At 38.8% G+C, this 72,089-nt stretch overlaps 2 protein-coding genes across 2 annotated transcripts; both read right to left on the reverse strand.

Annotated features, from left to right (window-relative positions):
- Positions 1-1,764: 1,764 nt before the first annotated feature.
- dgkb (diacylglycerol kinase, beta) lies at positions 1,765-57,782 on the reverse strand. Its single transcript, XM_034153373.1, has 25 exons — positions 57,421-57,782; positions 54,893-55,032; positions 51,178-51,254; positions 50,519-50,539; positions 49,564-49,711; positions 46,222-46,359; positions 42,955-43,004; positions 41,388-41,462; positions 40,412-40,531; positions 38,953-39,070; positions 38,356-38,444; positions 37,908-38,024; positions 37,535-37,633; positions 36,797-36,898; positions 34,526-34,599; positions 33,876-33,950; positions 29,903-29,988; positions 29,214-29,303; positions 28,449-28,609; positions 21,787-21,851; positions 12,247-12,337; positions 11,226-11,421; positions 6,629-6,749; positions 6,326-6,386; positions 1,765-3,681 (listed from the first exon to the last, which is right to left on the reverse strand). The coding sequence occupies exons 2-25, from the start codon at positions 54,960-54,962 to the stop codon at positions 3,574-3,576; spliced, it is 2,352 nt and encodes a 783-aa protein (XP_034009264.1). The 5' UTR covers positions 54,963-55,032; positions 57,421-57,782; the 3' UTR covers positions 1,765-3,573.
- An 11,273-nt stretch (positions 57,783-69,055) lies between these two features.
- Positions 69,056-69,626, reverse strand: LOC117468555 (alkylglycerol monooxygenase-like; the record flags this gene model as incomplete). The annotated part of the gene is given in 1 exon segment (XM_034112742.1): positions 69,056-69,626. A coding segment is annotated over 1 exon segment (84 nt), but the record flags the coding sequence as incomplete, so codon positions are not given.
- Between the last annotated feature and the right edge of the window lie 2,463 nt (positions 69,627-72,089).

Below are 72,089 nucleotides of genomic sequence, written 5' to 3' on the forward strand. Positions count from 1 at the left end.
GTCACGCTGATGCCATCTTGGATCCACGCAGGGTTCCATTACAGTTGAAGTGGATGTGAAGTGAAGTACTGTGTCACTCCTGCTGAACTCCCCGAGGACGGAGAAACGCAGTTCAAGCGCAGGCGTCAACCCATCTGACACCGAGACACGCAGTAAACAAAGTGCCACCCCAGACCATGGGAAGGAAAGATTTTGTCCAGTTGTGAGGAAACGGCTACTTCAGTCTAATGAGGCCATACAGTGGGTGCCTGGAAGTCAAAACAAAAATTGACAATACTCTTTTGATATGAAATCTGTATCTTGGGGTTTGTTTTTTACTTATTTGTCCAGAATTGTTATCAACAAACAAACATATCATTTTCCAATCCAACTGACAATATTGGCACAGGTAATTTGTTTAAAGCAAAAGGTCGGCACTAGTCAACATTGCTAGCCATTTCTGCGTCCTAATTGATATAGCTATTTTTTCTGTGACTGTGTCTTGATTAACTCACAAGATAATGTAGCTGCAGCTAACAAATTAGCTCTTGTTAGCCACAGTTGAAAAGCGTGAAAATGTGTTGGCTAAAGTAGGGGGTCTAGCAAATGAATAGCTGGCCGTTTCTCAATCGCGAGGATATTGGCTTCCAAGCCAATATTTCAAGGATGCTACATCATCAAGTGGCGCAGCAGGACCGTTCCAATGTCCGGCATACTTGGAATTCCACCGAGGCCGCGTCCTTGGTTTGGGGGAAATTTCGAGGCTGCACATGGGTAGACTTTGCGTCCTTAAAATCCCCACAATGCTTTGCGCACGGACCAATTTCCCCAAATCTGTGGCGGAAAATGTAAGGCGGGGCCTCTCATATGACGCACACCTGCACACTTGTTAGCCTGTTCCACTCGTTGTTTTCCGAATGCCAGGAAGTATTCTTGCCTCGCTTCTGAAGCAAGTGACTCGGAAGACATGTGCTACCAAGCAAGCGTACTCGCGATTGAGAAACACCCGCTGTGTCTCCCTTTCTCTCCTTTGAATAATGCAGAATGAATGCAGCACTTAATGTGTGAGAGTCGCTGATAATTTAGCAGGTCTTGAAATAACATGCGCAAAAAGTAACACCTAATGGGAATTAGTGTTAACTTAAGGCCAACTAGCAAGCTTACCATACAATGTTGAACCCTATAACTCAACACCCTTCCTCAATTTTTACCCTTACCCGCCCATTAACCAGGGACCTTACACTGATGAGTCTGGGACCATCGTTTGATCCCCTGACCCCTAACTAACATAATTTAAAAATCTTGTTTAAGCTTATTTAACGTTGTTTCGTTTTTAGAATGTTATATATTTGACCTCTGGCCATGCATCACAAGCTCAGCCTAAGGATGCTGAACACCTCTGTTTTAACGGTAAAGTCCTTTAAAATTGTAATTATTGTTTGGAATTAACCTCACACAAGTTATTTATTGGAATACAAACATCACAGCACAATGAGTACTCTCAGATGTTAAGTGATGTAGGTGGAATTATGTGTTGAATCCCTAATGGTACACAACAAACTAGGCTTACAATATGTTAGCTTGGTGATACACAGCATACTGTAACAAAGTTAAAGAGAAATAAAGAAGAAAGTCAAGATTTATTTTTACTTGATGATTACTTGTATGATGCACAATAGCTGCAGTATCATTGTAGTTGTTCTTTTCGCACACAAGACGCAAGTGTAATTAAAATTCTGTTAGTCCATAACGTGTCAGGGGTCAAAGGTCAAAGAACACCAGAACATTATGTCAAACAAAAAAACTTTATTTTTTATTATTTCCATTATCACTTTACCCAGTCAACATTGGCAGGCAGAATGAGTTTTTATTTTATTCAGAACAACATGGTGCTAGTTCAAGAGTGAAAGCAGTAAGCGGAAAAATAAATAAATACTGTGTACAAAAATACAACCTCACTGTACAAACTCAGCACCGTACAAAGCAAAGACGCAGGAGACTTACCAGACCTCAGTCTCCACAGGCATATGGCACTTTTAAAGACTGAAACAGTCAAGCTTTAAATCATCATACAAAACAAGCAGGAGTGCAATTCAGTTAACACAAATATTTATCAGGTTTGTTTCACGCTGGTAGGTCTGTAAGAAATCCACCAAAATGTGTCTTTGGTGAGAATGAATGAGATAAATACTATTTAAATGCAGACATGTGTTGAATCAGTAGCTTTACCACCCAGTATAATGCCATGTTTTTATACAGTAAGGAGATCTTATGAATTAAGCTGTTTGAAACAAATGAAAATGTTTTTTGTATTAATGTGTAGCCAGCATGTGCATACTCAGTGGCTGTAAAATGCCTCTGAAACTGTAATTATTAGATGGGATTGATTTTAAGTATTGATTCTTTAAATCAAGCATGTAGCCTACTATATATATATATGTCAATAGTCATTTTGTATTTAGACCTTAAATTGGTCAATATACGCTTTGATGCACAGCGGACTGTAAACACTCAACCGTAGACATTGGAGCAAATCAATGACCAGAGGAGGTCAAACTGCCTCTTGTGAATATCCAACTATAGAGTCACTGTAACAACATACAGTATAAACACTTCTCTTTTTTGTTGCATTTGAACCTTTCTCCATTTAAAAGTTCCTGAGTACCTGCTCAGAAACACAGGATCTCACAAAAATGCAGCCATGTTATGAAGTTTGATATGGTTAAAATGAGCAGCACTGCAGACGTAGATTCAAAAAACAATCAAATTCCACAAGTGTCACAACAGATCTTGGTCACTCATGCAACAGGAAGTGTTCACGCAGTTGGTCAAACTGTCTGGAAATCTCTCGTGCAACATAAAACAAAAAGTGTCATGCATTTTTTATGAGGATCAATATTCATTCCTAATCTTTCCACTGATGGAGTAGCATCACAGCAGATCACAACATGACAAGGATGACTTGCAGGAACCATTAAAAGAAACAAAAGTTACTTCCTCTCTTTTCACTACTTGAAGCCATTCACGAGTGAAGCGCTGAAAAAATGCTGATCAAATAAACGTTACTTCTTACTAAACACTTACTAAGGATCAGCTGCAAGCTCCAGATATGTCAGCTTCCACAACGACAAACTCTTTCTCTGTCCATCATGCATCAGTGGAATGCAAATGCAAAAAACTGTTAAAATACATCAATAGCAGCAAAGTATGAATAAATAAATAAATACATCCTATCACAAAAAAACACATTCATTTGTGGGCTTTTTTCCCGCATGGCACATGATCACAACAGCAAAAAATAAAAATACTTTTATAAAATGTGACTTCCCGAAATAGCTTCAGTATTTTTGGAGCTAAACTACTCTACACACTGTAGTTTGAAGCATCAGTTCTAAAACACACCTCATTCTGCATCGAATAAAAGCTTCTCAGTGACCCCCAGCCACCGGCAATACATACTGAACCTACAGTTTGCTACTTCCACTGCGCTGTCAAACAGGCATCAAAGACCCTCCTTCACTAACAGGCCGAGTGACGATCAACTTGTGGCTGCTGCTCTGCAGCTGATTGTGGAACTCAAAGGTCTTGAAGCGATCAGTCTTTGCTCTCAGTGCGCGTTCGTCTGATGACGGAGGAGAAGAAGCTTCGGCATTGTGGCGCCCCAATTAACATGGGAGCCTGGTTCTTGTGGACGATCTCAATCTGAAGATGGAGAGAAACAAAGGAAGCTCTGGTTCAGTTTGGTGCTGCTTGCTGCATTACAAACAAGGATGTAAGGTAATTAGTGAGTTAATGCTGCGTGCGTACCATTTCCTGCTTTGCGCGTTTATTTCCCTCTTTGTTTCAGGAATCTGTGGCCCATTGAACCTCCTGTTTTAATACTGTGAGCATCACGAGTTGCACCTTAGAAGTAGACATTTTAAGGGGCCCCTCTCCTTCTCCCAGGCAGGACATTCCCCTTTCCTCTTTTGACTATATTAGTGCTAATCAATTAATCAATTCAGAGAACCTTGTGAAAATCAATTAATAAAGTGTATATGGCACTTTGAGTAAATGTTTCTAGGTTCACACAAGTGAGGATTTGTTCCCTTTTTGTCTAATAATAACGTAAATGAAAGATGTGTGGTTATCGGAGTGTTGGTAGGACAAAACGAAACTTAGGGCCCTTTTCATGGTTTTCTGACATTGTTTTCTCTGACATGACCATTTATTCATTACATTTGGATGTGTTTTTATTTCACTTCTTTTTCAACCAATAATAATTAGCAACTACAACAATCTGCCCATATGGGTTCTTGTCAAATAATATGCATTAAGATGGATTCTAGTAAAGTATGGTCTTAAATGTACGAGTACAATATCTGAAAATATGTTGCTCCCCAACAGTGATGCCATTTCCTTTGAAAGTATAAATTGTAGATCACTGGAAGAACAAACATCAACCATCAAGTGTTGTCATATTAAACCCATAGTGCATTATACTGTTGCACTAAGTATCTAAACGCAGTAATGGGGAAAGGAAATGCAACTATCTGCATTAAAGGGACCACATTTACTTCTGAGGACCGCTGTCTTCTATTGTACTTGACTTGGTAGCAATCACCATCTTTCTCATGCTTTCTAAGATCATGGAACATGATTTAGGTTCATGTTTAAAAACCTTTTCATGGAAAACGCTGGTCTCATACAGTAAGCAATACATAAAGGAATAACTGAAATACATTTGGAGGATAACTAAGCTGTGTTTTAAAGATGCTACATTAAGAATTTCAATGAAATATTATCCCCAGCTACAGAGCAATGTGGCTCTAAAAAAAAAAAAAAAACTAATACACAATATCTTTGTATTTGCATTTTCCACAAATGTTATGTTCAGTCACATTTCAGTTTGCCGTAGTTATATCAGAGCTAGTTATCAAAGAGAAAGTGATACATGTCATGTCACTTTAAAATGCAAATGGTTGTATCGTGTTAAATATGTTATGCATGCAGGGGAACTGTGACGCATTTGCATAGTTGTTGTTGTTAATAATTAGTGGGATAACATCCCATTTGAACTGTGGTGTTTTTATAAGCATTTAACAGTTCGACTGATTCAAATTCAGCTCCAACATACAGTATGAATAACTCGCCGTGGAAATCATTGCAGCACAATAATGGATTGTCAGAACCCAACTTTGTGCCAGCAGACACAAGAGCACTCGTTTTGTCATGCATTGGGGTTTTCAGCTTCGTCTGAGCAATCCATATGTAAATCTCGGCAGCACTTCATCTGCTGTTGCCTTGTAATTAAAGCTAAACACAACCGTAATCAACACAAAGTGAGGAGTTTCATTTTGAAAAATAAACAACTTGGACAGAGGGCAAACACTTATCAAAGCACATGTTGGAGAAAAAGACAGAAAGCTAATTAGGAGAAGATAGACTTGCATCTCTAAATATTTGTTATCAGAAATGACTGCAGAAGTAACATAAAACAATGATCTGTGGGAGAAATAGAAGCAGCAGACACTGGAAGTAAAGACAGATTGGTATTCAGTGCAGAGCCAGTCCTTTAAGACCTTACTGGGTGAATTGATTTTGGTATTAACTTTAAATGAATACATTTAACTATTCATTTAATTACATGTATTGTATTTTGTGCATTCTTGCACAGTTGAATATGAAAAGTTCGATTTTTTTTGTTCTACTGTAATGTTTATTCGTAAAACACCAACCTGCCAAGGAACTGCAGATTAAAATGAGCGACTAAGGTAAAATACATAACGTCATAATGATGTCCATTATTGTACATTTTCCTATAAGTAATATAATATAAGGTAAGGTCAAGTTGTATGTATCACAACATCTTTTGAGACCAATATGTGGAGGATTATTATTCTGCACATTAGCAGTTCATCTGTAGTGATTATTGCAAACTACCATCTTGAAGGTTTTGCCACTGGGATTTGGAACGATTCAAACAAAGGCTATAAACAGAATAGCTCAAACGGGTGAAATCACATATTCAGGTGTATCGTGGATGTGTGAGGCTTTGAATAATGACACCATCGAGTGAGAGTAAATAGATACCAGCCAATTTTCCATGTAGCAAGTTTTTGTGATTTCTCGTCTTTCAGGTTGCTACATGTAATTGCTGTGTCTGGATCATGGATCATGGCTGACCCTGTTGCTGTCGCCCTGCTCACTGGTACATACTCTATAGCCTGCTGGGGGTAATTTAGTAATTTGTGATATTGGACTATTACATTTTTTAAATGTATTTGATCACCCTTACATTTGTTATACACGGTGCAACAGATCACACTTATGATGTCAAAGGTGCTAGAGACTTTTAATGACTCACAGTGCAGGGAGTCTGCATCCAAGGTTCCCCATCAATCTGCATGGGGAGGGATTTACTGGTTCTGCAAGAGAAGAAAACATGTAAGAATTTTAATGTTGCAACTTCATCTTCAACTGGAAGGAAATGATAACTGAGGACTATTTTACCATGATTAAACTGCTGATTGTGTTTTGCTTTTTGCCCCCAGGCCAAATATTGATCATGCTAACAAAATCAAGCAAAGATGCTGACAAAAAATCATCAACAAAATACCAAAATCTGACAAATTCTGATAAAACAGTGTGTTGTGGTCCAGTAGCTGACCTGATGGTCACGGAGGAGCACTGTGCCAGGCGTCTCCCAGCGCTCTTCAGGCCGGTGTAGATCTGACCCATCTCCATGGCTCCTTCCAGCCCCACCACCTCCAGCAGCTGGTCAGACAAGTCTGAAACACAGAAAACATAACTGTAAATATACTTATTTCCCTATCAAGACCAATATACAAGATATGCTGCTAGCATGCACGCTAACTTGAGATTTAGCTCCAGTTTTGCAAGGGCTGCTGATTAATAATTAAAACGAGAAAAATGACCTGATCAGAAAATGACATGAAGACATAAGGATCGTGTCATGGTTTGTTACTGCATGCATGAATAGTGTGCCATACAAGTATAACCGTTAGATCTGAATTACTGTTTTGGATAGGTATATACACTCTATGCTTAAAAGGTTCCATATTAAGTATATATACAACCTTTATGTTAATGTTTGCCCTAAATATGGCTGATCAGGACCAACACAATGATGGGTGGAATTAAGAAAATGTAAAAGAAAGAGAGGAAGGAAGGGAGAAAATGAGAAGGAAAGTGAGGATAAATAAAACAACCTAACTGATGTTCTTCACTTCAGAAACATTTCACCACAGATAAAAAACAAATCGGAAAAAAAGGAAGCCAGAACCAGCCTAATACAAAACAGCTATTAATTAAATTGCACCGGCAATGCAAAGCAATCTTGTGATATTATAATTATTAATATCTCTTCTGTTTTGCAGTTATGAGCATTGATTTTGCCCCTGCTGGAAGCCCAGTATCACGCAGGGCCCATCTGCTTCAGCGGCCCGCTCTGCCTCCGACTCTCCATCGACTCGTCCCTCCACAAATTAAGGAGCTGCTGCCACGCTGCTGGGAGCATGCAGACACTAATTGAAACGAAGACCCATTTTTAGGCGCTTGGTGCGTGTGAGCGAGTTAGCTCTGTGTCACCAATGCTGCTCCATCGCTGTCATGTGTATCTGAGCCACGGTGGTTTCCTGAAGAAGTGTTGTGGGTAATGTTGCTGTGGTCGTGAGGTGTTGTTGTCCCTGCCGAGCTGTGGTGTCCAGCTGTCACCATGGTGATGGACATGCGTCTGCCCCTATCTCGGTGCCGGACTGTGAGTGCAGTGCTTTCCAGGGTCGGAGTGTGAGAGTGTGTGTACAGACCCAGCAGGTTGACCTGCTGACACCGGGCTTTGAAGCTGCTCCCCCCGCTCTGACTTCTCACGTTAATGCAAACGGCTCACACAGGCCTACACTGACACGTATGATGGACAGCATCACCATGGCGATAGGGATTCCTTGTTGCCCGGGGCTACAAAGATCCAGTATTCCCAAGAGGGCTTACTGTTTGAAAGAGCGTAGAGCCTTCCTGCTAAATATAACAAGGTCAGCAGACTCTGTACAGACAAAATATAATGTACCTGTATGTTTTGGGTATACACACAGAGATGTTTGATTTATTTTTTATTTGAACACATTACTAATGCAACCACATTTTTTACAGTTGCAAATGCCATATGAGGTCATTCAAAGGAATAGTTGCAGTTTGGGAAATATGTCTTTTTGCTTTCTTAATGACTCCAAGATAAACATATCGATGCCACTCTTGCATTAGTCCTTTTTGTATATTTAAGTCTCAAGACTTATAGTTTAGATTAACATAAAGATAGGAAGCAGGATGAATGATATGCCTACAAACACCTCAACAACAAATGTATGTTTTGACACAACATTTCGTTTTACCCAACATGTATTACTGTATTATATTAATCAGAACCTTGAATCTGAGGGCAAACAAATATAATTGAATCTCAATGATTTCAGACCCATGATACAATCAGTCTACTTGACTGTCACTGATTGTGACTATGACTATGATTTTTGAAGGATATTTATTTTCTTATTTTAACCATTAATTCTAACATTAGAGGTTAAAACAGAAATAAACGTAACACAAATAAACAATGGCCTCAATCAAGTTTTCTAAAAGCCATCATGTTTACTTTCAAAAGGCAGTAAGTGGGGGAAAAATACAGTCACCTAACAGTTTACACAAGAAGGATGTTGCAATGTTAAACACACAAGATAAGCAGTCTGAGGCCGAGTATAACCTACAATAAACATTATGTGCCTCACTCAGGTGTAAAAGGCAATATTTGACAGCAATAAAAAAACAGCCACTGAAAGTAACAACGCAGAGAGAGTGAGACAGTCATGTGAATTACAGTCCTTACAGTATGGGAGATTCCCAAGCAACCCTGCAGGCTTTAATCTTGGCAGCCATGTCTTCCCATCAGAGTGTGGGATAAGAAACGGCGTCCTTGTCATTGTCAAACAACTACCTGTCGGGGCTAGTGGCGGCACAGTGACACATGTGGAGCAACAGTGAGAGAGCGGAGGAATAAAAGGGAGACAGTGAGGACCAGCAGCCGATCAGCTGAGAGTAAAACTAAACGGGAATGGCGGGAGGAGGAGGCCAATCCTCTAAAGAAAGCTTCATGGGGCTTGTCATGGGGCATCAGTCCCAAGCCTCAGCCCCTCCACCCACACATGGACCTCCCACCTCCCCCCCCACCCTGCTTAAACCTCAGTCCCATTCTAAATAATTCACTCCGTAGCCATTCCCTTCCACCTGAGGGGCTTGTCTCCTGGCGTCACCAGCGGGACGATTTAACAGCTCCCGAAAGGTCAGGTTTTTCTTTTTTTTTTAATCCAGCAGCCACCCTCCACCCACAAACTCGCGCAACCACACACACAATAATCCCTGCCAACAGTTTGATCCGTGCATCGTGCTCAGCGGTGCCCCCTCTGGGCTAATGCACTCCTGTGTTTACCTCTAAATACGTCGTTCTCTTGATCTGACAAGTTAGGCTGCTCACCTTGAGGGCACCTTCCACAAGGGCACACACACACACACACAACACACGTCAATAAAAAGGCAAACACAAACAGAGAAGAATGACAAGAGGCAGACAAATGCATACTCCCCACTCACACTAAGTGCCTTTCCAGGTTCAGATGTGGGCCTTTTTATAAACCACACTGATTGATTTTTATTCAGGGATTAATGGAGTGTTCATTGTAGCAATATTGGGTTTAAATTGATCAACTATCTCCCTCACAGTCGGTGCCACACAGCACCTTAACTTCACAGTCACATCTTTCCATTTTGGAAAGCTATATGCATCCCGGCATACAGCAGCAGTTGCTTAAAGAACGTTTGTTGTGATTTGGCTGACTTTTATTCCACTCTTTCACTGCCATTGCTGTGATTTACTGTACTTACACAACAATAAAAACATGTTTTCTCTCATCAAAAGAACAGTTCATGCTGCTTCTGTAAATGAGGTGCTACTTTTCTCTTTCATTCTTTCTCCCTATCTTTTCCATCTTCATTTTGAAGGTGCAACAGCAACTGATATACAAAGGAAACAAACATGGAATAACAACAATTAAAGCCTCACAGAGTCCTGTTTTTTCATGTTCTGATCAGTGAAGCCTCTTAAGGGATCACTGTCGGCCATGTCTGGAGGTCCTCACTGAGACACCTGAAGATTTAGTGTGCACCTAAGCGAGCAACAGTTGAACATGATGGGAAATAAAAAAATATTTGTTTCCGCCAAAATGACAACTTTTGTGGGAATTAAAAACAAAAAAAAACATTCTCAATCTTAAAACTAGATACTGTAGTCAACCAGAGGTGAAATATCTTGAACCCTTAAATTCATCTTTGAGTAAAAAAAATCTGCAAATTTGGAGAATCCTGTTTTTAACAATAACGGAACGTAAAATGTTCACAAAACACATTGTTTACCATGGCAATGACCTCAAGCTAACTCCGGGGCAGAACAGTGAAGCTGACCCCTTGAGGCTGGCTCCAAGAGGGAGCAAAACTGCAAAGCCCCTTATGTTAAAATACCCAACTTCACAGCGCCAACTTTTCAAATTCTAAATGCAGAGATGACATTTTTTGCATGTTGGTAATAATATCTTTACATATTAGAATGGAATATATATTCTTCATATTTCTTGCTTTTTCTAATGAGACCTTCAAGTTGCTCACACCATTTGACCAGATAGGACAGAGCAGCTGACTCATTCTGCTTTGTTCATTCATAGTTCCATTGACGGGCTTCCTTTGGACATAAATGGATTCAGGGGTATGCCCAACACCCCCCCCCCCAGTCCGCTCTTATTAACTGAGCCTGCCCACTGGAGCCTACACAGACCATTAATACACAAGTGACAGTTCCAAACAGTGACAGGATTGTACCTTTCTTTGCAAACAAAACCTGCTAGCTATGATTAACCTTGTCCTCTGTGAAATATTCATGCACTCAAGAAAAGTTTGGTGGAAAGTTTAGACTTTGATCTATCTAAAAGGAGCAAGGACACAGACTGTGTCTGGTGTAGGCCCCCTGCACTTTAAAACCTGGATTTCTGCAGACAATGTTTGTAGTCTTTTCAATAGTGAGATATTTCAGACCGGACCAATGTGGTAAAACAAATCCACATATACTCCTTTATATTTCATTATCTTATATAATTGGGAAAGCAATAAACAAATGTAACATGTATGAATTATTATGTTGTCAAATCTACCTTGAACTGCAAACATCAGTTCCTTGGGGTCCAGTACTGGTGTCCTCTTGTCTTGGCTCTTTTTGCCTCCTTTGCGGTTACCCCTTCTCTTCTTGCTCTCACCCCAAAGGTTTGAGCCGCCGTGCATGCTGGGAATGTTGAGAATGGCAATGCCTTCCAAAGAGATGCTGCTGAGGTCCAGAGTGACACCATCACACTTTTACAAGGGAAAATAAGAATTGATTTGTTTAGTATTTCAGGCAGAAATATTATTATCAGTCAAGTGATATAGTATATTCAAATGACTAATCATCCACAAATCACCTGATGAACAAGGACATGTCTGAGCCTTAACCTGTCTGTCTGTACTTATCTATAAATCTGCCTCTCTTTCTATATCTACCTGAGACTGAGCCTGTCTGTTTGGGCTGAGCCTGCCTTTAAAAACACTCTTCTAGTCAATTTGATCTGATTAAGCTGAAAAAGGCTGCGATTCCTCTAAATAGTGGATTTTGTACCAGTATGGATCCTCACCTCCCCTGGTAGTGTATGTACTTATCGAGCACTAATTAATGAAGACCTCTGCACTGTTAGGATCGCACGAGAAGGGGGAAGATGAATTGTATAGACACCATCTTCATTATCACTCAATATCACACACAGCAGGGTCGTGTAGGGCTAATTACCTGTGTGTTGAACTGATGTTCAGTGAGAAGCGGGTGGGGAGGTGCACAGATAGCCTTCACACATCAACACTTTGTCTGGCTTCATTTGAAACAAGTACCATTTGTGCCATTTATGGAACACAGGCAGACCAGAATATGTTAACAAGCACCATTATTCTTACCAAGGTACTTGCAGCGATCTGCATTACAGTATGTGAATGTTTTTTTAAATCAAATAATTCAATAAAATAGATGTAGGACTGGTTGGGATTCCCATAAAAGAGTTGATCAAATAATGTTTGAAGTCTATCTATCCCATGCTAATAGTTTCTCTTCTATAGGGCTCAACATACTGTAAAGAATGTGGTTTGATTTACCTCAACCTCCAGAAAGTCATGGAGCTTCTTACATGTGGCAGAAAAGGTCTCTGACGTGCCAAACTCAAAGTACCACAGCTTGTTCTTTGTTCTGAAAGAAACAAGACAACATGAATTGCAAAGGGACCGAGCAAAGAGCCAACATACTGTAGTTTTCCCCACATCAAAATCTGAAGCGTGTAGTCATAGCATCTCTTCTGCTCATTCATATCTCTTGTCCTTTATGAGATTATGAAAAGAGAACATTCTGTAGAGGTGTTTTTGATTCATGCTTGAAAAAAAGGATCTTCTAAACTACACAGGAAATACCTTTAATGTTTACCACTGACCGAATCCACACAGTCATTAATCTCCAGAGAATGCATAATGTGGGTCATTAATCACATATTGAAGCATAATGATGAATCTTAAGCCAGTTCAAGAAGCATCTGAGGGAGCACACGGGGTGACCAGTGGGTACCCATGCCCAACATTAGGGCCCAGTGAGGGGTGTGAGAGGGTAATCTAAACTGCCCCTTCAATTAACAGAGGACTGGGGCGCTGCTCCCCGGGCTTCCTACAGCTAACTATCCCATTGCTAAGGCTGATGATCAATGACCTCGCAGGGGTGACTCACCATCTGTCCACATACTGCTACGGCACATTACATTCACTCATGACTACTCAAATAAAATGTACCTTTTTCGTTTTAGAGATTGGATTTTTTTAGTTGTACCCCTTTATATAGACATACATTTGTTTTATTAGTTTATTCGATGTTAAATTGCATGACTAACACTTAAAACTGCAAACAGACGTCTTACAGTTCGGTCAACACCTTCAAATTGAATAGATCTCTTGTGGACTTAAAGGGAGAATTAACTTAAATATTTGTGGGCAGCTGATTTAACATTTCGTGCAATGCTAGGGCTACCAATATTAGGCCTAAGCCCGCTAAAGCTTCCTGGAGGGCAACATTAGCAGAGATGAGCTATGAATGATTTACACGTCGTTTTAAAGAAAGTCCTATAGGGAAGTGGATAATCTTCATTACTGGAGCTAGACCATTCTCACAACAGAGTGTACCCTATAATGATAAGGTCTACTTGAAAATAAAAAGTTATAGTCTAATATCACATGGAGTAGATAAATATAAAAGCGAGGGCATTAAAACAGGAAATCGAAGAGGGACAAAGACTAGACAGCTGTTGTTGATGTCACAGAAATCACAATGCAACATCACAGCTTTCAAGCAGCGTCACAGCGTCCCGCCGATCGCAAAAGCCTTTTAATCTTTCCAAGAAACAGCAGACAACACACTATTCATCAAAAAGATTCAAGGACAGACACAATGCTGACACGCAGAATTGAAAACAGTAAAAAATGGCCTTCTCTTAGCTTGAATCAAAGCGCTACAAGAGGAACGTATTAGTATAAGAAGAGTAACAATCACTGAATTATTGATTTCCTCATTAGGACTTTTGTCAGGACCATTTAGCCACTTTATAAATGAGCTTTCATTAGGGTACTTGCAAGGTAGCCCAACTCACAGTTGATTTATAATGTGCAACATGGTCAATAGAAGAGGGATGGGAGCAGAGGGAGGTGGGAAGAGGCAGGAGGGCGACGGGGCCACGCTGAGAGGCTTTCCACAACAACACATCCCTACATCTCCCACTGCATCACCACCTTCATCATCCTCATCATCACCAGTCTGTAGGCTCAGTAGTCAAACCCAAGAGAACACATTAACAAAGGCCTGGGCAATTTTGCAAACAAACAAATTAAGGTGGCCACTCTGAAAAGCATATTCAAAACTAGTGGCTGTTAGAGATTGATGGAGAGAATGAGGCCAAATACACTACAGGGCATGTGTTGTATGCTCTTTGTTATTGTTGATTTAAAGCTGGTTCTGGTATGTTGCTGTAACATTCAAGAGGCTCTGATATCTGAAACTATGAGTAAACCAAAGCAAGTTTGAGAGGTAAAAAAGTGAATGGAAAGAGGATGCTCTCTAACTGCAGCAAGCTGAGGTAAGGGTGTTATTTCAAACTGCTTCAAAGAAGAAAAACGTCCAATTATTCAAACTACAGCTAAACCACTTCATGAATGTATGGACGCGAGGTAAGGAGAAACTAGAGGAACGTAACAGAGAGAACACACACATGTTCCTCACACATTTACACATTCTGCAGGCATTACTGCTGTGCTAGCTAACATACCCAAATCTCCAACTAAACTATATATTGCACTACATTGTTTTGTGAACATTACCCACAATGCAACTGGAACTCATTACCCAAGGACAAGAAGAACAACTGCATGGAGGGAAAAAAGCGATATCTCTGGTTCTGCTGCATCAATTTAGATGTTTCTTCGTCGTTTACAAGCTGCTACATGTTTCACCTGTTACATGGACATTCATATAATAATGACCAACTTCATTTTCAAAAAAGCTAGTAACCGACTGATTCTCCTCAAATTTGATAGCATGACTACATCATGTGTACAGGAACATCCTGAACAGAGACATCGTAATACAGAGAAACCCAGCTGCACTTGGACACTGAAGACACACTGTAGGAATAGATACAGTAAAAGACAGAATCTAACCATCCTGTCGATTTCCACCACTTAACCTAACAAGCGCACCATGGCAACAAATCACCTCATCTGCCTGTTCATTAGGTAATTAGGAGCATCCCATTGGCCGGATCGGATTGTCATTTGTTATCTGCCGACTGATGCTAAACACTAGACTCCTCTGACAGAACGACAGAGGAGCGTCTTCAATAGTGGCAAGCTTATGCTAGGATTAATAGGGAGTCCATTTGAGTAAGATGATACTTTTAATGTAGATTAAGTGCAATAAACGTGAACATAAAGTGCCCATTTGCTTATACTGTTGGCTGACTCCTGCATCTTTCTAGGAGATTTTAGAAATCCCTTCATTAGGTCTCCTGTGGAATATCTGTGTCAGATTCTTGTTTTCAGTCGCATGTATGTAGCTGGTTTTATAATTCAACTAGAAGCCACAAGGCCCCTGTGTGTGATTGTAACTTCAGTGTATCAATGCAAAGACTACTGCAATAATAACTTTGGCGGTGTGAATGTGAGATCAGCTGTAGTAGTCACAGCTGGCACACCAAAAGAAAACAGTGGCTCAGGTTTCCAGAGCTACTGAGGTGTAGTTTATTTGCACAAACAAATCATAAAACAAAACTGAAAGAAGAGGACATATACAAACTGTGTGGCCAAGAAAAACAACAACCCAAAAGGGCTTTAGAGAAACATCTCACACCAAGAGAAACACATCCAGGCAAGCAACAGAAAGACAAATGTCGCTCAAAAAGGCTGAATTCAAACAATACACAATGTTCATCACAGCTCCACTGGATGGTCACCATATTAAAGGATGTCAGAGGCAATAAGCTTCAGTGCAGCGCCGCTGTCCCGAGGCCACAGCACCTTTAGATGCACTTTCCACCGGCCACACTGAACGCCAGGCACACAGCCATTGATTTATTTCCCCTCTGACACTTAATCTAACCCACAATGATCTACGACCTTATCTTCACACTAATTTCTTCTTGATCAGAGGTGATAAATATCGCATTGACATAACCAACTCTTTGTGCATTGCATCAATGCACTGTTTTGTTTAACATGACACCGCCTAGAGCGCTCCGACTCCGACTGGCAGTTTGAGAAATGACCCGAGTTGCATCGCCTTGCCTTCAGAGATGCGGCAAGCAGTTTGAAAAATGTATTTCTTTCTGTTGCACTGCAGTGATTCATAGGAGCTTTTTATATATATACCAAAACTACTGATACGGGTATTACACATCCAACAGCTTTAGAAACAAAAAAACTGAGCTGTTTAAATCACATAGAAATGAACGGATAAGCTTTATATACTTATACTGCACAAAAAGAGCTAGATTGTCTCATTAGCAGACAGTGCATATGAAGTTAAAAGAAAAAATAAGGATCATTTTAGGCTTAAAGGTTACTTTATAATGAATAAATGCAGCGGTCTAATTTGACTTATGTGTTAATGGCAGGAATACTTGGTTGAGTTGCCCTTCATTGCACAGACATTCCCGCTCCTTCATTTTAAAGGTATTTCTGTAATTGATTTCAACACGCAAATGCTGTTATCAGGCTGCTTAACGGTGAGCATAATAATAAAATAAAGTTGAAATGAAGGAGAATATAATTTGTGATACTGTGGGGAACTGTTAAGACACCTGAAATGAATTCAAAGCAATACTGTTAATGAATGATTTCATATTGTTTGCAAAGCTTGGGGCGTTATAGAATTGTGCTTATCTAATGTCTGACACCTTCAGCAACACATCTGCAGGGGGGACACTTTGATTTAAGTCTGTTTCACGACGAGAGTGCAACTGACTCAGTTATTGTTCTTCATTAGCTTTCAGGAGTCAACCCCTAAAGACCTGAAGTATTAAAGCACCTCGGCAGCACCTTTGCTTCATGTTGTCATCGCTCTCTCTCCCTTTTCTGTCTATATTTGGCGGTAATAATGAAAGGGGAAAGAAAACGTGATAAAAATCATATTTAGAGACTGAAAAGAAGCCTGTATCTCAAATAATTGACATTCTTCAAAACTCCCTCCACTTTTTCATTCATGCAGTGAATGAATTCAAAAGTTCCTTTTGAAAATAAATATAGGACATTACAGCAGGCAACATTATCATTTAACAAAGAATAATGAATGTGGGTTAATAACTTTAAAATGAAGATATGGCTATTAATGTTTTTTTTAAATACTTCATGTTCAGTATAAAAGGCCTTTTTCAACAATGTTACCAGGAACATGAAGGTTTTGCATCCGAATGACATTTGCTACAAGTGATACAGATTAATAAATGATGTCCATTAATATCAGCCCGGTATCCATAGGAATAACATCTATTGTGGCTAATGACATACACTTTTTACAATTACCACTATCCTTTTTATTTTTTTATTTTAAAGATGAATTGCCTTTATCGGATTGGTAACAGAAGAGAGAAAGACATTACATTAAACAGGAAACATGGGGTGAGTCTGAGACATGCAACAAAGGTCCACAGCCAGACATTAAGCCAGTGAGTTGTAGTAAGATAACCATTTAGCTACTGGACCTCCAGCTTAATGCTGTTTAACATGTTCATTGTTGATATGGCTTAATGAAAAGAGTTTTGTAGATACATTATCAGATTTAGTAGTGAATAAAATGAAAATCACAACATTTAGTATATTAACTGACCAATCTTACTATTTTATATATATATATATATATGTATGTGTGTGTGTGTGTGTGTGTGTGTGTGTGTGTGTGTGTGTGTGTGTGTGTGTGTGTGTGTGTGTGTGTGTGTGTGTGTGTGTGTGTGTGCCCACTGAGCTGGGGACAGGGCCACAGGTGAGATCCCTCTAAATTACACACAAGTGGTCATTAATTATAGATGACACTTTGGTCACATAAACGATTTCATCCTCAAATGAGGTCCGAGGGCGGCCGCTACTGAGGTCCACTATTCATGTGTGTGTGAGCGTGTCGGTGTGTAAATGAGTGTGTGCACATGTGTAATTTAAAGCGCCATCACCTGTGGCCCTGTTCCCAGCTCAGCAGGAAACACGCACACACCTACATGCCTACACGTACATTAGCATTAGGTGTGTTGATGGCTGCGTGTGTTGGTGATTCCGGCGGCCCTTCCAGCACATCGCAGTCTTTGATGAACATACTCATTATGCTAAAGAGTGCTCCATGCCTGGGCTTCCCTGTGCCTTCAGGAAAGGTTAACTCAGGATGGTTACACAGCACAGCGAGACACTGTGGGCGCACGGGGGCAGAGCGGCTCTGGAGGAGCGCCGTGACGGTGTTAGATGTATCGGGACCAAAAATAGATCTGGGTATGCAGGGCAAATATCATGGGAACATCAAGGTGCCATGATCGATGCCAGAGAATAAACAAACATTGCAGGTGAAGCCTCACCAGCTTTCACACGGAAACTAAATCGTCCCAAATCAGATGTTTGCCCTCAGATCTCATGAGCTCCAATCAAAAGCCACTTTGTATTGGCTTTGTATCAGAATATGTTCTTGAAGTGAAACAGACTAATGTCTATTCATATCTGCCCAAGATCCCTTTGGTATTTATCCAGATTGGATGATTCCAATCCTCATCTTGAGTAAATGTTTCTATAACCACAACAATTCCCATAAAAGGATGTATAACCTTTATATAGGTAGAGTTTGATAAACGCAACGAAGGTCAACAGCCTGAAATTTGCCCGGGAAGTTGTACTAAAAATGGTCATTGCCTTTACTTAAAGATACATCTTGAACCAGGAAACAATCCGAATGTTCATGGTTCAGGAGTAACGCATGGAGGGAAATATATATATTTTTTTATAAGTTATAGGAACAGAAGTGTCGCAACTTCAGTCTTTCCTTTCCATTATTCTGACGCTATTGAGGTTGCGCAAAGTGGATATCACGGTGTTGATTAAATGTCCCGTAAAGCTTTGGGGTCGTGTCAGTCTGCGCTACAGTCATGTACTGTATGTCAAAACTGAGAATTGGTTCAAATGAAAGAAAGGAATCTGCTCAGTGACTCAAATCTACCAATCTGAACATCAACGGGTGAACAAAGATGTATATAAGAACGAAACCGTATAACAAGACAAAGTTTGTAATTTTCTAAACCTCTCTCTCTCTCTCTCTCTCTTGCTCTACCTCACTCTCCTCATTTCTCATCCATCCCTTTCCCTTAGAGTCAGAGATTAGTGTGTAATTACATTGGAGATCAGCAAAAAACGGGGTGAAGAAACGGAGTAGTATATTTTAACAAGGCGGTGGAGGAGTGTCAGAGGGGGAGGAGGTGGCGCAGCCCTCGTCACGGGCCGACTGATTGTCTGCTTTTAATCCTCAACCTCATTATCACCTCCAGGTCCGGCAGTGGCAGTAAATGAATCTATCTGCCGAGTGTCAAATCTTCACACCTTCGCCCTGGTAATCACCCCATGGTGCAAATGCAGAAGACGGATAGAACAAGAGAAATGAAGGGAAGAGCTAGGGTATGACCCCTGCATTTCATCAACACAATCCCCTCATTTCATGATTAACAAAAGCTACATGAAGTTGTTTGTTTGGTAATTAAACCTTGTTAATTTGTATGCAGTTTCTTTGAGGTCAAACCAGGGAGAAGATGTATACTGTAGATTGGGATCAGGGGGGGGGGGGTAAAAAGCTTTACTGCTGTCAGATAATTAAAAAAACTAAATGTTGGGCTGACAACTTACATGTTTGTTTATCTCATAATTTTGTCTAAGAAAACAATTGAATAGCCACGTCAAGGTTTCACAAATACGGTGACACTAGAACTTTGAAAATACATAATAAATAAGCAATTTGAATCAATGAAAATGTGCCAATATTGTGTTTAGATATACAGTACATTCATTATTTTTTCTATCCACAGACAGTGCTGTTCCAAAATACATTTTGTTGTACAATGAACACTATCAAAAATACTAATTTTGAGTATTCTGTACAACCAACATGTTCAAAACAATTTTACGATGCAGAAAGTCAGGTCAATCTCTACAGCTGTGAAAGAGCTCTCTCAAAACTTTCATTAAATACCTTAACTGATGTTAAATTATACCCCAGTCTGAGGAACAGTACATTATTTATCCAAAAGGTTTAGCTAAACAGATAAAAACAAACAAAACGACTCAGTATCTTGTGCAAGAAGGTATATTAGTAAAAGTGTGTGTGTCTATAATGTGTGATTATTAGGATTTTATTTGACTGAAATCTTTCAGTGCATTCATGTTTTATGGTGCATAAAGCTTGTTAAAAAGTAGTCAAAAATATCAATCCTTTCATTTATTTTTGAAAGAAACATCCTTATTGCAGATAAAAGTGATATAAAATACTGTAGCAGAGAAAGGCTGCCTCTTTTGACACTGAAGATCCTGAGAAACTGCTTCAGGCTGCGGGAAAATGACTCTGTGATAAGTTGCAATACACCTCCAATGGACACGAGCCCTTTGGACAAATTCAACAAAATCTATGCTACCTTGAAAAACTATAATCATGCATTATTGAATCGGCAAGGATAGTGTGTAATAGAGAGATCCTAAACCCATTCCCCCTACTGAATTATTCATTGAATTCAAATAACAGACAGAATAATTTTCTTAAAATATCTAAATCATTTTTCACAAAGGCTTAAAATGGTGTAAAACAACAGAGCTGTGTGTGTCCTGCATGGAGACCTAGAAAGTGACTGAAGTTGAGTGTGACGAACAATGTTGAAACATGAACATTGGTACCAGCGTATAAAGGGATTACTACCCAACACCCTCTTTATTTTATCACAAAATTAGAGTCAATACGTTTATCTATAAACCTTCTTTTCCTTGTGAAATCTTTCTCTCTCATATCATGTTCAAGCAACAAGCAGCAGAGAGATGGTTGGCTAAATGTTGTACTAGGGTAAAAAATGATAATTAGTACAAATGGGATTATTAGGAGGCTGCATGTCATCAGTCTGACTGATCCATGATGTCAAACTAGCCAAGCAAATTCAATTAGGCCTGCAATTACTCCCTGGCGCTAGTGGAGACGTATGGGAGACTTTAAATATTGATGGAAACATAGATGCCACATTTGTTCTACTCATAAAGGTAGACGCATCTTCTCGAGGTAATCGCTAATGCTAAATATGGAGCTGGTCCATTCGTCATGCTGAGCTCCAGATCAGATCTGCACATACAGTACACTGTTGGTTTGTTTACACTGGGAGGAGTTTGACATTTTCTTTTTTATTTCTTTAGATAAAGTGAGACTTGTTCCCATTGTGGTCGTTGGTTCAAGAAATATTTCCTCAAGTGTGCTGTCATTCTAGGCCATAAAGTTGCAAGATATTTGATTCTGAAGGGGACAAATATTTTTCAATTACCTCAATGTACACATTCATGAAAAAGAGTGTGCTCCTACAATTCAAATTCCAGCTGTATGTTTTATAACAAATATGTGCAGCCATAAAAATATAGTTTGGACAGTTTAGAAACTGCATGTAGATAACGGATCTATTGTGGCAGTTTTAAAATAAATGAAATAAATAATTGTAATATATTAAGTTGTTCAGTATACAATTACTGAGATCGATAATATAAGTGTTGGCATACTCCATATTTCACATGAGTAATTGTATATAGTATTTATATAAGCCCATTATATATACGCAATGAATTAAACCAAATGTAACATATGCTTAGAGATAGTCATCATTGAAAGGAATTTGCAAAGCCCATTGAAATGTTTAGATAATTGTTGAAAACAAATGCAGCCGTTGTATTAGCCTGATAATGTAATCAGGCTGCTATTCATAGCATTAACCGTCTGAATTAGTGTTAACTCTTGTTGCAGTATCTTATGGTTTTATGAGGACAGAACAGTTTGGAGCCTCTGGGATAATATATTACATTTTCTTTACTGACCCAAAAACATTTCAAATAAACCGTCAGTCACACACTTACCTGCTGTTGAATTTCTCTGGATGCTTTTCCCTCATAACATGGAAACGATGTGCAATTGAGGCATCCTGAAAGAAAGAAAGACATTTCAGTTCAGCGACTGCAAATAATGTTGAGTTTGTTGCAGGGGATTTTCTTCTCCTCAAACTTAAAGTTCCCCTATTATTCTGTTTTTCATCAATATATTATGAGTCTCAGATATATATACAAAACATGTCTCTGAAGTGTTGGCTCCAAATACCAAACAGATCATTGTAGCATCCCATAAACCCCTCTGTTTTAGCCCTGTTTCAAAAGTGCTGATTCTCTGGGTGTTTCTCAATCGCGAGTAAAGCTGCTTCAGAGCCACTATTTCAAGCATACTACGTCATCGAGTGCCGCCGAAGTACTGTTCCAATGTCCAGCATACTTGGAAATCTACCGAGCCCGGCGTACTCCGTTTGGAGAAATATCGAGGCTGCACATGAGTAGACTCCGCGGTCTTAAAATCCCCACAATGCTTTGCGCACGGACCAATTTCCCCAAATCTGTGACGGAAAATGTAAGGCGGGGCCTCTCATATGACGCACACCTGCACACTTGCTAGCCTGTTCCACTCTTTGTTTTCCGAATGCCAGGAAGTATTCTTGCCTCGCTTCTGAAGCAAGATGCTCGGCAGACATGTGCTACCAAGCAAGCGTACTCGACATTGAGAAACACCCTCTGTCTGTTACTTTAGATGAAAATAAGGAGCCACTCCCCACGCCCCTCAGAGATATTTGGTTAAAAAGAACAAAATGTGCTCTAGGAGGAGATTCAGGTGATAAGGTTGGGGGGTGGTACCTTGGTTGGTGATTGGCTAATGGTTACACAAGCCAAAAAAATCGTTATGACATCATAAAGTGGCCAACACCTGATCAGCTCATTTTCAGACAGGTTTTTATATAAATGGATCAGGACAAAAAGAGAGAGAATCTTTTCTCCTGAAACGTTCCGAATCTCTTTACACAGAGGGGACACATGTTTATGTATAAAAGACGTGAAAAAGTGCATTTTGCATAATAGGTCCCCTCCTTGCTCAAAATATTATACATCCTTTTACACTTAACAAATATGATGTTTAATTATTCTGTGACTAACTACAGTATATCCTGCTGGCATTTAAAGATGCTCACATGGAAAGCAACTAAACAGCCACAGCAGAAGTGTAACTACTTGCCTTTATATCCTATGCAACTTCTTCCTCATTAACCAACTTTCTAGAGTTCTCAAACAGCGCGGTTACACCTTGCGTGTCCCTTGTGTATGTTTTTATATGATGGAAGAAGCTGTGTGCAGGAGGTGGCAGCGGGGTTGAACCTGGGATGGAGAGGTATTGACAGAAACTCTGATGAACAGCACGCTGTCTCCACACAGGCTAATTAATTAAACACACATTGGGAGTAATCACAGCTCCCAGCTAACCTACAGGATGCTGCCGACACCACGGCAACCAAGTTGTTTTCTCTCTCCCTTCCTCCACCTCCTCTCCTCTCTCTTCATGTCACTCTCGACCTTCCTCTCACCCTTTCCTGACTCCCCCCGCCTCCAGTCTCTCTCTCTGTGACCTGGGGCTCAGGGTGGAGCCTCATTGGAGCTATTGGTGTGACTGTGAAACAGTTCATGTTACATATGTTAGTGTGGTGTGACTGACAGAGACGCTCCACCAAAGTATTAACACCATCTCAGTCTGGCAAGAGTGTTATCTAGTTTTTAAGTGAGAACTTACACAATAATAGTATGTTTAAAGTAAACCTATATGATGTAGTTTTCTAGAAGACACTTTTTTTACTATACATTTTTGTGTTGTGTTTTGTGTCTGACATTTTGGAGGGAAATCTTTCGTCGTAATTTACCCAGATTTATTTGGACTTAAATACGATCAGATAAAATTGTGAAAGGCAAGGCAAGGCAAGGCAAGTTTATTTATATAGCACCTTTCAACACAAGGCAATTCAAAGTGCTTTACAAAAAAATGAAAGACATTAAGAAAATGGCATTTAAAATCAGTCATTAAAAAGAAAAAAGAAAATAAACATTAAAAGAAAATACATAGAAAAAAGTTACAGTGAAAATGTAAAATCAAAATGCAACTTGATTATGAATGAAGTTATCAATATATTGAGTGATCAGATATTATTATTATAAATCCCCATGTTATTACCAGATGTTATTTTGCCAAATGAACATGGCAGATATCATCATTTGTAATAATCTATATTTTTTGAAAGTTTTACTGATTATGATTCTGCTTTGATTAAAGTAATTGTTTTCAATAATTAATTACATATTGAACTTCTGCCTGAGTAGTAACTTGTTATTATATTGTATAATCAGAAATGCAATCCTTTGAGCAAGGTGTTTCATGTAAATAAGTAGTGTACATGAAAACTAAATATCTTTGACACCAATAAAGTATGGAGGGTACTTTTGTCAACAGATTGTGAAGTCTCAAGTAATGAAGTACAAAGGGATACAGACATTTTCTTGAATTTACACTTCTAAGCCAGTGTGAGAAGGAAAATGCTGGCAAGGCCATCATGAACAACAGACCAAACTTTGAAAAACTTGTGCGGCTCTGAAAACATCTCAGGAAAGAGTGAGAGAAAGTTGCTGTAAACTTTCTGAATTGGTTCCTCTCTCGCACTCCCTCCCCTCCACTGAAGCAATCTGTTTTGACCCACTCCATTTTTGAGTGGCACTATTGAAACAGCACCTACAGGGAGGACCCCCTGCTGGCTCTCTGTACAGAAATGTAGGAGAAGCCAAAAAAGAACAAAATCAATGGAGCTTCTCTTGATGTCTCTTCAAGACGCTGTAAGCAGAAGACCAAAAGAATCCTTCAAGATCCCCGCAGACTCACCTCACGCTTCCAACGCCAGCCAGAAAGGTGAGATGATGGATATATCTGAGAGACTGTAACTTGATTTTCTTACAAACAGGACAATAGCTGCAAGAAAGGGAGCAAAAGCAAGAAGAGGTTGTCTCCCCTTTGGTTTGGGCTCTATTATCTGAGATCTGTACAAGTGGAGCTGTGGCTTTAGCAACAGTAAACAGCGATTTCAAGCAGCTACCAGTGGACGAAGCCCTTTGTCGTCCTACATCCATGCAGCTTTGTGTGCTTTCAGTGGAAACACTTTCAAACAAACCAGCCTAACAACACTGCCTTGTAGTTAAGAATCAACATCATGAAGAAGATTTGAATACAAAATATTTCTTTTGTATATTTGTCTAAATTGTATGATTACAGTATATATCAAAACATTGTTGATATGCAAAAAAATATATATATATAATATATTAAATATACTTTAATAAGAAATACTTTTTTCTAAATTTAAAAACAGAAACATAACTTTATTTTTTAATTCCCACCATAACAAACTTTTAAGCAATTTTTAGTTTTTTCTACTGCACAGGTTAAATATGTCACCCACTTTATTAGGTGTAGTTTAACAGATGCAGATTTTTCAATCATGTTTAATATCAATACATAATTATTTACATTTATTTTTATGAGAAGATGTTTCTATTTATTTAGTTTGAAACATGGTTGCTTTTGGATAAAAAGGCTCTATTTTTAGACCGTTTATGTTGCTTTACCATCTGCCATTGAAAATGTGCTCCTGAAAATCTGTCGATGAAGCTTATAGGACGTAATTGAGAGCTCAAGAATAGCTACTAACTGGAGATTGTGGTGAGTATTAAGTGATGTTTACAAGGTCAAATAATTCATTTTAAACGTTTAAACCAACAGGGATGAAAGGCCTTATCTGCTAATCAAGATCATGTGATATGATTTAACTCTAAACATCTGCGAAATGGACATTGTGTTCAACTACTATATACATCTTAAGACATTGTTAAAAACCAAATGTGCGAGTTAATCCCACCAACACACGTCGGACACATTCACATGGTGGAGCCTTGACCCCCTCGCGGCAGTAGGACATCGTCAGCTCACTCACTCCCTCTCTCCCTCTAGCTGCCCTCAAATAATTACCAATGTAAAAATCTGGCACCCAAATTAATACAGGACATGTGTAATGTCCTCTCATAGCTCAAAGTTTAGTCCAATTATGAGTGGGCCCCAGCAGTTTGATGTGCCTTTCACCACGGGGGAGAGTAATGGCTTTGACAGGAGCGCCAGGGTCATTAAGGCGACTGACTGCATTATGGTAGGGGAGCGGGCGCAGTGATTAGTTCTGTCTCTCACCCCTGGCCCTGATTGAGATCATTACACTTCACGTCACTTCCACATCCTCCCAAAGCGATGGCCAACATTAATTCTCAATCCAACTGGGCCCTGGCAGTAGGGTAGGTTGAAGGGATTTACAAAAAAAAAAAAGATGGTTCTCCTTTTTTTTGGAAGAATCACCTGAGAATGACCCGAGTTGGATAATAATTCAGTTTGTTTGTCAGCTGCTGACACTTATTATTTGAGAGGTATGAGACCAAATATAAAGTCATAAGGAACTTCTCTTTAAATGACTTCAAGGTGTTGACACTCTGCTGCTGATCTTTTGATTTCTACATTTTTATTACAGAAACAATCTACACTTCATCTGCATAATCTCTGAGGTAATTATTAGCTTGACTTGTCGTGTAATCTTTATTATAATTTGAGTTTTTTTCATTCGAACGGAAAGCAAAAAAATTGATGCAAAAATGTGTCACAAAATATTATATCACACTCAAACCCATAGAGAGCTCAAAGTCTTTTTAATCCCCCGACAAACAACTTCATTTGTCATCATCACGCCTGCTGGGTGCTAATCCCTAACAGAGGAGAGACAATATGGCTTATAATCACTTTATGAACCAAGCACGCCAAAGCTGCTGTCTTTGGTTCAGCAACACAGAATCTACCGGTCCCACTAAAACACACACTTGCAGTTGTTTTTAGGGTTTTGTAGCTTAAGTTAACTTTTATAAGAAAGACAGGGGATGACATGTTTTGTCCTCAGACAGCAGTGAAATGAGTACTCATTGAATCAATGCATTTCTTTACTCATATTCTCTTTTTCCGAAACCTTGCAACCAGACTCTGATCCTGATCCATCCATTTGTACCATGTAACTAATAAAGCTGCTTAATATGGAAATACTCATACCTCAGGGTTTTTTCCTGAAAGTGTTGAATTTCATGTACTGCAAAGCAATGCAAACATCAATTTCTGCAAAGTATTTTTTTCTTACCCTTGTGTTTGAAGCTGGATTTTTGCTAGAACATCCCTTATTTTGTTCAAGCTCTGACTCACCTTGTGTAATACCGTCTAAACAAAGCCATATCAAGTCACAATAAATGTACTAAATCCATCACTTGTTACATGTGTGTTTGATATTTACAGGGAAATTAATACACATACACAGATTTATTCCACACTTTAACCTATTTTCCCTCACATCACCGTATAGTATGATCAGCACTTCAGACATTGTTCTAATCTCTCACAATGTTAACAAGACCTGTCCCCTAATATCCTCTAACATCGTCATTAGAGGCACAGGCTGGACGTGTTATTCAACTAACATTTGTAAGGCCATGCATCACTTATGTCCCTGCCACAGTCTGCACACATCTCACAACACCGAGTGGCTCCCTCCTCTGCCACCTGCAAATGTCAATTACCATATTTCCCCCTGACATTTATCAGTAATGGCTAACATGAGCTACGTGAAATAAGCGTCATTATGTTGGAGATGGACAGAGGGGGTGCGTAACACCATGCAAAGACACAACAAGGCTTGTTTGTCAATCAGAGCTGGATGAGGCTTGAGCACATCCTAATAAAGGCCTAACCACATTGTAATCAAAAACAAATGGATGAATGATTATGCTGCTCCTGCAGAAAGTGTGTTTAAAAAAAAAGAATTGACTCGACCCTTAATAATATAACAAAGCATCTTATTGTTAGTGCGTCAGTCCATCCTCCTTTATTTATTTCTGTATTTTGGACTGTTTACTGGCACCCCTGCTTTTCTGTGACTGAGACTCTTTGTTGCAATCAAACTTAAGTTGGGTGTGAAAGGTTTGAAAAGCTGCCATACGCTTCCTCCAACAGCAGAGCAGTGTGCCACCACTGTAACTCACAGCCAAGTACGTTTTTCTCTTTGTGAGGTGTTGATGGGTCAATGTGTTTAGAGCATTTTGAGTCATCCTTATAAATCTGATACCTGCCTGCTTTAAAATATCCTTTACATCAACACATAACAGCAACTACATAATGTTTAGGCAACTACAAATCATTTATAGTGTACGTGTATCTGTAAATATGATGCAGGAAACAAAACAATGCAGTGTCTGTAAAAATTAAATACTTTTTTTCTGATACTCAGGACTTTAAGATTTCCTTCATGTGTGCATTAGTTGTGGCCCTTGACTCAAAACATAATTAATTACATGTTGTCTATAAATCTATTACACATCCCATCCATTCGCACTCTTTTTCCCAAATCTGTGATTTTTGTATGGAAATGGTTAAGTAGTCAAGACAAGCCAAACTAATGAACCATGTATCTAATAATTATGAAATGGAATGGAGCTGTTTGATTTTGAAATGTGTCAACCCAAGACCTTTTAATATACATAGAACTTAAGATTCATGTTTACTTGTTACTGTACGTCATGAATATTGTCCGACTCACCACTCCGATGGAGAAGTAGTTGTTGACGATACTGTAAGGCACCGGGTCCCCTCGCTCCTCTTTGTCCGTGGGCGTGACGTCAATCTTCCAGCGGTCCAGCATCAACTCCGAACTGTTCTCAATGTCCCGCATTATCTTCAGGAGGCTCTCGCCCTCATAGCCTCGGGAACACAAACCATAAGTGTGTTAAAGTGTGTTAAATGTGTTGAGAAATACATTGTGAAACTTTCCTGATGGTTTTAGGTGCAACTTACATTGTGAATATACATTTTTTATTTTTTAATAATTAAGAAACAGAGTTCCTATGCACTTTTAAAGCTCTATTAAAAAGTGATAGATTTTGTCATTAAAACTAAGACTGTTTCTGATGTATAATAGAATAAAGGAAGGTGTTTAAATGTAATGAAAACAAATGTGGGCTTTAAAAATGTATCTGTGTTTTTCAGTCTAGGTTCACTTGTGAGCGGGAAACCCTTCATTGTGTACTTTATTCAACATTTTGTGATAATATTACTTAATCAATCTTAGTCTATGTTGATAAATCAATTAATCATGTAAGTTCGTTACTACGTTTCAGTTTCCCAAATGTGAAAATATGCTGCTTGCCATTGTCTTAGAAGTTGTGAATGTGAATTTCTTAAAACGTTGTTAGTGATAATTATAATAAAACTTCAGGGTTAAATTATAGTAGTCTCTCACTATGAATGTAATAAGAGGAGTTAAGGCAATGTATTTCAGTGCAATGTATCTATTTCCTGTCAGTACCTCCTCCCCATCGCAGACACCTCGCCAGGTCGTTGCCCGTGCCAAGAGGAAGTATACACACGGGGGGGTTCCTGTCCAGGTTGGCCTTATCTGGGGGAGCGGGACAAATATTACAACATGATGGGAAACGAGGCCAAACCAAGAAAAAAAACTCACTGCAAAGACAGAACCAAATCCATTTTGAGGCAGCATTTATAAAACTACAGTACAAGCCAATATGAGCGTTGTCCAGTCTATTCCAGGAGGCCGTTATTACCTCTCTGTTTTGATTGATAAAAAATTGAGGCAATTTTTCAGAGCAAAAACAAGTCACACGTCTTCAGCACCCAATAAAGGAGGGATGGTGTTTTTTTCCTACACAAATGATGACTTGTATGTTGTTTTCAAACTCACGTAATCATGCCATTTACCACCCTTGAACACGCAGGCTCGGACGTAATGAAAGTGTTTCTATACCAACCATAAAGTACGCTTTATAATTTCAGCCAGAACAGCAAGAGCTGCTGCTGCCTTAGAAAACTAATAAAAACACATTACATTTTGCTAAAAAAGGAAATTGAGTGTTTAAGTTCTTGTGTGTAGAGAGGAGTTTGTAATCTGTGTGATATAATTGATGGTAGCAGATTATTGATATTGTTGTGATGACATAAATTCATAAAGTATTATAAAATATATCATGTATTCTGTACCTATAAAGTCGAGGATCCATCCCACAGTGCCGTCTCCTCCGCAGGCCAGCACTCTGAAATCAGGAACATCTCTGAAGAAGTTCAGCCTGCAAACAAACACAGTGCGATTGTGCATTACGTTTGTTCTCCACTTTGAATTTTCCACTGTTATTGTATATTTAAAAATCTTATTGGAGAACTTATCTAGCTAGAAATGTTTTGAGGTGTATTCTTATACATGTTTTACTTCCGAAAATTAACCCCAAAATATATTGTATTAAAACTGATATAAGGTTGAAGTGCTTTACCATTCCGTTTTGTTCACATTGACTTTACTTCCTCCTTTTTCTGTTTGTAAAAATTATTGTAGGAAATAACTCTAAATAACTCTATATAAAAGCATTGTTTTTACACCAAATAGGAGAATTATGTTATATGAACAACTACATTATCAAGTGGTTTCTTAAAAGTGTGTTGATTATGTTGCCTCTTGAACAAACTTCTATTACAGACATGTAATTAGACTGAGGATTGCAAATGGCAGTCCTGATTCAAATTGAAAAAAGTGATGCTCTAAAAAAGGCACTACACGTCACTTCGTTGCATGACATTATGTTTTTTACTTGGCATTCCTTTTCAAGAAATAAACAAAATATGAGATTGCGGAGTCCTTCATTTTGATCTGCTCTAAAAAAAAAAGATACATTTGTTCAGGTGTTGAAGGCTAATGACAAAGATCAGCTTTTCTCTCATCCCTGAAAAAAGAAAATGTTAATAAAGGTCCCGTGTCATGGCCATTTCTACTGATCATAATTCCATTGTTGAGGTCTACTAGAATAGATTTATATTGTGCAATTTTCCAAAATCTCATTGGTTTGCATCTCTGTATAGTATGTGTATTCACTCTCTGTCCTAAACGGCTTGTTGCAGCTCCTGCCCCCCCCCTCCCTATTAGCCCAGTGGCCGTCTGCGAGACAGCGAGACACAGCGAAACCATCCCGAACACACACACACCCGCAGCCTGGCTGGCAGTTTGTGTGTGTACTCGCACACCGACTCACAGCCTCGCCGCGTCCCGCCGTCTCAGGCGGAGAAATCGGCGGAGCTGCAGCTGAGAAAAGATTGAGTGTGTGTGTGAGTAACTTAACGGCTCCGCGGACGTAACGCAACGGCTCCACGGATTGGTCCATTTGGACCAATGGGTCCATTTGGGTATGGGCACGTTACCATATCCAGGAAGAAAACAATGGAAAAAGAAAAATCTCCAACGAGGCGTTCTGGGGCAGCATAGACAGGTCTTTTCTGTGTTAGAGTTTTACTCGCTACAGGGTGTACTTTGAGGGTTTGTGACTTTGCAGACCGTTTACAAAAACCTTCATAACACACAAGGGGACGGGTAATAACTGGAAAAGCATGACATGGGACCTTTAAGTGTTAAGAGATCTGTGTGCAGATCAGGAGGATATATTTGAGCCTACTGCCACTGCAAACCCCCTCTAATTCCACAAAATAACACATGTCGCATTGACAATTATTCATTCGGTGAGTTAGCCTGCCTGTTCGAGGGCTAATTGGATCATGACAGGCAATGTTCAGTCCAACTTCTTCCGTTCCTTCACAATAACAAAGCCCTAACTGAATGAGCCAGCCTCTGAGCCTCGTATGGCGGGTAAATGATTCGCTCAATTACTCTCCAACTGGGACCACAAACCACATTAGATGCAAAACAGAAGGCCGTGAACATGAAAGGCAACTTTGGGGATATTTAAATACCAAGAAACAAACACTTAATTTGCTATAATTGCATTAGTGAGGCAGCTAATTGACAGCAGTGCGTGCGGCTGCTTCGGCCTGCAGTGTCCGACGGTGACCGGTCACCTCTCTAATGTGTGCAGCGGTGCGTACACTTGACTAAATGTTAACAAGGTTACAGCGGGGTAAGGTCATCTGGAATGTTGTCAGCTCTGAGGAGAAGCTCTGGGATTGATCTGCAGACAGCAGAAGGGATGCAGGTGATGTTTCAGGGAACGCGCAGGGACACCAAGAGGAGAGAGACAAAACAGTGAACACAAGGTCGGTCACAAGAACTTGCAGCTTCGTTGGCACAATCTGTGGCATGGGATTTGTGCACCTTGCCTGTATCGCTGTGAATTTATTTTTTATGAGCCGTTCTGAGATCTAATCAAAGCCAAACAATGTGGCGGCACGGCGGAGAGACATTCCTGTATGTTAGGTGCCACCAAAGTGTTGAAAGAGCCTTTTGCATGTAAATGATCCATTCATTTTCCTAATCACAGATGTGAACCATAGGAAACCTGACGCTGGCCGCAGCTCCAGCCTGCGGAGAGCTCCTCGTCTGTATGCATGATCACATGTGGTATGGTGAGAGTTTCACCCCTCTCTATCCGTCACTCAGCTGTGTCACCGGCTCTCCCTTCACATACGGGCTTATGCATATGGAGCCGCCGCTCGTCTGAGGCTACAGCATGATGCTGTCGTCTCCAGGTTTTGTTATGTGTGAACTCACCTCATTTGTGTCTGTGCTGTGTGAGGGAAGCGAGTAAAAAGGTGTAATGATAAAGGGTCTCTCTTGCATGAGATTGTGGTTATTAAATGTGAACAACAACAGCCTGTTTGTAAACAGAAGTTCATTAGCAGATACTGTATGATATGATGTCTTTCCTTTTTTCTATTTCGATGTTTACAACAATTCACGTCATAATAAAGCATTTAGAAATGCAACTTTATGGTAGCAGGATTGTATTTTCCTTTAAAATATTCATATTTTAAGGTTGTGTTTTTAATTTAAACCATATTTCTTGCAGTGCATTGCTTTTCTTTTGCGTGTTTTGAAATAAAACAAACTAAATGGGTTTTTTACTTTACTCAAGAATTGAGGATGTTATGCTTCCATAGAATTCGACTCCAGTACGATTAACAGTAACTTTTATCCCTCTTGAATAGGCAGTATTTAAGAGGTACATTTACAACGCTACATTCATCTAGTAGAACTGCTACTTTTAGTTAGAGAGGTGTCATGGCCATTTCCACTGATCATAATTCCATTGTTGAGGTATACTAAAATAGATTTATATTGTGCATTTTTCCAAACTCACATTGGTTTCTCATACAGCATCTCTGTAAACTACTTGTATTCACTGAATTTCACTCTCTGCCTTTAACGGCGCGTTGTAGCTCCAAAAGCTCCAGCCCCCACCCTCCCTGTGAGCACAGTGTGCTCTGATTGGTCGGGACGTTGTGAATCGCGCTGAGCTCCGTGGAGGTGTTGTTTCCTTGTTTAGGATACATAGCGAAACACAGCCAAACTCATCCTGAGCACACACAAACTCAGACCCGAAGTAAAAACAATAAGTGTGGCTTGATATTGATTAAGAAAAAGGTTGATAAACGCTGTGAGAATGGGTCTGCAGAGAGAATTTCGCCACGATCCCAACTGTCTGTTTTCAGCCTGCAGCCAGGGAGGAGAAATCAGCAGAGCTGCCTGTGTGTGAGGAAGTCCGTGGATTGGTCAATTTGGAAGCGGGGGCTTAACGTAACGGCTCCGCGGACGTAACGTAACGGCTCCACGGATTGGTCCATTTCGTTCCGGGTACGGGATTACATCATCCCGTACCCGGAAGAATCAAATGGACAATGACGTATCTCCAACGAGGCGTTTTGGGGAGGTATTTTCTGTGTTAGAGTTTTACTCGCTACAGGGTGTACTTTGAGGGTTTTGACTCTGCACACCGTTTACATGCATAAAAACCTTCATAACACACAAGGGGACGGGTAATAACCGGAAAAGCATGACACCTCTCCTTTAAGTTACCTTCTTTCACCACTCTTTAATAAACAGGGGGAATTTTAACAGCAAGCGAAAACAGTTTAATGTATATATGTGCATTTAACTGTTGTTTTAAGACAGGCTTGAAAAATAAATTAATCTATAATTTAGTGATCTACCCTTGTTTGAACATACTGTACAACTTACCCTGGCATGGGTCCATTCTTGGCCAGGTTGTACACTTGTCTCGGGTTCAGAAGATACTGGAACTTTCTGTATATCCTGAAAGAGTGAATATGCCGAGAGATTAGAAAACATCGAGATGACAGAGAGACACAATGCAATCATTTGTTTCAAACATCTCAAAAATGTGGATTAGGTGTAAAATGTTGTTCTGTAAATGCCGACGCAGGCCGGCGTCCAATCAGATCGTAATAAGGCAGTGGACTGGGCAGCAGGGTGGGACATACCCAAAGTCCCCTTGAGGAGAAATCATTAGAAAGACTAATTCATTTTAATTTCAATTTCATTATATCAACTGGCTGAAGTCATATTTTGATCTCATAATTTAAACAAATGAGGGCCGGCGTAATAAGTAGTGAGTGAATATGTTTCAGTAATAACCCAATTAGCCTTGGGTTAAAGAAGGGGGACCAGTCAGGGAGGTGACAGTGAGGAGGGCGTGGAGAGCCGACGGTGAAGGCGGCCGGCGCTTTAGGTTAGTGGTATTGTGTTTTTATTTGACTAAGTAAGCCTAAAGCACTTGGCAGCCAGAGGCCATGCAAGCCTCCCTCTGCGGCTGAGGAGCGGGGCTTCAGAGGCCTCTTGTAGCATGTTGAGACAGATTGTGTACTTACCTCTCTCCCTGCTTCCCTCCGCTTTTTGGATTGACAAACACTAGCAGAGGATGAGTGCCCTCTATTGTTGTGATCTGAAAGGGAGATGTCAAAACAAACCGTTGGTGTTTGGAGACTGCAGGATGCTTCACAGGAATTCACTTTCAAGCCATATCCCTCAGACGTTTTATCGAGTATATACGGCACATCCAAGCAATGCCAGTCATCTGTTTTATTTCATAGTTTTCCTGTTTCATTCCAGAGGAGCACAAGTGGTACCTGGATACGGCAAAGTCAGGCCGCTAACCGATTCTTCGCCTGAGTCCAAATGAAATCTTGTGTTAATTATAATATCCAATTATAAAAAGGAGAACAATGATGAAGCCCCAAAAAATGTATTTCTAAGGCAAAATAAATCACATAAATGTTCCTTTTATGTTGAGTTTTGGTCAGATGATGTTAAGGATCCCACGAAAAGACTCAAAGCAACAATGTATTAGTCCGCATGTTAATAATTTCCTACAGTGTCTGTGGCACACAGCCCGAAGCCCTATCCATCTATAAGTCACATATCAGTAAAACAAGTTCACAAATATCAGGTTTCTTTTTTTAAAAGGCTCAGAAATGTCCTTAAACAGCAGAGCACTGTCACTTTTATGAATTTAAGCTCAAACAAGAGTTAAAAGAGTATGTGTTTTTGGACAACAAGAGAGCTCTATGCCATGCAGTATATGAACAAGATTGTTCAGGCTTTGGATACACAGACACAACTTTTCTTACTGCTGTTTGTTGATATTGCACATTTTCTGCAAATAATTTCTTAGAGGTTATGAAGGCAGGTAATATGAGATGCCAGGTATCAGGTTTAGACAGCCATGGATATACAGTACAGTAAAACAACCCATCTTTCTCTCAGCTAATCAATACTCTCAACCTGATCAATCATGATTCACAATTCAGTCTTAGTAGTTATCTGTCACTGCTTCCTAATTGGCAATTGGCAGGGCAGTTTGTCTGGTGTCACGGGGGGGGGGGGGGGGGGGGGGTTTCCTCTGAGTGGTAGTGAGACTGTGGACAGACAGAGCCTGCGGTGCCGGAGGCCAAACTCACAAATCGCCACATAAACAAGCTCTAATCCAGCGGCCCTGTTTGGATCGCTCCTCGTGCAGTTAGTCTGCGACAACTCGCCCTGTGCTCTCCCTGACACAGATTAAGCGCTTAACTCCCCCTGTCTGCTATCCCAGCAGGCCGAGGGTGAATTAATGAGCTCCCTGTCCAGTCCAGAGTGATCCATTACTTCCTGTAATTATAAATAATAATCTTGATTATTATGCTGGTTAGCCAGAGAGAGGCATAGATGGATGTGCCTGGGATATGATTCATCATATTTCTCTCCCAGCCACGCGTAGACGAGCAGTCGCCACGCGTAGACGAGCAGTCGCCACGGACAGCGGCAGGTTTCCATCGCCTGCCCGCTGCTGACAGATATTAGAGAGGATCGGAGCGGACTGAGCTCTGCTGTTTAATACTGAGTCCCAGCAGCGCCTGCAGAGCATCCCATCATAGGTCCCAAGACCAACTGCAGAGGTTATTGTTAAAACAATATGGCTCTGTCTATTTTCAAATAAATGTCTTTCTTCAAATAATTGTTCAGACTGATGGGCTATAACTGGTGCAGCATGCAGCAGCAAGTTCACAAGAAATCAACCAAGATATATCAAATCAATCAGATATTGGTAAAGGTTCCACAGTTTAGTCTTAGGACAAACCGTGGAACAGGCTTTTATTGTTTTAGGAACAAATTCTTCCTTATTACACCAGCTGTGATATGCTTTACTCAAGGACCTTCTTTGCACCGGTTAAGCTCCCCGTTGCTCTGATTTTAAGTTAAATGATTTACTTTTTATGTCTAACTACTGAAGTTGTGACTCATTTTACTACTTCTGCTTCCGATACAAATGACTAAATAAGGGATCAAAAGACATAGTCTTGTGATGATCTGAAAGAAATACATCCAGGCTGTAGAATAACTCTGGAAATAAATTGTTATTTTACATCTTAAAGTTTGAACATTTTTAAAAGTATGTAACTAATTTAAAATCTGCAAATATTTTCCCACCACAGTAAAACCTTATTTTTGCTGAAATCAATATGTAAAAGGAGATTTAGATCGATATAGGATAGATTAAATGAAAGTCCTCTCTGTGCATTGCAGTATGGTGCAGATAGATTGTGTCAATGTGAACTAAAGCAGGAAAGCACTACACAGAGCGGAGGGCAGAAAGCTCTCACCTGCAGTCCTTGGCCGTCCACCGTGACGGAGTTGGCTCTCTGCATCTTCCCCCGGCTCGACAGACTGCACCGGGAGTCCTTCCTCAGCGTCGACTGCCTTTCCTGAGGTCAAAGGTCAAACAGAGAGGATACAAAAAGATGTTTCCAATGTTATGTCATAAAAAAACTAAAATGTACAATAAAATATATTATGTATTCTCTCGCCAACTGAAATTAATTCATTAGACTTTCCAACAGCATTCAGACCATCATTTTGAAATGTAAATACAAAACAAGACAAAAGGTCGTTTTTATTAGTTTAGTTAATTATCAGATGTTGATATTCAGAGATTTTTCTTCTCTTTCTATACAACTAGAATAAATACAATTAATCTTATAGAATCCGATAAATTACAAAGATGATGTTTCAAGCCTTTAAAGAAGAGTTTGGCTGTTGCCCTGGTTGGAAAAAGCTGCAATTGTATCTGTTTTAAAAACAATTAACATTTTATTTTATAGCCGGCAACTATTAATAGCAGTCTAAATGACCACACAAAGTGAATAATGAGAAATGTAGGTTACAGTCTTTTCCCCTGAAATGGATTTGAAACATCTTGGAAATAATCTCGTAAAATCCCTCTTTCAGAGCTCAGTGGGAGAACCCAGGCTGATGATTGCATCCTCAGAAAACAACAGTGTCAAACAAGGTTATCCTCTCTCTGCCACGGGACCGCTGACCAGCGAGCAGAGAAGTCTTACCAGGACGACGGGGCAGATTGAATTCGGGGGCAGGATGTGATCCTTCAGGGGTCCGCAGTCACACTCAGGTTTCACATGGGAGGCACACTTGTTATGGAGCTGGAGGAGGTGGCAGTTGTTATTAACAGCAAACGTGTGTAAATAACAAAACATGTGTACATTTTCAGATATATGCTCAGGATTTATTTGCATTACTTGTGTCAATGCTTCTGTTTCTATTTTTCTATTATCTTGCAACAAACAAGTGTTTTCTGGGTGTAAATTGGTGGAATGACTTGTGAGGTATCAGAGGTGCTAAAACGAAACCCTAAAAAACAAGAAGCAGTGGGAATATAATGAGGAGGTGGCTGCCTCTCCTCAGGTGGTGGCTTACCGTGATTTGACACCACACACAGTGGAGCCCAGTCAGGCCCTGGTAACACTTAACGGTTTTGTGACACTTGTCACACTTGGTGGGGCAGTTCCCTTCCACCCAGAAATGATGCATTACCTGCGGAAAGAGGGAGAGACAGAAGAAGTGAGAAAAGAAACATGGTGCAGAAAAACAAGATGTATACAAAGGCACAAGTGACAACAATTAAAGAAAGCAAGAAGGAAAGAAAACAAGGAAGAAGGAAAGAGAAAAAGCCCAGCAGAGAATCAGAAAGGCCAAACAAATGATGCCATCTGTGTCTTTAAACTATGCTTGTCCTGGTAATTAGAAATGCTAAGTAGCAGATCGAGTTTTAATTCCATTAGAAGAAAAGAAGCCCTCATCCAAAGCCCCGTGGAGCATCGCTGATCCAAGCGTGCCGATTGGTAAACACTCCAATTGGACGCACCTCTGTGTTTTTCTTGGACTTGACATAGGTTTTGATGCAAGACGGAGGAGCGCGAGCCACACAGCGCTCATGCACTGTGTATTTGCAGACTGGGGAAGAAAGGAAAACAATGAAATGCAATGTAAGACTTTCAACTAGGAAAAGACACAAAACAGAGGGGAAAAAACATTTTCATACAGTTTGAAATGATATACACCAAGGTTTGAGTGATGTGTTTGGGAAAGCCGTTCTGAAGTTTCTTTAGCCACTATAAACACAAGCAGGCTTTATTCACACGACTGTCTGAATGTGCCTTAATTGTCTTTTTCCCCTTTTCTGCTCATAGTGTTGGAGAAAGCACTAGAAACACGTTTTAAATCACCATGTGACACTAAAGTTCTTGGTAAACCTCATTTGAATTACTTCTGTTTTCAAAGGGCCAAGTGAAAAATCAGATGGCAATTTTTGAAGTAAATGTGATCACAGTGAAACATCCATATTAAGTTCACTGCAACAGACAACACTGGACAGACAGTTATGGCCAAGTGTAATGTATTTCTCTCTGTCCGTGCCAATCAATGTATCTGTCGAACCCTTAATGGTAAGTGAATTACTCACAAGAGCAGCAGAGTCCCTGCTTCCCCAGTCCAATTAGCATGTTGAGACACAGGTTACAGTAAGCCGGCTTGTTGAAGTGCTTCAGCCTCCACACGTGTTGCCCGTCATCTTTAACATTCTGGAGCAGAAACACAAATGATTGATTCAATAATTAAGGGATTCAATTGATCATTTCACATTCTAGTGGAACAATCATTCCCTAATGATTTCAATGATTTAATTGTCATTAAGATTTGATCACTAGTTGTAGTTAGCTTTCTATTTTTATTTCTTTCAGTAAAGACTCAGGACAAGTTTTGCCGTCTTCCCTTTGCAGTATTATTCATTCATAAAAAAATGACAATTGGTAGGGAAGACTGCTGAAGCTGGTCAAATGGTTCCATCTAGTGGAAGAAATATGAACCGCTCTCAGTTTGAGGATCACGCTGCAGCAGAGGGGATACACGAGAATAAGGAAGTTCTCAGGAAACCACTGGGTTTACTTCATCTGTTACTAAATCATTTTTGAGTTTTACAATATGAATTAATGATGATGATGAATGTTTTTGTGTTGTCATTTACTGCCTCTGACCTTTTTTTAGATTATACATGAAGTAGCATGGGCATAAAGAAAAAAAAAACATTTCAGATGCATATTTTAAATTCTAGTGAATGCTAGTAGAAAAAACGTTGAGTAAGCTGAGGAGAGACTGATAGAAACGGAGCAATATACACTTCTAGGATGCAAAAAAATACTGTATCAGCTTAATTTTTCTAGGTCGTTGTTGACCCACAAACAGTGTAAAGGAACTCTTAAGTATCAGTTCTTAAACAACACCATGAGTCAAGTCATAAGTTTGTATGTACAGAAATTAAAATATCAATTAACCATTTAAGGTGATTGGTCATTTTACAGGGTTATGTCTCAACATCTTTTGCTTGGATTGCCAAAAAATGTGGTTAACAGACTCCGGTCACTGGCAGGATGAGTTGTGATAACTTTGGTGAACCCATGAATTAGGCCCACCATGAGGTCAAATGTGTACAATACTAAAAATCAAACAAAAAAAACGACATTTCATATCAGCCTTTGCTGGGAAAACGCTAGACTTGAGGACCATGTTCGCCTGCTGATGTTAGCATTGAGCACAAATCACAGATGTGTCTAAACACAACTATTCATCATGACTGTAGACTGTTAGTTTAATAAATGAACATTTTGATATTGTTAGGTCATTGTAAAATGGATACAACAGATAAAAGCTGCTGTACATGTTTTGACTTTATAAAATTAAACTATTTGAATATACTCCAGGTTCACAATACATGTATGAGATTTCAACTGATAAAGAAAGAGCTGTGTCAAAACTGGAGGCAAATATATCTAGGTGATCCAATTTTTATCCAAAAGGCCCTTTCTAAGACTTTTTTTCTTGTAACATTACAAGTGAGTGGTATCCCTATCTCTCTGTGGCCTCACCGTCTCCAGGCCCAGCAGCACCAGCAGTGGGATAGTGGTCATGCCTCCTTGGATCCACTCCTCCAGTGACACAGTGCCATCGCGATCATAGTCTATCTCCAACATCATATCCTGCAGGATCTACAGTAAACACAAAGACAGAATTAAAGGTTATACTGTTTTTCATCAATATATAATAAGTCTCAGATATATACAAAACATGTCTCTGAAGTGTTTGGCTCCAAATACCAAACATATCATGCATTGCAGCATCCCATAATCCCCTCTGTTTCAGCCCTGTTTCAAAAGTGCTGATTCTCTGTCTGTTACTTCAGATGAAAATAAGAAGCCATTCCCCACGACCCTCTGAGAGACATTTGGTTAACAAGAACACAACGGTGCTCTAGGAGGAGATTCAGGTGATAAGGTGGGGGGAGTTACCTGGCTGGTGATTGGCTAATGGTTACACAAGCCAAAAAATCGTTATGACATCATAAAGTGACCAAAATCTGATCAGCTCATTTTCAGACAGGTTTTTATTTAAATGGATCCGGACAAAAAGTGAGAGAATCTTTTTTCCTGAAACGTTCAGAATCTCTTTACACAGAGGGGACACATGTTTATGTATAAAAGACAGGAAAAAGTGGATTTTGCATAATAGGTGACCTTTAAAAAAATATAAAGATTTTTCAGTTTCACGTTGTATATTGGAGTAATCTGGTCTCAAATAACGTGGCGATGAAATAAACTCTGTGGAAACTACATTTAATGAGCATATCAATACTATACCCACTTGTCATTTTGATTTTAACGGCCCTTAAATATTGTTCAGTAACATCCTTTGTGTTAAAGTCCTGCCACATTGTTGTGAAAGAAACATGTCTAAGATTGCTGAGAAGGCGTGTGGTTACAAGCCAAGAGGTTTGCCAGACAGGATATTATATTCAAATTCCCATCATTACTGATTTCTGTTAACTGGGTGAAATATGTCTCTTACTGGTTTCAGCTCAGTCACGTCCCACTCCAGGTACTCGGCTACATGCATCATCTGGGAGATAATGTGCTCCAGCTCCTGCGGCGAGACCACAGACAGTCAATTACAGGCACAAAAATACTGTATTTACCTTTCTGTATATTGCAGCCTTACAAGTTGATGTCCTTTAATGTCTTTGGCGTGAATAGACTGATGAACAGTGTGTAATAGTAGGTTAGGAACGTCATTCTCCCAAACAGAAGAGTTGTTCAGAGAAAAACAAAGGCAGCGTGGGAAGAGCTCCGAGGCTGACGGTTTAATTACAATGGTTACTTTTTAAGGGGGGGGGAGGGTTTGATATTGGGATAATAAATCACCATGATGCACTTGGACTTCTTTAAGATGTTAAAAAACGAAATGGTATTATTATTATTATGTGTATTATCTTTAACATCTGGGTCACACACAATGAATATTTCTCTTTTTCGGAGCGCTCTCCGTCCTCTTTTCTCTACATTCCCTATACCAGCTTATAATGGGATACTAATAATAGAGTACATTACAAAACCTCTCCCCACACCCCACCCTTTCTCCCTCCTAGTTAACCCACCAATCCATTCTATGCACTTTCTATACTTGTTCATTCACAACTTTTCTCTTGGATATTTGTTTTTATGTCATATTCCTAAACATGTGTTAGGATAAAATGTAGAGAATGGTAGCAAACGGTTTGTGTACATAGAGTAGAAAGACAACTTAAGCATCTAATGTACAAGTACTCATTATGCAAAATGTCCACATTATGAACTCTATATACTGCACTTATTTTAATTTGAATGAATGAGCAGCATTGTAATGTTGTCATGGTTAATAGTTTATAAACAGTATGAGTAATTGAATCAATAATAGAGTATACAATTCTAATTTATAGAGAAATGTACCTTTAAAATGTTATCTTGATATAAATGCAATGAAGTGAAAAGTACCATATTTTTCACTTATTTGTAGCTAAGCAGAAATAAAGTGGCTTCAAATTGACACTTAAATAAAGTACCTCAACATTGTGCCGACATACAGCACTTAAGTAAATGATTGCCCATTATTATTATTATTATTATTATTATTATTATTATCACCAAAAGTGCTCATGTATTTTTATCATGATGGTTTGTATATTTTTATGCATCTTGTTTATCAGTTTCAAATCATTAACATTCAACAATTATAATGTTCTTAAGGAACGCAAACCCTTGAAGATCAAATGACTCTTAATTGATGATTTATCAATCAACATAATAATTATCTGCACATTTGTAATGTATGTTGTTGGAAGTATTTTAAGAAGGAAACTAACTGTTTGTGAAGAAGTTGTGATTCTATATTTGTTATTGTTTTATCTAGAATATAATCAGCACATAGTGATAATAATTGACAGGAGAGTGCATCCTGTCATAACTGTACTCTTCGTCTTGAGAGCACACATTGAAATACAACTCATTAGACATGACTTGATCATTAAATACAGGGGTAATATCAGGTTCAATTAAGCTTTTTTGAAAAATTAACCCCAGTGAAAGTTGTTTTTATTTACCGAGCTGTCCAAAGAGCCATTTCCATCAGTGTCATAGAGGCGAAACATAACTGTGGAGACAAAAAACAAAATGTCAATCTGCAGCATACACAGCCTGCGCTCTACACCCTGAGGGTTAGTGAACATTAAGAGCAGTTCTAGGCAGGAGAAACACAGAATTCACTGCTCCATAAAACTGCTTTTTTTTCCCTCTCGGCACTTCACTGCAGGTAAATACAAAACATCCTTATACTGAAACTTTAAGTGTCCCCCAATTGCCACTCAAAAGTGTCACCATGGAAACAGACAGCTCCCACATCTCGGCTGTGATTGGCTCTACCTTTTACATTACAGTGATGCGTTAACACCCTCAAAGTCTGTATGTAACAGAATTGAGACAATAACATGACCTGGCAGCAGATCATTTCCATACTAATGTCTGCTCCCCCCCCCCCCCACCCCACCCTGCCTGACGTGCTCGAGGTGCAGCAGAGGGGCGGGGAGGGGCTAACACCACAGGGAGTTGACGTCAGATGGAGGTTCGTCAGGCCACTAACGAGGAGCTAAGTGCCAGTTTCCTGAGTGGGTGTGACCATTTGGGGGTTTAGTAAAAATTATGAGAATTGTTACTTCTGTCCACAGTACAAAAGCAGAAAATAGTTTTCTCTGTGGCTCTCATGAAAGAAAAAACTAATTGGAATCACTTAAATCTATATATATTGATCTAACTTAAATGTATGTCTCTCTACATGGATACAATCATTTCTATTAAATATAAGAATAATACAATTATGATTTTTTCAAGAGACAAAAGATGGTTTCATTGAATATAGGACTTGATTCAGCCTTTTCTCCATTGCTTCAATATACTGTCACTCTTTGTTTATAAGTACAGAACCTGAAACAAGGGAAACTGCACGGGAACAAGTTACATTACAGATTTTAATTTGTTTAAGTTAATAATATGTACATATGTTTTGCAATGCAGACATCTGAGCTGGATTGCCAGAATCTGCTCATTTTAGATGATCCTGATAAAGAGATCAACACAAACAAAAATGCATTGAAACCAGAGCAGTTCTTAAACTAACCAGCAGAGGGAGCTGTCCACCTGATAAAATACCAACAGTGGGGTTCGCAGAGTTTGAGAGAGGCAGGGATACAGGCAGGAGAAGAGCTCAAGACATCATCCATAGTTAAATCCATGATGTGCTAACACAGGCAGCATCAGTTTAATTATTTAATCATCCTTGAGCTTAATGAGAGCTACTCTACTCAATAATTGAGCGAATGGATGAGAATTATAGCTACGCAGAGAAAAAGGTCTGATGTCCAGTTAAGTGATGTTACCTTGTGATAAATGCAATTAAGAGATGTGGGAAGATGTGTGAAAAATTGAGAAGGGAGACCTAAATGGGAGCTGCAATGATCGTCTCCAAAGAAAGTTATAAAGATAAGTGTAAATGGTGGTAATTAAAACTTAGGAAACCAAATTTGGTTGTAAGACAACAACAGGAGGAAGAAAGGCCAAGAAAGGTCCCGTTTGAATGCATGAGTTTGCTCACAACAAAATACACTAGAGACTGAAACTCTGACTTTTTAACATCACAAATAGACCAAGATGCACGACGACAGAGAACAGGTAGAAGAAGATACCTGGAAAATATTTCACTGGAAAATAAATATGAATACCCAAGGTAGATTGTTTTTAGAAAATATCAAATTTTGCTACAAAATAAGATTACTGTGTATTATCAGGGTTCCCTGCTTTCCCAGGCTTATGTTCTTATGTCATGTTGATCTCACAGACAGTAGTTGTAAGGATGAGCATTTCTCACAGCTTAAGATGAGAAAGAAAATAATTCAATGTTTGAGTTAAACGCAGCTGAGGACCAAGGTAAATGTAGACAATACACTTGATAAATATTATTATTTGGGGGATTTTCGGATGAATTGATGTCGTTTCAATCTTTTGTACCCGAGCCAGTCCAATGTGTGATTATGAAGTGTTGAGAGATATCATTCTCAGCACCTGGACAAGGTAGTTGTTTTTGTTTTTTCAAACCAGTGGTTTTATTTATTTAGGACCAAAGATTTATAGACTTTGAAAGCAAAGAGGGATGGCTAGGAAAGCTGATCCAGGCTTACATGTAACGTGATAGTCATTTTCAGCGGTGAAAAGTACTCTAAGTGAGGTAATGCACTTATATACACATTTAACGTGAGTCTTTTCTTTCCATGATCTCATAGGCAAATATTGCAATTTCTACTACAATATTTAATTACCAGCTTAAAATACTAGTTTTTGCAAACATAATGTATGAAGAGTCAAGAAAAAATACATTTTGTTATATATAAACTACCCAACAGTATATATAACTACTGCTGAAACGATGTGTTAATTAATTGACATAAATGTATAATTGTTATCTATTTATATCTTATTAACCGTACTGAAAGGTGTCGGTTTGGCATGCCCTTTTACACCATTGTAACACAGATTACACAGTTAAACAGATGTTTTCATTAACTGTGAAAGTTATATCATACAGCATGTAACCATAGCAACTGTAGTTCTGCTGGATGCTCCATTAGCAGATCAGACCAAACCAACCATGAGTTACAATTGACTGAAAATAAACTTTGAAAAAAGAACAAAGCCAAACTTACTTTCCTTTGATTTGTGGCCATGGTATAAGCAACTATAACACACTCAGTATGCCCAGTTCAAAACAGAATAGACTCCACCTCATTCATTATTTTTCTATAAAAAAGGACTTTGGCTTTGTGTAAAATTGTGAATTGTAATTTATCACACGATTATTTCCTCAATCCAATTAATTAGTTTTGTCCATAAAATCTGAAAATATATATTACTGCCATTTTCAAAACCCTTTGTGACACCATTGTTTTTATACCAATACCATCACATGTTCTGAATATATTTGAATAGATGGTAGCATTTTTCTACAATGCAACAGAGCAAAGATTCATGGTTTGTCCTCTCTTGCCCTTTGTCTTTCTCACTGGACTTCAGTCTGACCTGACTGCTTTCCACCCACTGAGGTTTGACTCAACCACTGACATTACTCCTGCCCTTATAGTGGCTCAGGTGGGTGGTTGTGTTTTTTTATCTTTCTATTTTTCTATTCAGCTCCAAGTGTTTCATGTATCTCTGCAGTTCATAAACCTGGATTTGTGTACTTGACTGTACAACACTGATTTTCTAGATTCTCAATGTATAAAGGCATAGGAGCCAAAAGCCTTGTGATGTGGGGGGACACTCACACTCCAGCTTGTCCTCAGGACGCCCGCCCTCCAGCAACGAGAGGTAACACACAATGTCCTTCAGCTGCACCGTATCCAGAGGCTGTGGCAGTGCGACTGTCTTCAGAGGGGTCGAGCTGCCTTTCATCAGCTTCAGCCCTGCAGGGAGACGGATATGAAAGGTCAAAACATCCTCCACAATGCTTCTAATGCTAGCCCAACAACATGCTGGCACCACATTAGTCATACAGTGAGATTGATCAATGGTGGGTGTCCAGTTCACAAAAGGCGAACAAACAGTCCAGTTTTAGTCTTTGTTTTCAAATCAGGGCTGTACTCCTACAAGTGATTTTAATGGATTATACAACTATACTGTACTACCGTTTTTCAACCTGATCTCATTGTGTTTAAACAGTAAAGATCAATACATAATTATTAACGCTGCTATTCCTATTGATTCCCTACTCTGGTAAACTGACATAACCGGCTAATGTGCATCAGCTTGTTGTCAGCTATCTACTAAAGGTCCTGGCTTTAAACTGCATTCAGCTTTTTTATTGGCACTTACGTCACTAGTTTTTCTTTGTGGTATATAAAAAACTGTGTTGTCTCATTTGCATGAGCAACACACAGTAGAAAGAGGCATTTGTGTTGTGTTGGTATTTAATACCACTGACGAGAGTAATTGCTTCATCGGGTTCATAAAATATGCAAAAGGCCCAAGGCTTAAATATGGAAACACAGTAAGTATAGTCATTAGCAATGGCAAACAGGTGTGCAAAATAGAAATACACACTGAAAAGAAAAATGAGAAATGTACATACATGCTCATCTCGCCGTTATGAGCAACTTCTCCGGGGTACAAATGATGTGCACAAATTTATTATTTCTTTTTCTCACAAACAGGTTAGCTTTGACTCTAGTCTACCTGCTGATGTGCAAAATCATCAGCCCACATTGACATCATTAACACGCTTTAATATTAACTTGGAATGCCTACTGTAGCTGGGATTTAGGGTATTTATCCCTTTCCAACGACTAAATATCGGTCTCATTAACAGTTTTGCAAGAATTCCAATTAGGATACTAGGAGTTTTTGAAAGCTTTGAAAAGTCTGATTTGGCGAGTTAGAAATGAGAACTGGTCGGTGTGTTCCAGGCCATAATAACCAAAGTATGTAGTGAATTGAACATATTCTAAAAATGGTTGGCAGGACTGTGACAATAAGAAGGCCACTGTTATTTCTTAGCAGTTTTGAGTGCATTTGAAATAGCTTTTTCCCATAAAAGCAGGTATCAATTGAGATTACAGTGGACTGTTATGGGGGAGAGGAGCATTCAGCCTAAGGGAAGAGTTTTCCATTTACTAGTCAATCTACTTTCCAGTACTCACTATGGTCATGTGTTTTGGGTAATGACTGAAAGGACATATTTAATACAAGCAGCTATGGTAACATTTTCTTACAGTCAGTGTATATACACAGCTACAGCAGCCATAAAATAAGTTATTATGCAGTTTGCTTCTAAAGTGCTTTTATTGGGAAATAAACCTCTTATTAACGTTGTAAAAAGAAGACTCCTGTGTGCAGACTGAGCAGTTTATGGTAGACGGAACATGTTAGTTCTCCCATCTGAACTCAGATGAGGATCTGGGCTCCATGGTGTGAGGACTTCCTGTTTAAACTAGATCAATAAGGCCTAATAAACATATTCACAGCAGGATGCACTGACTCAGCTCAACACATGCTCTGGGAGGTAGGGGCAAACAATGTGCATTAAATAAAAAATGCAAATAATACAAATCATGTTAGGTGATGTGCTGAGTCTACATTAATTTCATTTTCTGTTGATATAAAAAATGTGTGAGATTTACATCCAATGTGCTGAATATTTACCCATCATGAAAATATGCAGATATCTTGTATTACATTATGTAAGATATAGAAATAGAAGTGACACGCAGGTTTTATCTCTGAAACAAAAAACCTTTATGTATTAAAGGAATTAAAAATGTTTTATCAGATGTACCTGTTGTGTTTGTAAATTATTTCAGAATATGCATGCCAAGGATGATTTATTAGGTTTAATTGTCCTTCATTGATCTCTTTATAATGCTAAACGGATGCTAGTATATTCATTGCTACACTGCAGGTCAAACACTGATTTTATAAAAGGTCAGCAACTTGTTTTTAGGTTTGAAATAATGCCAGAGTAAAAATCCCATGCTACAAATGTTCAGCTGAACTGTAGCAACCTTATGTGCTAATGTACTGTTCAATCCTCAGGGAGAATCTTCTTCAATTCCATCAACTGAATGGTAAATGCTGCTTTTGATCCTGCTGTTTAGCGACAGGGCTGTAACCTGCTTGGGGTAAATGCACACCAAAAAGCATTGAAAGGCAATTCTATTATTTCAATTACTGCATCTGTGCGTTTTGTTGGACATTAACATACATTAATGATAACAGTTTTTACACAGTACATCCTCGTCTGTAGCTGATTACAGCAGTTATCAGCATCATGGAAAATCTATTGACAAGTTTCCTTGCACCTCTCCCTCTTAGTTTCATGACAAAGGTGACTGTTAACTGTTTAACCCTAAGCAGACATTTGGTCATGCAACATCCATATTACCACTTGCTTTAGTTTGCTGTCTTTTATAAGGAATTTGAGAATTATTCTACAAAAAATCCTGTGCGATTAGATAAGTGTTCAGGCTTTACATGTGTCCTACTTCCCAAGTCATCTGCACATCATGCAAAAACACTCGTAACATCAGCACTAATTGTATGTCATTATCAATAGGCAGACATTGGACAGTGTAATAAGCTCCTTTAATAGCCTCAAACACAACCAAGAATCAAAGTGAATGCTAAGAATTGCAAAAATTACATTACAGGTCATATCAGGTCAGAATTGAGATATTGGCCGACAAAATGGGATGTTTGGAGTATGTTCTAAGAGTCAATGCAGGGGAAGGATGTCTCTATTATCAGTAACTCATTATCACAGCAGAATGAAATATAAGTGTAAATACTGTAAACAAAGGAAACCGTAGCCAAGACAATTGGCAGCCGCAACATAACAAATTGCATTGTGTGCCACCGAGCTGAACTTGGCAGGAAATCTGTAATTACCCGATGGCACAAAACATGGATTCAAAAAAATGTTGCGGCTGTTACACAGTAAAGAAAAAATTCATCACCAAAAAGTCACTAAGGAAATGCTGTTAGAGCATTATGGAATAAGGGACACATTGGTTGCACTTTAGCCACAAATGCTGCAATGATTTCATGAAAATATTAGTAACTAAACACCAACAGCTTGAGGGTTTGTTATGGTAAATACTTCCTTTAACACTCACCAGAGACTCTGGGTTTGTCAGAAGATGAGGGACTGGGTTTGGGACCCTTGTTGCTAAATGTCATGAAGAGGTGTTGACAAAACTCTTCGGGGAGTTCGCTCTCCAAGAACGTCTGCATGAAGACCTTGAAGCCCTCAAAGTCGATCTCCTAGAAAAACAAACATGACAAAAATAGAGCATGTTGATTGTCATGCTGAGCTGCAGTTGAAACTGTTTAACTTTTGGGGGTGACGTCTGTGATCACTTGCTAAATGTTTCAAAACTCTTGTTACAGGTTTATGCACTCAGAAAGAGTGTTGATGTGGGTGGTGAAGCTCTGTTAGAGTGCTTTCAATGTTTTTGCAGTCTATGTTCTGTGGTCTTACCTATCATTTATTTAGGTTTACAGCTTTGCCCATCCATGTGGTTGGCTGATAGTTTCAATCTGGGAGTTGTTAATGTTTTCACACATTTCGATTCAAGAAACACATTACAGCAGTAATGTCTCCTAAAAATTATAATCCCATACAACCAAACTGCATTGTGAATTACATTTCAAAGCACATTTTTGACAGTCTCATGTCTTTAGTCAAAGTCACTGGAAGTCCACCAAATGCCTTACAACATGAAATCCAAATAATGTTTTTTTCAAAACCAACCAAATATTTTAGTTTTGTTTCAATAAACATTAACCACATTTTAAAACTGTAAACATAATCCAAGGACCACACATGTCTCCCTCTAAACCAAACTAAATATTGTATTTAAGTTATATAGGAACCTAATTATGTAGGAGACAAGATTGCATTTGTTTACTGTATATAAATGCATTTCTCTATGAATGGCGTTAACTTTATTGCTCTCTGAAAACATGTTTTTGTTCTTCACCGTCACAAAGTGTTGAGTTATCAAGCGTGACACCATACAGTATGAGCAAACACATCAACAACAATTTAAAGTGAGAGATGAGCGTTACCTGGCTGAGGATGTCGTGCTTCTAAATCCGCAGCATTGTAGAAAGAAAGAAACCCAACAGGTTTATGGTTCATGCAGTTATCACAAAACTGCATGGCTTCATATCAAAATGTGCTAAATGTCCATTTTACACCTACGCAAGTGAAAACCCTAAAAAGGCATGATAAAAACAGCGTGTAGTTCTCTGGATTAACTGCCACGACATTAAGAGGTACTAAACTGTCTTGCAACAATTATCAATCCATGCATAGTGGATTACAATTGTAAGAGTAAAAAGCACTGATCACTGTGGATTGAGATGGTACTTTCTTTCCCAACCTTAAATATACATAATCAAAACAAATATGAAATGTTAAACATTTGTATGTACAATTGTTAACAGCTATGTTCTTAAAATCAAACATATTTATGCCAAAATAACACATGACGCCTTCAAGAAAGGCCTAAAAACCTTTCTTTTAAAAAAAGCTTTTGATTAAACTTGTGTTTCTTTTGCTTGTTTTTATTATGCCTCGTGTAGCACCTTGGGATTGCTGTTAGCAATGAAAGTGCTTTACAAATCGAATGTATTATTATTATTATTATTATTATAATAGTTATTTCTCAATATTTAGGAATATGCAGATAGGCGTACATAAAGTATAAACTGTACATATGTACCTCCTCTGGATTGTATTTTGCCAACACACCATCTCCATGGAACTCCTGCAGCACATCCTTCAGCTTCTTGGTGGAGTCTGACGGAGAAAATGAGGACATGGTAGTGATTTGTGTGTTGTGTTACATTTCTGTTACAAAGTTTGGCTTCTTCTCTCATTGAGTTTGTATTTTAATAATAAAGATGCATTCACAGTACAGTCTGGTCTTTGTCAACACTTTGAAGAGCTGCTGAAACCTGGTCATGGTAATTCGTGTCGATGCAGCACCATAATGTCTGCGTTACACCCTCCCACTCATGAGTCAGATATGAAAAAAAGTACCTTATGCTGTTGACTGTGTCACCTCATGTCAGCAGCACATGTTAGCTTACAGGCTAAACAAGTTCCACCTAGGAAAAACAGCTTGAAAAAATATTCAATCCTAATAAAAAAAAAAGCATTAACACAATGTAAAAAAACAAACTGCGTTCAAATGCATACAAGATTAAAATAACCAAAGTAATGGTATCAAAATATACTAAAACTGCCATACTGTAGGTACTCATGCAGGATGGCTCATTACACAAGAATAACATTATTATCCACCACGAGTGAAAAATATTGCGTGCATCTGCCACGTGATTCTGACTTTCATCCTTGCTTTATGCTAGCCTATACATTTAATGAAAATCGGACCGGTAGGTGACCAAAATGGCAAATGTAATTCACCCGTTTTAAAAATACAGTTTTAGCTTTCAGTAGACAAAAAAATATCTTGAGCATTGAGGAATTTGCTGTGATAACTACTATTACTGCAGAGTGTTTAGGAGTCCCGCTGCTGAATCCATTTGCTGCACCACAGATACCAGGTTATAAATGTAAAAAGTTAATTAAAAGTAACATTTTCATATGCAGTTTAGGAACCGGTTCATCCTTCACAAAGCTGTTGTTTGAACTTAGAAGTGTTTCATATTAGCTTCGTTTTCTCTCACCTCTGAACAGGCTCAATTAGCACAAGGAAACGCAGATCTTTGGCTCCTATTGTGGATAAAACTGTGTCTGTTTCTCAAGCAGTTTTGCGCGCAGATACTGTACTCCAAAACATCATCATCTACTGTATATAACGCAGCCGGAAACCCTAATGTAAAATTGCTGTTCATTAAACAGCAACGCGTGTCACTGATTGGTAATTAGCTGGTGCATTTGGATTTAACCTAGCAGGTACAAAAGGAAAGTGTACTGTAGTTGCTGATTATTTTATTTTCAAAATCAGTCAAAGTTGGGAAAAGTGTATCATTAATGTTACATAATGTATTTCACTATATTACATTTTCCATATATCTGTTGCAAAAGGTCTATTAGTCACAAAGCATTATTAGTAGCTGATTTCCCGCATCCATTAAGATGTGCTTTTGAGCTCCTCTTAACAGCTTGTTGTTGCCTGTAACAATGTGTTGCCTCAGGCACTAATGGCTTTGGACCTTTGATTTTTTTCAGTATGCATTTTACCAACAGTGAGTAGATATAATTGCTTCGCATTGGACTGTGTGTGTCATCATTATTATTGACCACCTTTATTAGCACGCTGTCTACACAGACCCATTACGAAGCAGAGTGATTATGTATCCACCGATTGCCTGTCACATTCATCAGCCACAGCTGAATTACAATGTATTTTCTTAATCAGGCTAAAGATTAAACCATTGTGTGGCACACATTAGTCAGAGGACATGACTCATTTCTCATAGGTTTTTAAAAACACACTGAAGATCTTGTCTAGCTTTAAAAGTAAAATAATGTTCCCTCTGTGAAGCAGCACTGGGCTACATAATACACACATTAGCAATTATATCAGACAAAGAGAGTCTAACTGTTGTGAGATAGATCTCAGGTGTCTGATTCGGTGCACAGCTATTAAAATGTTATGAAAGTGGGCCCGGCTCACTTTAATGAGAACGAAGGGAGACATTCAGTAGGAGGCGAGATGAGAGGGGAGGCTAGCAATGTGATGCCCATTGTTGCTGCTCAGAGAATGGGATATTTTATAACCTTTAGCTGCACAGTGCACAAAGCGCTGCCCGGAGCTCGTTGAAACATGATTATCCAAATCTTTCTAGCGTGCACACACGCCTTCACGCAGGCGTGCACCCACACCGAGACTCTTTAGTTCTCTGTTACGGCTGTGCTTTTTTTCATCCTGCCTTTTATTCCAACACAACTAAAAGCTTCTGTTAAGCCTCACGTCTCTGAAACATTTACTTGTTTAATTCCATAAATTGCTTAGCCACCACAAAGCAAAGAATTGTAAAAACACAGAAACAAAAAACAGAACCTGATTGGCTCTCGAAGACTGTGAATGTGGAACAATGTTGACAAAGTATGACAAGGCATAGTACATTTAAAACGAAGAATTGTCATTACCAAGGAAAACAGTGGAACTAGAGATCTTAGGTGAAGAGCATCAATTATTAAGATTTATAGCCAGTTGGTGCAGTAGTTGAAATCTCAAAGGTATCATGTTTGACACTGAAAATAGCTCTGTAATATATTCCACCCTGTGTTTACACCCTGACACAAAGAGCACTTAGGATATATAAAAGTTAAACACCTAACAACACCATTTCTTGTGACAGTGAGTTCCATTGTTTTTCTTCCTGCAAAACAATTTACTCTGACTTGTACTTTCAAAGTCCGTCAAACACTATGTGTGGGTGGTGCACAACATCCCACAGTTAGGCTGCTAGGTATCGTCATATTTTCCGTCCCTGGTACCATTTCAAATGATGAAATGTGTCAACATCTTGGAGCGTAACATAAACTCCAGGCATCCAGAGCACAGTCTGCTGAGAAGGGGAGCCATTTGTTGGGTTGCGAATGAATCATTCAGAGCTAAGGCGGTACCACACCGATTACATGCTTCAGCAGCTTGAGCTACCTACATTAGCATGACGAACATGCAGTGTGAAATTACGACGACAACATTTTATCAATAGAAGGAGGGACGTTGATGGAAGCACAGGGAATTGAGTCATAATGTAGTTTTAAAGCAGACACAGAAATTCTCTTGATATTTTTTTACTCGGTGGATTGATGCTATCGGAGAGAATGTACTGTATGCATTGTTCCGTCTCTCGATGTAAAGGGAGGATTAGTGGAGATATAAAGGCACAAATTGGGATCATGCCAACTTTCCAATAACCCAACCTGATGAAGTGAATATGTGCCATTTGTTATGGAGTGCTCCATGAGTAATATTTAGAGTTTTGAAAATGAAGAAGGGAATACGTTGCACCTGTTGCCTGCCTTAACAGTGGTCAATTCATGACACTTCTCATCTTTTGTTGTTACAAGTTAATTATATATGTTAAAAATGTTCCTAACAATAGTAACCAACTAATGCTGCACGATAAATAGAAGGGTCTGTTATTGGTATTGCCCGTTACTGCTTCTTATAATTTGTGATAAATTAAGTTAAAAGTGGTCAAAGACATCCCTGAAATCAACCTTTTCTTCTCCTCTTTGTTCTGAGATCGACATATTACAAGAAAAACACTGGTTGATGAAATTGATGACTTGGAGCTGAGCACCTGTAATGGCTTCCTGAGTATCATAACACCTGTAAAATTACACATTCAAAGCAGAACATGATCACACGTACAAAGAGACACCTACTGTAGAAAAATACATTCTGTCTTTATCACAGCCAGGCACAAACAGAGAGTCTCTCTCCTACTCACACTGAGTGTAATCCTGCAGCAAGGCGAATTCAGTTGGGGTCAGTGTGACCCATTTGTCCTGGTTGCTCATCGTGTTCAGGCCTTTTCTGTCCGTCAGTCGAGCATTCCCCGGGCAGCAACACACAGCGGGGAGTCTTACTCTGGAAACAAACGATATCAGATCATTGCCCATTAACAGCGGCACAAATCTCTTTTTACTTCATGGCTGTGAAAATGAAAAAGAACGGTAAATTCACCAAATACAGATGCACCCAACTAATCTATATATGGCTGAATTGGAGCTTGTTTGCAATAAGCTGTGTTTTTTCTATATTGTAAAAGGTCCAAAAAACTCTAGACATATCAATACACACAATTTTTTCTAAATGTCATTTTGCCTCAATTCCCATTACACTGATATGTCACTTTCCCCAGTTCCCTGCCTCTGTCTGTAGCTGTCATCTCAATGCTTGGCAAAAGAAGAGCCAAAATGGGTTTTGGTCTCTTGATCGCCATGTTTTGATAAATGTTGCAACGATTGGACATTTCAGGCATTGACTTTTGTGTGAAGCAGAACAGATGACTACAGAATTCACCATAATTAAACATTTATGGAGACAATTCTTTGGATGGAAACAAATAACAGAAAAGGGCATATCACATAATGGGAGGTTTCTGAGAACATTTGACCTAGGTACATAACATATACATAAAGTCTACGTTATTGTTGTTTTATAACACTTGGAATATGCATAGTATACATATATACAGGATTATTTGTGATTGAGAGGAATGAAAAGAATATGGGAGTGAGGTGGGTGACATTTCTGAAGAAAAGATCCACCCCAACATAAAAACCCAAATCTACCATCGGCTTAACGGATGTTTTCAGGGTGGAGCATCATGAATTGTTGGCAGCAAGTGGAAGGTAAGTGGAAGGGTCCTTGTGTGAAAATAATCACAATGGTGCTGCTTTTCAAATGACGTTGCCTCAGCTTGACTGGTTGCCAGGGCCGCCGCTTGCGGACAGGCAAGGCAGGCAACAGCAACGACAACATGAAACACCCTTTAATTTACTGCAACAACATGTCGGGAAACCCCCCATGCACAGCGCGCCGTAAAATGCTGCTTCTTATCTTAAGTTTCGTTGCCTTGCTCTGCTCCGGGGGCGGGGTGCTGTCGGCTGTGCGTGGTGATGAAAAGCTGGTTCGACGGGCCCCCAGTGAATGTTTGCCTAGGGCCCCCAGACTCTAGAATCGGCACTGCTGGTTGCTATGATGACAACACGATCAACAGTTTGTCGGCTGTTACTTGTATTTTTTAACAGAGTCCAATATGTAGTGTTTGACAAGAGGTAAATTAGAAGCTGCCAGTGTTCCTTTAAAGCCATTTAAACAAGGTTTAATTCATTATGGAGAACCACAATAGTTCAGGAATGCAGCGACTGTTTAAAACAGAATCATGCACAATACAGGAGCGTGGATCAAGTGTTAGCTGTTGTGTAGGAGGAGCTCCCATCATATGAAAGGCTGGATATTACATTTATGTCATTGTAAGGAGTACAACATCAAGGCTTTCCCTTACTGTTTGTGTAGCTGTCACTCAGGTGTGTGTGTGTGTGTGTGTGTGTGTGTGTGTGTGTGTATGTGTGTGTGTGTTCTCCAGTGTAAAAGGTATTCGGTATACTGAAACCAGGAATCAACAAGTAGTCATGTTCATTCGTGAGGTGGATGGATGTGTGTGAGAAAATAAATTACATTGATGAGTTATAGATGTGTATAATTTAGCTTGGACGTCTGTTTGCCTGTGTTTATGCAAGTGCGTGTGTTTATTAATTCATGGGCGAATACATTTGCAGAAACTTTCCTGGTGGTACAACATGTTACCTTGAAGGACCCCTGTATGAAAGGATAATTGCATGAACAAAATCTATACAAAATAAGAAAGCAACATTAGTATTATATTGACACAATGTAAAAAGGATAAGCAACACTCAGTACAATTTGCAGCCACCATTGATGTTGTGTGAACACGCTGGGTGCGTAGGAATCAGCCTCCCTCGCATAAACTTTGATCTGCAGCTAGAGCTGAAACTAGAAAACACTCTGCATGGTCTTAAAGGTTTCACACACAAAGCCAAAGAAGGAGTGGATAGAGAATCTTTGTATTCATCTTAAATGTCTATGACTCTACTCCTAACAGTTACACTATCTCTAATATAATACTGATGTGTGCAGAGTACTCCTGCCATGCACTGCACTGTAATGATCCTCTCTCTCTCTCTCTCTATCCAATGTTGCCTAACTGCAGTGCATCCTCAAAACACTCTGCTGGCATCCATTCAACAATCAAACCCATTTCCACAAATGTCATCGGATCATTGTCCTCCAGTGATCCAGTGAGTATATTCAGTGTGGATCCATGCTCTGTTCACCACACTGACACAAGATCTAAGCTCAAACATCACTGATGCCATGCCACTCAGATATAATAGGTAGTGGCCACTGCGACATACAGAACCATGAATGAGATGTCAACATGAAGCTCACCTGCTGCAGAGCTGGGGTTGACCACCAAGAGAGGAGAAGGGAGGAGTCCTCCAGGCAGATGTTTTCAGATGAAGCTCCTCAGCCACATTACTGCCGTATCCTTTTGTCGGTCTCCTGTCCACTGCAGGGCAGAAGTGGGTGTTTGTATTTAGATAGAGGGTGAGTGTCTGTGTACGAAAGAGAGGAGACAAGGGAGCAGAGGCAGCAGCCCTCTCCGCTGAATGTCAGAGTATGAGTATGTGGATGGTGTTTGTTTTTCTGGTCAGAGCCGCTTCGCTAGGGATGTATAGTGGTGAGAGAGTGAGAGCGCAAGAGAGAGCGCGAGGGGGGGAGAGAAAGAGGGAGAGCAGAATTATCCAACACTGCTCTGCCTGCAATGATCAGTTTCCATACTCCCGCTCGCTCACGTCACATCCCTTCCTCAATCTCTCAATTCCTTCCCCCTCCCTGCCCTGAAATAAAAAAGCCCTAAGGTCCTCGGCTCTCCTGCTTTTTCTGTGTGTCTCCCTCTACTACTCCCCCCCCCACCACCACCTCCTTCTTTAAAGCCATCTCTACTCTGGCAACAGTGGCACGCATCAACCGACAGCATTAGCATTCAACGCGACAGGCGGTAAGTGCAGCAACCTGTGGGATGCCCTAAGAGAAGGCGGGAAAAAGAGGAAGATGAAGACAGAGAGCGAGTAAAGCAAAGAGAGAGCAGAAAAGATAAGAAATGGGGACAAATAAGAGAAGAGAAAGATAAGAAATGGGGACAAATAAGAGAAGAGAAAGATGATGAAGGGGGACAGGAGGTGGAATAGGACATTTTGTAACCAATTATTTATTCCCATCTTATTTCCTGGGGACACAAAACATGAGGTACATTAGCAATCACAGCATGCATACAGTGAGTGTGAATTCAATAATAAAATACCTATAAAAACTCTACGCTGAGAAAAGAAATATTAAAATGTGCAGAAATCTCTGGTTTAGATCTTTGGAAAATAGGAATCCAAAACTCCACGTTTACTATCAACGAAGCTATATTTAAGGTTGACATTAGGCTACAGTTTTGAGTGACAACGCAAATGTAGGATGATGCGTACAGTAAGTGTCCAGATTTTTAAAAAAGGCTTAAAAATATATATATATATATATATATATATATATATATATATATATATATATATATATATATATATATATATATATATATCATTGTTTATGTCTATTGTAGTCCCCTCCTACAATATGGCCATATGTCCTCAGGGACAGGGGATGAGGAGGTGAAATGCGCATTTTTAAATGTTTGTTCGCCTCTAGGATCCACTCGGGCTTGAAATTATTCATTTTATTCTTTATTTTCATTTACCAAATCGTCATGTCTCAAAGTATAAAAAACCCGAACTTTTGTGAAATGATGTTTAGAAATAAAGCAGCTTGAGGCTAAATGTGTTCTTCCATCATTGATATTCCAAACAGTGTCATGACATTTTCGGTACTTAGCCCACTCTCTCAGAAATGCATGATGAGTGCACATATCGAAATGAGCTCAGATTCTTAGGTGGCCTCCCTGAGAGCAATCAATAGTAATGAAGTCAGAGGGTAGAGACACAGAGCCCAGTCCAGTCAATTTGATTTATATAGCCCAATATCACAACCCTCCCACAGGGGCCTTTACAATCGTAAGCAGTAAAAACACTATGTGCTTTTCAACCCAATTAAGTGTGTATAAAAATATACATGTATAAAAAATAAAGATAAATCCAGAAGGAGTTTAAGCAGATCCAGATAGTTTAAGACAACTGGACAAGACAGTGTTAATTAAAAAAGATAACACTTATTTGATGCATTTCATTTGATCAACGAATCAGAAAACAAATCAATAAAATAAAATATTAGTAACAATATACATAATTTAAATCACACCCGTACTGTACACTTAAACAATCGCACACACTGTTTTGAGAAAGACGTTATGCGACACAAATTCAATATAATAGGGAAAACATGTAAATCGCAAAAATGTTAAACAGAAAACACAAGCAAAATGTTTACAATGAATTGTTTTTATTCTAAATTACCCACTTTTGCAATATAGTACATGCTAAAGAGCAAATTAGCATGACACACAACATTGTTAGGCACTCACAGTATTTAATCTAGGAAAGGGAAAGATAGTGTTTAGTCCGAAAGGTTTTATAAATATAATCCATGTACTTTACATTGCGGTAATTCTGAAGTTAATATGAGATAACATGTAAACGATGAATAGTAATGGACCAAGTACTGAACCTGTGGTACTCCAAACATAACATGGAGATTCAATGTCTTCTTTCTATATATATATATATATATATATATATATATATATATATATATATATATATATAGTTTCCTTAAGGTCACAAAAAGTTCATCTATATTGTTAATGGGAGACATTTTGACTGAAATCCAGGTGTCAAAGTGAGATCCTTTGCCATCAACCAAACAAGGATTCACTATGCCTCTAAAAAACTAGTTCATACAAGGTGTTGTCAAAACACCTCTAAAAGCAATAGTGTTTCAACTATTTTATGTTTATTTAATAATACATGTTAAATTGTTGGAGTAGCAATATCTTTAAATTGTATTGGTATTATTCTGAACTTCCCAATGACTGTCTAGTTGTCCATGAGCCAGACATTTAACCTCCAGCTGCACTATTGGAGATGCTGTACAATATACATTGAGCTTTTATAGTGCATATGTTCAGAGCAAAACCTTGCTGCAGTTGACATAAAGGTTACTCAATAACAGTTTCTGCTGTTTTGGCATTCAGACCAGTCTGGAAGGATAAAAGGGCCTGAGCATGCTGCTTCCTGGAACAAACGTATTGTCTTCAATTCATTTACCAGCCCACCTTTAGATAACCTTTACATTGCTCACACCTTTTACGCAACCTCCCGCCTACATGATCCTCAGTTTAATTTGACCCACAAGCCTCAGCATGGATTGAGTTTCAGGAAAGATTGCTGAACAATGACCCAGATATTGGCAGTGTGTCTGGGTAGCGGCTAATCAGTGTGCACATAACATTTGTGTTTTAGCGTTGCCTCCGGGTCATCTGTGTAGGTCATGTGGGCGTTAACATTTGTGTCACAGAGGAAGAGGCATTTGAAGTATTGACATGTCCTTCACTGTCAACGTTCAGATTCCCTATAGTTATCTACCGTTGTGTTTCTGAAATGTTGTAAATAAAATACTATATTGTCTTTTTATTATATGTTCTGTCCTAGTTTTCCCATATATAAAGTTCTACATTTAGGCAATAAGACAGACGGTCTCTACTGTATGTGGACAGAAAGACAGCCCGTACTAATTAAACCAACGTTATACATCCAGCTCTTGATATACACAATAAAGTCCAAGCCCACTCTATATTAATGTAAAACTCTGCTGTTGAGTTTTACATGGAGATTACATACAGTTTTACATGGAGATTACATACACAAAGGATACACGTCAGATATGCACATCTCACTGGTGAGAGAGTCAGACCTGCATCCTTACGAGATCTCTTGAGGTCATTGTGTATGTGGGTCAGGCAGACTGTAGGCAGGTTGGAGTAGCCTCCCTGGCAACTGACTGCATCACTCTGCATCAATACAAATTAAAATCAAAGTTTTTACTTTTGTCTCAATAAACAGAATCTATGTTTAACAGTCCTGCGCCACTTTCCTGTACTGCATTTCAGAGATTGGACATTTTGGTCTATCATAGGCCAACATTTTTTTCCCCCCCAAGAAAACCAATTTAGTCTTAGAATGTTTTCTTAGGAGAAAATATGTTATGACGCCCTATGTCCTCTTGAAAAAGACACTTGAGGCACAGAAACCCAATGTTGAGACTGTATTCAAAGATGGTGATAAAAGTAAAAGCACCCATTTGATTTTGCAAAAAAATGGAACACTGCAAATTAGTTCAACCATTTGAAATCACAAATATCCCTGTCAAACCACCTCTCAAACACCCAGTGGAGCATTCAGTAAGAAAACGTTATGGCTACACTGCAGAACAAGGGATTATTGCTTTGCTAGACAAATGGTGCTCAATGCTTGTGCATTCTTCATTTTGTGCTGCCTGCACCAGTGTCATGTACTAACATTAAGCTAGTAAGTGTTGAGAACGAGACTTGTAGCAGCAGGAATGTAGTCCAATATTTTAAGGTCACATTGGTGGTAAAGCTGAACGTTGGACTCATACATTACCCTGACAGAACAATGACTTTATCATTAAAGTCTGAGTCTGCAGACTGTGTTTTCTCAGAGGATCACATATGCCTGGAGCAGGCTGTCAATAACAGCTTGAGGTCAGTGATGGAGAAAATGGTTTTCCAACATGGATTGTGAAAACAGTCTGCATTAATAACTGGAAACTAATAATCTAATCGTTTTTAGGAAGACACTATGGATTACTTTTTCTGTAAAGTGTTAAAGAAATAAAAGTGTATGATCATTTTGAAGAATTCATTAATAATAAATGAGTAATGAAAGCTGTAGGAGTTGGATCATCGTCTAAAAGCAGAGTGGGACTTCCATTTTCTTTAGATCTCACATTGATAAAAATGTGTATGCCGGTGGGGAATTGTCTTACTCTGTTTAGCTTCGGTGGTGAGCTGCTTCTCATGTAAACTTAAAGGTTTAACCAGTATTAAGATAACTGTATTGTTTATATAAAATATGTGAGAAGTCATAACAACAATGCTTCATCATCACACAGTGGCAATTTTGCTTTGGCCAGGGAGGCACAACATTGTAAAGTGTTGACTCCCTGAGTGTTAACTGATTCTAATGTATGACGATTACAGCATAGAGCACATATTGCAGCCTGAATCGTCTGCCATGACCAGCAGATGGGTTGTAGAGTTAATTTATTGCCATGTAAATCAACATTACAACTTCTAAAATCCAATCAAATCAGCCTGTTACTCAGAAGAGAGCTGGTGTCACCACCATAACCCGCCTGACTGTGACAGCAGCCCACAGTCGATACATCACTTCTACACCACTTCTGGCCTTCTGTGCTATAAATAGCAACCTGTGTGTAGAGTCTAGTGCAGAACACCATGGATCATAATGGGACCTTTACGTAAGGTCTTGTGCCATGCACCAACACAGGCTGACCCTGGGTCTTCCTTCCCGTGGGGATGGAGCTAATGCTGGCTGGTTAGCAGACAGATGGGTCTCCCTCACTGAGATTACATCCCCAGGCAGAAGCAAAAGAGCATCAAGAAAGAAAAAAGACTGACTTACAAACTCAATAATTAGCCTGAAGCATCTTCCATTTTGAGGAAATGTGTGAGTACGTTGGGAGAGTGCTCATGTAGTTTTTACTTTGAAAGCCATCAAACACACCTATCATTGCCTAGCATGGCAGCTGGTTTCTTCCAATGAAGCGATGGCACAAGAATCATGTCATCACATTTCGCACAAAAAGCTGTTATGAGCCTTACATTTATGTGTTCGGTCGGCTAGAGACCACCCAGCCGCATCTCACATGCCTGTGAGGAACTACAGGCATGTGAGATGCGATACAGAAAGAGGACTGTTTGTTTAAAACATCAACAATGGTGAATTTCCTTGTTATAAAAGACCGGCACTGAAAGCTTTGCTCTAAAATGTTCCTCCTGACTGGTGGCGGCAAGAGTGTTTATTGATAGATTCCTCATTCAATCACCGGCTTAGTTTTTTTTGAGAGTGCCGTCTGCAATGTCAGGTTAGAGAGAAGGTATGGAAATACTGCGAAATACTTTAAAATTGCTTAAAATATATATATGTGTGTAATGGGACTCCCCTGCAGACGGTTGGTGCAAAGCATTGAACTATATTATCAGAGCATGAGTCACTGGAACATTCTGTGGCTCTGAGGGAGCAAATCACATTTGTTCGCTCTTACCATCTGCCATGTAATGAGGAAAAGAGGAAAAAGAGGGAGCCACGCAGACATACAAGTTGAGCTGTAGCGTGAATTTGGTTTAAGTGTGAATACAAAGATAAAACCAACATGTGTAGATTAAACACACATTTAAATGTGATGACATACAGATACAATTACATATAATTGAAAATCTGCTCTTTTATTCTTTCCATCTTTGCTGCAGTGTGGGTCGGACAGATTTCCGTTGATGCAGTTCGAGTATCTGCGGCTACTGTACTTTTATTTATCTTGACAGCTCTTTAAAATCACATTATTTATCACCATAAAAAAGGGACGAACCAATGTGATTACAAATGAACTTAAAGTCACTTACCATTTCACCAATGATGAAAATGCCAACTAAACAAGTGGTAGGCAATCTTGTAAGTTGCATACTGTAATGAGGGGAAATGATGATGTAATGCAGGTGTACAGTGAAAAAAATGAGACTGAAACGTTACAAGTAAGTGAGTCAAAGTTGGAAATTGTGTTTTTAACTAGCCCATGACCCCCTATCATTCTGAAAAGATGAGTACCCTGATACACATTAAAAGATTCAAAGTTTGCTTTAAAAGTCATAACTCATTCACGCCACTGTTTTAAAAAAAGACTTATTTCTCAACACTTGGTTCAAAATGTTGTGAATGCACTGAGGTGTACTAATGAGGTGAATCACAACCATGCATTTACCTTAAAGTACTGTAGCAGTCGTCAGCACAACGAAGGTGAAGTTGTCTGGAGCATTCGGGCGTTCAAACGTTTTTCTGAACACTGCTGATGTGATTTGTACTCGACCAACTGAGCAGAACACATTCTTACGCTACAAGCGCTGTGATGATATCAAACTGGCATGTGAATATCTTCATTCACATCTCGTGGGGAGCAGAAAAGGAGCTGCACTCCTGACTTTCTCTGCGGTAGGTTGACATTTTTGAGTGTGGTTTTGTCTGGCCATATTTCATTTTCTTTTTTTATCACTAACAAATCCAATTTGTATCCAAATACAGCATATTCCCCTGTAGCATAGAGGTTGTCCAAAAAAAAAAGCTTACAAGACAAAGATTACAGCCATACTAACTGCGGGGCTGTACTTTGAAACAGTAGCACTAAATGAATGTTAACACTAGCATAACGACACAATAACAAAGACAATGTTAAAATGCTGTAGGTTACAGGAAGGTAGGAAGTTTACAATGGTTACCATCTTAGTTAATCATGATAGCGGTCTTATTACTTGTTGAGACATCTTACTAATGTAGCCTGGTCATAAAGGATAGAGCAAGTTTTTTACATTTCGTATCATCACCGTGTGCCTCTCTTTGCGGATCTCTAAATGTCAACACGTCTCCTAAAGTGACAGCTTTTCATTTACAACAGTTTGTCAGTAACCATCTCTATTAATAGTTGTTCACCTGGTTACACTTATAACCACATTTAAAATTCACTAAAATGAATCCTCTTGGAACCATGAATGTCTGTACAAAAAGCTTTGCTGTCTACATAGAGTGTATACCCATCAAAGAGCCACTGTTGCACTGACTGACACAATTCCTCTTTACCATGAACACACACATTGTAATATTCTCTAAAGAACCACATGTTTATCAAGAGAGAGACAGAGACAGAGAGTTATTGCCATTCTTAGGCATTAGTTGAAATAAGATTAAATGTTTAGATTGAATTGTTTTTCAAAATGTATTGTTGCTATTTTCAGATAAACCAGAGACTGTAAAAAAACAAAGGTTTGTTTTTTTGCCCTCTTTTACATTACAGCCAGATCTAATTCTCATTGGCTCACTCACTGATCTTTCTCTAGCAACATTTCCTCGTTCCATTAAGCGAGACCCCCGGCAGAATTCCCTCACCGCCCATTAGGAGGATTTCATGTAAAGGTGAAGGCCATATCCTTCCACACCGAGATCAATATGTCAGCTTCTCCACTGGTCGGATGATCGCTTCAATAACCCAGCGGATCATTAAAGAGCAGAGAATAAGAGCAGAGCAGCACAGAGAAGGGCTCTGCATATTTGCCTGTAAAATAGTATTCAGTAACTATAAGGTCACCTTTCATATCATACTAAATGGACTAGATAATGAAAAGAAAAATATCAGTCAATCAACATCTAGTGGGAGGAATGGGTTTCTTTTTCTCTTTTATACCTAAAGGGTAAACCCACTCTGAATCTCACAGAGTAGATTACTGCTTCTGTATTTGTCTTTATGATCCTGATACTTGAAGTGTTTGAATTCTACTCCACAAATACTACACTTTAACTCCATTACATTTGTCTCAAATCTTTAGGTAAGTACTGTATCTCCATATTTTGAATGGACTGAAGTATTAAAGGTGGGGTAGGTAATTTTGGAAAAACCAGCTCGAGTGCGCTAGAATTTGAAAATACACAGCCGGAACAAATCTGCCACTTCCTTACAGAGCCCCTCCTCCAACACACACGTACATGACCAATGAGGGCACGAGATAAGTTTGTGCACAGATGGAAGGCTGACAGGCAGGTAGGCCATCCAGTCATTTTAGCCGGGCCGGCTAAAATGATTGGTCGTGCTTTTTACAGTACTACGGCTTCCACAGATGAAATTTCTTTATGGATTTTTTTGTCAAAGCACTTAAGATATTCATTGCTATCGGGATGTTAAGAGCATTCCATGGAATATAACAAAAAGTGTATCTCGAGCCGGTTTCTCAAACTTACCTTCCCTACTGTACCTTTAAGTGTTATTTTATGTGCTAAGAAATTATTGTACTTCTTAGGCTGAATAAGCTAGACTTACATTCATGTAGAAATATATTTTGTGGAGATATGTGGTTCCGTACAGCCATTAAACAGTCCAAGAGCAGTCTATATAAAAAGAGCTAAAATTAGCACAACATTAAACATTTAGACCAGAAAAATGCAATACATGCATTTATGCAGCAGTGGCATTATAACTAAAACATCTTGTAAATGTATACTTGTGAAATACTGACAGGGATGATTTTACTGCTCTATCAATACGTTTCATAGTTTAAGTGTGTTATGTTGTAATATGTACATACTGTTACTCAAGAAGAGATTTGAATGCAGGACTTTAAACTTTGTTTTTGGAGTATACTTTAACCTAGGTAAACATCTGAATACATCTTTCTCCACTGGATAAAAGTAACCTGCAAATTAATGTACATTGTTTCAGTTCAAAGTTGAAGTGTAATCCTGTTCAGACAAGCTTCCTCTAACACTCAAACCCAGCTTCTTGTTCCTTAGCATAGGCTATAGCTAAAGACATTAGCAAGTCTTGCTAGCTAAATGCAAAAGAACAAACTTACCTGAAACGTTATTGCAGTCATGATACTCACGTCTGTTTGTTGATATTTTCTGTTGTTGAAAAAGGCTGGGAAGAAAACTTCCAACTTGTAGGCTACTAACTCCATTTACTTTGCATGTAGTGGAGGAATGAAGACATGCTAATTGCTGATACCATTAGCTTAGAGAACAGAGGGTCTAACCTCGGCTTTTTTCTGTGGTGAACATTGTGGGTTTCTTTACAAAACACAAAATGGATAACTCAAAATAATCTCAAATAAAATCCAGCATATCGTAATTATATACTATATATAAAATCCATCCTATGTGACCCCCTCATGGGTTCAAACCTGTAACCATGAGTTGGCCACACCCTAATTAGTGATGTCACAGCAGGTGCTTGGTTTTCACACCTGCTGGAAATTAGTGGCAGTGACATCACTGACCAAGACATGAACAGTTTCAAGATTTAAACTCGAAATAAACTATTGCTCAATAATAAAGTTGAGGAGGTTTCTTTTAAAATTGTACACACAATATATCCACCAAAAAAGACACTGCAACGATTTGGACTTGATATTGAATACTCCTGTCCTGTACATTTGGTAATCTACAAGAAGAGACTATTGGCCATTTTTTTTATGAATGCTTATTGTAGAATATTGTGGTATGATGTAGAATGTTTTATTAGGAAAAAGACGGGACAAAAGGTTAAACTCCAAAATATTTAATCTGAAGTATCAAAATGTATTTTTCTTTCCTTTTTTTCTTTATTTACTGTATGTAATGTCTTGTTGCTTTGTATGTCTGCCCCTGGACTTTGTTGTATGTAGAATGTATGATGTTCATGTATGATGTTGAATAGATTAATCAATTAAAATTAATTAATAAATAAATTAAAAAGATTCAATTTTTAATTTATATGCACAACAGTAACAGTGAAGCATTTGCAGTGAAAACCCTTTTTAAATATGTTTATTTAATTGAAAGTTACGCAAGTAGAACATTTCATGAGAATTTAAACCAAAAATAAAGCAAGTATAGGGCTCAAATATGAAAACGACAATCAATTAAAGTAAAGTATAAAGCATTCATATTTGACAGTATTTCAAATAAATGAACTGAACTAATAAAGAGAGGTAGTATATGCACAATGAGAAGTTATAAATACATATACAAAGATGTAAACAGGAATGTAGTAAATGTAAAACTATTACTGCTTTTATTAATTTGCTTTTTTTACCTACACCATAAAAAGTTTTGCAAAATGTCATTGTACCTGAATATAAAAATAAAAAGATGTATCTTCTTGTAGTTATAAAACACAGAGGTGATTAGTGTTCTAGGTATTCCCAGAGTCATTTTAATAGTGCACATGTACATCCAAATGAGGTCATTATGTACCAACAGATGTGATGTGCACCTGTGGTGTGAACACATTTATTAAGATTTCTGATATCTCAGTGAAGCCCATGGGTGTGCTGCACATATGTACAGCAGTGATGCCATCTGTAGACCTGTTAATATGACACACCATGAATATTCATACCGTTTTCACAAAATCCAGTCATTTACATAAACCGCATACTGTGGTGTTCTTTCATACTGTAGTTTCACACTGAAATTATAATGTTTACCTTAGTATGTAAACAGTACTGCTTTTATGAAATAATGTTTTGTGGGAATGAGATCAAACATGTACATACAATAAGATATCTTTCTCATAATTTCCACAAACTCATATTTTGCATTGTTTATCACCAAACAGTTGTTAATTATTTATCTACTGTAGGTATGATTTTGTGAGAGGAGGATTTTCCTATTATTTATAAATATTACTTTGATATATCAGGGGTTCATATTAAAGTTATGTTTAAGTAGTATCATATAAAAGTGCAGATTTTACACACTCTTAAGGGCGCAGGCATAGGATATTTTGCATTGGGTTGCTTTGTGATGAGACTGATTTCACACCCAATAATTTATTTAATATCAACATATTTAAATGACATGGAATATTCATCTTTATGCATAACACCCGAATGAAATGAAATTATAATCTATCATAACAATATATTTTTAACATCTAACATCAAAGTATTTTTCCTGTTTTTTTTACTTGACCTTAATACTTGAGTGTATGACTTAATGCCTCTCAAAACCATGGATGTAGGAGTGTTGTTGAACACAGCTGCCACTTGTAAACAGTTTGTGGATTTACAAGACTTTTGGCGGTTGATAACAGCACCATCTGCTGAGGACTGTGTGTCACTCCCACACAAGATCTGGAGGCTGGGAGGAGGAATTAATGCGGACAATCTGCTCTTCACACACACACACACACACACACGCGCGCACACGCACACGCACACGCACACGCACACGCACACGCACAGTGGAGATTACAAATCTTTTATTGCAATAAGAAATTGAAAGACAATGTATCGTACAGTGTTGTGCAAATCAAAATTAAAAGGCAAAAGTATAAGAAACATTTTCTTATATAGGAGATATATGTTGCATAAAGGTAATATATAAAATGTTAATTTATTAGTACTTTAATTAGCACCGCAGCACCTCTGTTATTACAGTGTAGAGACAAAATCACAGAAGACATTTATAAGGAGAGAGAAATGTGTCATGTGAGAGTCTTGTTTTATGGCTGCTTTACATGGTAAAGCTTAAACAGACCTTAAACAGTTATACATAAAACGTTTAAAGTGAATCAAGCAAAAGCTGAGATAACTGCGTCTCGTACTCTACATGCAGATATGTTATTAAACAAATATTTAAGGTGATTAAAACATGTATAAATATGGATTTATGTCAATGTCAATTTTGACTTAAAAAGGTAAAATGTGGTCTGAGTCTTCTTATGTTGACTCAGTCGGTCTTCTTCCTGATGCTGAACATCTGGGAGAAACTCTGCAGAGCCCAGTACAGCAGAGAGAGGGAGACAAAGGCCTGGACAACACACAGAGAGAAGGATTAGCAGCAGATAACTCATTATACTTTCTTCAAAATAACGAATGTGGCACCATGTAGAAAATCAGATTGTGAAGCTACACTGATTTAGCCAAGATGACAGTGTAGGTGACTGTCATCGAATCATTAAGAACAGACACCAGCAGTCTGTTCTCTAAACGGGTTTGAAAACCGGCTAAGATGTTTGACTGTAAAAGTGTTAATGAGCCGACAGTTTGTACGGCATATAATAAAATGCTGTGTTGATATATTGAATAACCAGTGTTGGATGTTATTTTCATCCAAATGGATCGCCAATTAAACTGCCATTTAAGTGATTCATTGTTTGTTCTATTGAATATCAGAAAATAGACAAAAAAAGACCATTACAATTTCAGAGAATAGTTTTTTTTTTATATATATATATATGCATTGCTTGTTTAATGTGTATCCCAGTTAAATAAAAAATGCTGTTGCTTTGTGAAATAGACGTTAAATGTTCTCGAAGTTTACTTACATTTAAGTATAATACCGCCAGGGAATGTATTTATCTGGTTAGTTTATTTAGCTAAGTTTTAATTATGTGGGCCTTTACCTCTCCTCTGACTCCTTTCTTTCCCAAGCACAGGCACATTGCCTTCTCCTGGTATGATAAGGCAGAGTCATTAACGATCTCTGATTCAGATAATCACAGGGCAGCGTTGATGGAGAGGGTCAGAGAGCAGGAAGGACATCTGGGTCCATCTTATCAGGGGATACGTCCCTGGGGACAGTTTAACCTGCCAGGGACAGGATTTACAGCGTCTTGTAGAATAATGTTGATTATGGATTAGGAGTGGTTAAGTATCAGTGACAGGGGAAGATAACTTTTGCGCGAAGCTGTGTCACATCGGTGTCTCAGAATATGTCTATGTCAATTCTCCGGCTGTAAATTCCAATAAATCTAAAGTATCTGACATCAATTCAAAGCTCTCCTGTGGACCTTGTGTTCTTGTTCTTTGCTCCAAAAATGTCATCACATATTGAGAAACTGGAACCAGCAAAACTGTTGATTCATTCTCTGAATAATCAACTAATTGATATCTGTAAACGTGCCCCACTCTCGACAGAGAATAATCCCTTATTTGTAACAGAACAGTACGTTTTGAAACATTAACATGACCTTTTTCCCCTTGCATGATTTGAAGTGATTTATTTATATACATTTTCATGTGGATATTAACTGACAAACATTTTTGTACCTCGACAGGACACTGAAAGCACTATGTTGGTTGACTGGAGAAAAATTATTTTGATTCTGATTTGCATGCTGCAAAATGTTACACTGAGTAAAAACAAGATGGTTTTCATATAATAATAAGAAAGTGTGAAAGGTATCATTTACGACCAGTCAACACAAACACTGAAAGTGAATCCCTAATTGAAAGATAACAGTGAGAGGCTGCGGTCTCAGGATTATGTAGAAAGTGGGCTCAGAGGTTAAGGAGCAGGTCTTCTCCCCTGATGCTCTCACGATGAGGTCGAAAAGGTCTCCGTCATGGGGGACTTTGTTTTCCGAGCGGGGGGGGGGGGGGGGGGGGGGTTGTATATGCAGAATACACCCTCGCCTCCACCCCTCGCTGTGCTCTGGCTCATAAACTGCATCCTACATCGCAGGCCGAGCCAAAACCAGACCGCTGTCCATCACAGGCAAAAAGGCCTGATGGGAAAAAGCAACGTTTCCTCCTGGAAACCGCAGCTGTTTTCCTCTGAGAAAGTATCGGAGAGAGAGAATATAACACAGACCCCTCTCTTCTGTTCAACCTCGCACTACCTGCCTCCACTGAGGGACAATAAAAGATTAACGATAGACAAAAAGGAAATAAAACAACTTTTTAAAGGTGTTTTTTTAATCCACTTACACCTACCTGTCAAATGTGTGCGTTCCCACATCATTCATATACCTGTACTGTTAAACTTGGAGATATGAGATCAATCCCAAGATTATAAAACTATAGTCTGATCTTTGGTGGAATGTATATATTTATACAGAGTATTTTCGATTATTTATTGAAAGTATTTGACTTTTTACTAGTTTATTTTTCAAATAGAAGACAATATGATGAGCTCATAAAATATGTTGAAATGTTATAGAATAAGCAACATATACGTAGCTATATATTAAGTTAATACCTTAACTTTAAAACTTTAAGAACATTTTGCAATTAATATGTACTTTTAAATAATCATAACGGAATACTTTTGCAGTCTGGCATTTACCCAAAGTAAAAGTAATGGAACTGAATACTGGATTACCCACAGGCTTACCGGGAGTTGTGGATAAAAGTAGTTTCCAACAAGGGAATCAGGACTCATGTCAAAAGTAAACATTATACAAAAATGTGGCTTCTACTCAATAAAGTTGTAACCCACACCCTGCTGCTCCTGTTAAATCCACTTAACAATAATTTAAATATGACAATTAAA

This window comes from Trematomus bernacchii, unplaced genomic scaffold (assembly GCF_902827165.1).
Source record: "Trematomus bernacchii unplaced genomic scaffold, fTreBer1.1, whole genome shotgun sequence".
Lineage (NCBI taxonomy): Eukaryota > Metazoa > Chordata > Actinopteri > Perciformes > Nototheniidae > Trematomus > Trematomus bernacchii.

Coding starts and splice junctions, on each gene's coding strand:
- dgkb (XM_034153373.1), bottom strand. CDS start 54,962: ATGAGCAACCAGGACAAATGGGTCACACTGACCCCAACTGAATTCGCC. Junction 36,899..37,534: donor CAATCTGCCCCGTCGTCCTG/GTAAGACTTCTC, acceptor CTTTGACCTCAG/GAAAGGCAGTCGACGCTGAG. Junction 34,600..36,796: donor TGGACGGCCAAGGACTGCAG/GTGAGAGCTTTC, acceptor TCTCCCTTTCAG/ATCACAACAATAGAGGGCAC.